This window comes from Triplophysa dalaica, chromosome 7, assembly GCF_015846415.1.
Source record: "Triplophysa dalaica isolate WHDGS20190420 chromosome 7, ASM1584641v1, whole genome shotgun sequence".
NCBI lineage: Eukaryota > Metazoa > Chordata > Actinopteri > Cypriniformes > Nemacheilidae > Triplophysa > Triplophysa dalaica.
In genome coordinates, this window is record NC_079548.1 from 24,885,497 (window position 1) to 24,957,585 (window position 72,089).

General features: G+C 35.9%; 4 protein-coding genes across 11 annotated transcripts in view; 1 reads left to right on the forward strand and 3 right to left on the reverse strand.

The window, feature by feature from the left end:
• Positions 1–8,198: 8,198 nt before the first annotated feature.
• On the reverse strand, positions 8,199–19,817 carry LOC130426612 (zinc phosphodiesterase ELAC protein 2-like). Its single transcript, XM_056753484.1, has 24 exons — positions 19,103–19,817; positions 18,395–18,445; positions 18,218–18,288; positions 18,059–18,123; positions 17,699–17,756; positions 17,523–17,591; positions 17,248–17,406; positions 17,068–17,123; positions 16,916–16,974; positions 16,769–16,841; positions 16,302–16,414; positions 15,941–16,039; positions 15,721–15,859; positions 15,003–15,088; positions 14,758–14,879; positions 14,353–14,443; positions 14,096–14,234; positions 13,839–13,877; positions 13,634–13,743; positions 13,399–13,498; positions 10,450–10,570; positions 9,921–9,999; positions 9,033–9,177; positions 8,199–8,883 (listed from the first exon to the last, which is right to left on the reverse strand). Exons 1-24 carry the CDS (start codon positions 19,354–19,356, stop codon positions 8,665–8,667), a joined length of 2,517 nt encoding a protein of 838 aa, XP_056609462.1. The 5' UTR covers positions 19,357–19,817; the 3' UTR covers positions 8,199–8,664.
• Positions 19,818–20,011: 194 nt separating this feature from the next.
• LOC130426613 (PC4 and SFRS1-interacting protein-like) lies at positions 20,012–22,048 on the forward strand. Its single transcript, XM_056753486.1, has one exon. The coding sequence runs from the start codon at positions 20,166–20,168 to the stop codon at positions 21,477–21,479; it is 1,314 nt and encodes a 437-aa protein (XP_056609464.1). The 5' UTR covers positions 20,012–20,165; the 3' UTR covers positions 21,480–22,048.
• A 448-nt stretch (positions 22,049–22,496) lies between these two features.
• Positions 22,497–31,774, reverse strand: LOC130426180 (dual specificity mitogen-activated protein kinase kinase 4). Of its 5 annotated transcripts, XM_056752795.1 has the most exons (12): positions 31,614–31,774; positions 28,230–28,262; positions 26,512–26,614; positions 26,261–26,435; positions 25,881–26,000; positions 25,682–25,801; positions 25,542–25,593; positions 25,327–25,454; positions 24,319–24,396; positions 24,056–24,204; positions 23,404–23,449; positions 22,497–23,170 (listed from the first exon to the last, which is right to left on the reverse strand). In XM_056752795.1, exons 1-12 carry the CDS (start codon positions 31,735–31,737, stop codon positions 23,057–23,059), a joined length of 1,242 nt encoding a protein of 413 aa, XP_056608773.1. In that variant the 5' UTR covers positions 31,738–31,774; the 3' UTR covers positions 22,497–23,056. The 5 variants fall into 5 exon arrangements, with proteins under 5 accessions (XP_056608773.1, XP_056608776.1, XP_056608774.1 ...); XM_056752798.1 differs by lacking the exon at positions 28,230–28,262 and having other exon boundaries at positions 26,512–26,602; XM_056752796.1 differs by lacking the exon at positions 28,230–28,262.
• A 30,701-nt stretch (positions 31,775–62,475) lies between these two features.
• LOC130426922 (uncharacterized) overlaps positions 62,476–72,089 on the reverse strand; it is a 14,458-nt gene continuing 4,844 nt past the window's right edge. For 2 of the 4 annotated variants that reach the window (XM_056753924.1, XM_056753923.1), the window contains exons 8-16: positions 72,057–72,089; positions 71,846–71,962; positions 71,268–71,354; positions 70,490–70,588; positions 70,292–70,375; positions 69,841–69,936; positions 69,565–69,660; positions 69,248–69,288; positions 67,806–69,157 (exon numbers count right to left, since the gene is read on the reverse strand). The exon at positions 72,057–72,089 ends at the window's right edge or, in 1 of these variants, runs on beyond it. In XM_056753924.1, coding sequence (XP_056609902.1) covers positions 69,059–69,157; positions 69,248–69,288; positions 69,565–69,660; positions 69,841–69,936; positions 70,292–70,375; positions 70,490–70,588; positions 71,268–71,354; positions 71,846–71,962; positions 72,057–72,089 — 752 coding nt within the window. In that variant the 3' untranslated portion in view covers positions 67,806–69,058. Of the gene's footprint in view, positions 62,794–67,805; positions 69,158–69,247; positions 69,289–69,564; positions 69,661–69,840; positions 69,937–70,291; positions 70,376–70,489; positions 70,589–71,267; positions 71,355–71,845; positions 71,963–72,056 lie in introns of those variants that run through there. The other 2 variants (XM_056753922.1, XM_056753925.1) reach the window with 2 other exon arrangements.

A 72,089-nucleotide genomic window follows, 5' to 3' on the forward strand; every position in this document is an offset into this window, starting at 1 on the left:
GGATGTCCAGTAGTTGGTTTTTCAAGTCTTACCTCCCTCAAACTCGTCATCTCTCCTTTCAGCTTCCTTTTACACAAATACAGTTCCGCAATCCATCTACAGGGGCTATTAATGATCGAGTCAAAATAAGATGATAGATATTATTAAGAAACTATATAAGTTTCGTAATTTTGTTCATAGTCTACCTTAGTTGCGCTCGTCACCTTGCGGGACTGCGTGCGCAGTGCGCAGTTGTCGCAAGGACACACGCGGATATGGATTTCTGCGCGAATTTGGGTTTTCTGACTGCGCGACTGCGTCACTTTTACAACCGTGAATTAGGTTACTAGAAGTGTTTTTTTTTACGCTATTGTCAATGTAAATGTTTACACTGACAAATTAACAAAATTGTTCAAACTTAGAATTGAAATGTTTGAGACACACCAGATTTATACTGGGGCACGTGTAAGGCCCGATTCACATTTCGCGTCTAAAACCGCGCGGAAAACGCAGGTAGCGCCGCTTTCTCCCTTCAAATGACCCGCAGTGCGCGCGTCACTCCAAAAGGTTGAACTAGCGACGCCCTGGCCTTTAGTAGATGTCAATTATAATCAGTGTTGGGTGTAACTAGTTACTAAGTAATTAGTTACTGTAATTACATTACTTTTCTCTTGAAAATGTAAAGTAAGGGATTACTCTTAGTTTTTCTGTAATTTAATTACAGTTACTTCTGATGAAATTTAACTAAATAATTTATCTAATATATGTGTGTGCAATAGTTTAATTGACATCAAAATTCAAAGTCTTACTGTAAAATATGCGCTTTAATATATCATTCTCACATTTGTAATACTTCAGTTAATAATACTACTTTACGTAGTTTTATATTATTTATTTGAATAAATTAAGAGCTGTTTCATATCTATGCTTGAATCACTTAACTAATCAAGGTTGATGTAGGACATTGAAAGTAAAAAGTAATAAGTAATTAAATACTTTTTGGAGATAGCAATTTGTACAGTAATCTAATAACACTATTGAATATGTAATTAGTAACTAGTTATTAATTACTTTTTGTTAGTAACTTGCACAACACTGATTATAATGAATACATCACGCTTTTTACTCCACTAAAGTAAGTAAATAAGAATTTAAGAAAGATAGTTACTGCCCATCTCTTCACTTTTAAAATACAGTCAGACATGTTTTAGAGGTAATACAGTATGCATGTGCCATTTCTTAAATGAAATGAGATATATTAAGGTGCTTATTGCCGTCAAATTAGAAAGTTCCACAACAAAATGCCTCGAAATGCATTTATTTTCTCCCATCCGATAAAAACATACACTTATAAATGCTCGCTCATCACTGGTTGTGTAAAATATGGACAAACCTAGAAATCTACAATCTCTCAAGAGTTGAAAAAACTGGGCATTTTGGGAGTATTTTCTTACTTTACTGTATGTGAGGAAACAATGTTTATAGTACAAAGAGTAACAGTATTTGAAATGAATAATTTGTCAAATCTAGAGACCTGGAAGTTAAGTCAAACAGCAGCTGTATGTGTTATTTGAAGAGCCGCTGTGAAGGGCAGCGATCGGCCGTATCGAGCCAAGGACAGCTGGACATCATCAATACTCACAGATCAATGTCATTGTAATGACAACTGAAGGGTGTTTTACTGTTAAAACACGGTTTCAGAAAAATCAACCTTTTCCACGCAGTGTTATTGGTGTAGAGGCGCTGAAACACATCATCATTTTCATAATAAGTTTGAACAGTGAGCTTTCTCACCCACACACATTCATCTGAGCGACATTATGACATGCTTTTTATTAACCTTTCCATCTCTATTTATTGTCTCTCACAGTCCTTGAAACAGATTTTCATATTTTCAAAACTCATAAATTACCAACTTTTACTCACCTTTACTCCAGACGTGTGGAATGTTATTCTGTGCGACACTTGTTTAGGGAGACGTCTGACCTACTCTCTTCTTCTGGGTATGTGTAAGAGCTTCATGTGAGAAAAAAACACATTCAGTAATCCACACGTGAAAACATACAGTACCAGTATTTACTATAGTAAACTGCAGTGAAATTCCTAGAGTCTATAGTGTTTTTGAACCGTACCATGGTAAATATTCAATTATACTTCAGTGTTTATTACAGTTATCGATTTTCTGTAGACGATATTAGGATGTAAACAACACTAGTCCAGAAGCATCTTGAAAATGGTCTATATGATGCAGTATACTGTGGTATACATTAACAAACTTATTCTGTTTATTTAAAATCTGTTAAGAATGTTCCCATAATTTTTTTTAAAAAAAGGATAAAAACAGGTTGTTTTCCAGAACATTTCCTTCGACATTGTGCCAATGTTACTTAAAAAGCTCTTTTGAAAACCCTTAGTAAAACAGATCTTCTCAAGGCCGATCCGGTCCAGGTTATATTCTGAGAAGAAGGAAAACCCTGAGAAACACAGAGATGGAGAACAAAGAGCTCTCATCATCACTGTTTTTCAATGTGATTTTGCTTGGGACAACAATCTAATCAACCAACCATTCATCTGTAATTCTGAGGCATATAATAAATTAGGCTTATTTAGAGAAATTGAAAACAAAAATGGCGATACACCAAAACATCATATCTCGTCCTGTTACAAAAACACGCATTGTGACTTCAAGTTAACTATTCCTTTAAACATAAATCCTGTCATATAGAAAATATCAGACAATTAAATAATGAGATAATAAAGATGTAGTCGTTTAGTAAAACGTGAGGAACTGTGTGTTTAGCATCACGAGGTGTGAGTAGGTAAAATGTGAATCCCTTGAACACACCGTTTAACAAAACACTGGCTTGAAGGCAATTATTTCTGAGAGACCAAGAGGAACAAGTCTCTGTGGAGCTGTGAAGAGCTGATGAAGCAAACCATCGCGAGAGAGAACCAATATAAAAAACGGCTTTCTCTGTAATGAGCGCAGGATTAGTTAAAGGTTCTGAGCCTTTGGAAGATTGTTTAAATCAGCTGAAAACGCTCATGACACTTTAATATCAGCGTGGGGAACACCTCAACACACCTGCATACAAACTGCATGCAATTCAAAACGTATAGACCCACATGAACACTTTATTACTCATTAAGATCCTTCCCTCTTGTCGTTTCAAACCTGTATGACTTTCTTCTGCCGAACACAAATGATGGAGATATTTTGAAGAATGTTGATAACCAAAAACACTGATCCCCACACCGTAAACAGACATGGGTATGGTTTTTCTACAGATTTTCCATGTTAGGTATTTTTGAATACGGTAAAAAAACGATACAGTAACAGAAAAAGACTGAAATTTACAAGAAAAATGGAGGGGATTCATTTTACAGGGAACCTTCATTTTACAGTTTATTTCTGGCACTAAAGAAATCAATTACTTTTTTAAAGTATATTTTTGAAATGCAGTAAAAAACTTACAGAAAAAGCCAACAAATTTATAAGTAAACAGGGAAAACAATTAAATATATATATATCCTTATATCCTGTAATTTTACAAGAAAAAATATTTTACGGTATATTTCTGTTTCTCCAGTTTAAAGCAATTGTGAGATTTTTCATTTTGACATTTCTCAAAATATCTTCTTTTGTGTTCCACTGAAGAAGATTCACATACAAGTTTTGAACCACATGATGATGAATTTTTATTTTTGTATGAACTAACCCTATAAACTCTGGTTGCTTCATACAAACAGTTTGTCCTTGCGTTCAGTAACGTATAGTCATTTGGCATCCTCGACGTCATCAATATGTGTCCATTAGTGTTAATGTACTCAACAAGACTATCTCTCGGCTGTAGACCGGCTGCTCTTTAGGAAAACATGTTCTCTCGGTATGTATTGACTTTTCTCTCCGGGCGGTCTGCGATATTAAAAATAGATTCAGTGCTAACATTTAGTCTCGATCGTTTTTAACATTTTACCCTATCTGACGTCTGAGGTTGAAATCCATCCAGAAACATACTTTACATACACATACATAAACATTTGTGCATTATTGTAGTAGAAACAAATCTCACTATTCAAAATGTAATTGAGTTGCATTATGATTTGCATTAAGACACATTTTAGAAACAAACAACCAATATAACATTCGGAGATTCAGATTGTACCCTAACCTCCCTCTCTCTCTCTCTGTGTTGTCTGTCTGCCTGACACCCAGATTCACAGCAGAATGGAGGTGATTTCACATGCAGCACCAGCAGGGCGTCTGTTCTCTACTCGCTCCCCGGAGACTCGACTCGCTCCTCAACAGTGTGCTAATACAAACCTGCCGCTGCGTGAACAAGAGACGGACCCTCAACGACCACCCTGAATACTTATGACCAACCGCCTCAACACACACACACTTGTGTCCTGTAACTCTGGAGAAAGTCTATAAACAAGTCTAGGGATCAACATTAGACTTTTGTGTCTTTATTTTCGTCAACAAAATTTCTGTCATCATTTAATCCTACTCATGTGCCTATAAACCTGTCTTTCAGTGAAACACAATAGAAGATATTTTGAGAAATGTCTCATTGGTTCCCACAATTCACGTCCATGGGGTTCAGTGTCGTTTGATTATCAACATTCTTAAAAAAAATATCTTCTTTTGTGTCCCACAGAAGAAAGAAAGTCATGCAGGTTTGAAACAACATGTGGGTGAATAAATGATTTCCATGTTTAGGTGAACTATCACTTTAAAGCTCTCTTTGGGAGACACATAGACCGTAACATCGTTGTTCGGTTATCAGAGATCGAACTGCTTAATCTTTTCTTTCTGTTCATTGATGAGTCTTTATATTCTTTGGGAACAGGACAGCACATGAAATCCTGCGTGTTTGACGTGTCTCTGTATTTGACCGACATGTAGGCCGGTTTTGGAGTCTACCAGCAATTACCGGTCTGTCCGGATGAGCTGAAGCGCTGCGGATTCAGAGCATGATCTCCAGTGCAATAACACACGAGTCTGTCCGTATTACAACCCACTCAGCTGCACACTGAAAGAGAGAAAGAGAGAGAGATAGAGAGAGAGAGAGATTTCTGCAAATGGGATAAACACACCATAGCATCCCTGAATGCTGAATTGTAAAAACTTTTTAAGAGTTCAGAGAACAACACCAAATAATGAATGCAGGGCCGAATTAGTCAGATACCCTGATAAAACCAGAGCTTCAGGCGTTCAGAAACAGAGCGAATGCAGATGTTAGTGGAGGAGAAGAGACACACATCAGCTGATGCTTCATTCATCACAAACATTCAGAAACAAACTACCTTCATCTGTTACATCAATGCACATATACACTCTTTAGGCTCATTTTTCTGCCTGAAATCTCATTTTGATATTTTATTTCCATATTTCATTTGTTTATTTGAAGATGTGACCCCCAATTTTTGAGATTTTCACATAACCTCGAGGCTTAAATAGGCTTTATATTGATGTATGAGTTGTTAGAACGGGACAATATCTGGCTGAGATACAACTGTTTAAAGCTCAGGAATCTGAGAGTGCAAAAAATCTAAATATTGAGAAAATAGCCTTTGAAGATGTTAATCGGGGGCACTGTGGCAGGCCATCCACTCACAAAAATAATTATTAAATACTTAATATCCTAATGATTTTGGAGCATAAAGAAAAATTGATAACTTTGACTCATGCAATGCATTTTTGTCTTTTACTAAAAAATGTTACCAAGCTATTTAAGGCTGGTTTTGTGATCCAGGGTCACAAATACTTTATTTAATATTTCATTCTGTATTTATGCCTTTTTAAGCACCTTATTTTAATTTTACACAAATGTTTGTTCTTATTGTATGTCTTTTGTTATATGTTCAATTCTTTGGCAATATTTTAAGAACACGCAATCATGCCAATAAAGTACCCTGAAATTGAAAATTTAAAGAGACAGAGAGAGGGAGAGAGAGAGAAGGTGGGCAGAGGATATTTTACAGCTTTTCAAGAACTCTATCAGCCACTCTGACCTCTCTGTGAGTGTATGTGTATATATAAAAAGAAAAATCGCAAATAGATCTCTTAAATAATTCATATTTTTTTCATAGACCTCAACGACAAATGAGCAAACTGAAAATTTAAATTTTCAATATTATTGAAGATCTCATTATGAACTTTTGAGACATCAATGGGATAAAATGAAGATTAATAAAACAGGTAGATATTTGTTTAACATTCCTCTCACCTGGAGAAACACCCGAGAACCACAAACAAAAGAAAAATATAGAAGAAAAATTCACAGCTAATACTTACATGACATGAACCTGACATTAAAACTCTTGAGCTATGAAAGAGCATCATTTGAGCAGAGATCACAGAGATGCCTCAAGATGTCAACCCACATCACAAAAATCTGCAGGATGAAGAGATGCTGAGAAAACACACCTGCTTAAGACAAGAGAGAGACAAACACACATTTGCTTTTATATGACAGAGCAGAGTCGACTCCAGAGACGGTGAACAGAGATGTCAGGTCATTCAGGGTCAAAACTCACAGCACATCACAGCGCTCTCAGACAGTCCACAGAGACAAAGACACAGCATACACAAATCAAACATGATGTCAGAGGCAAGAAGAGGTGAAGCTGGACCCGACAGGTGTAGAGACACAAACACGATGTGGCTGCTTTAATCCAGATGCACCTGCTACCCCCAATTCTGTGTTTGAATGCATAAATAAGTTTATAGGGATGTTGTTTAAACCAATCAAAGTTTGGATTCCTAATCACATGTATTCATCATCATTAGTTCACATCAGTTGGTGTGAATCTGATTTGAAAGGACCGTATTAAACAACCACATGCGCACGAGTTGATGTCTGTTGAGAATAATGGCGCTTTAGTGTAACTATAAGGCTACAGCGCCCTCAGGTGATGGATAAGAGAACTGCAGGTGAGACGTAAATACAGGACTAAAGATTTGTTGCTTTGCGACGTGAACCTGAAACAAAGATACAAACCATATTTAATTACAATATGTATTCAAATACATAATAAAGGATTAAATAGCATATAAATGTTTTTATGTGCATGAATATGTCAACATGTAAGCTCAGAGACAACTTTCTGTAGTAAATGACAACACATAATTTGTTGTAAAGGTCGAGTGCGTATTTTTTGGGAGGATTTATTGACCGAAATGCAAAATAATATACACAACTTTGCTTTCAGAGGTGTATTATGACATTACAAAATGAAACATTATTTTTTTAATGATCTTAGAATGAGCTATTTCTGTCAACACCGCGCGTTCCCACGGAACTGTTGTTTCTACAGTAGCCCTAAACGGACAAACGCGTTTCTTAAATACGTTCCCTGCGTTCCAATCATACTAAATCCGCTCTAATAGTATTTGAAAGAAGAATTAGTATGTGTGTTAAAAATAGTATTCCAAAACTAAATTAACAAATTTAACTATACAGTAAACATTACATACGAAATAATTAATAAACAAATATATTAACGGAAAGAAGAACTGTATTTTGATGTGTGAGACAGTTATTGGTCACAATGTTGTCTAGGCAACAACTGCCACTTCCGTTAGTATGTGTGTGCAATCTCTCGCAATGCACTCAAAAGTACATACTAGTAGGCTAGTATGAATTGGTACACAGGGCCTTCCTCCTTCTGCAACGAAGTGAAAACGTGACGTCACGTAGGGGTGGAGTTAGCCGTTGGTTGCTATTTACAATCTCACCACTAGGTGCCGCTAAAATTTATACATTGGATCCTTGAACAAAGCCATCCATGGGGAATTGACACATGTATCAGGAAAAAATGACTGAAAACTAATCTGAGTATTTGTTATCGAGCTCTATATTAATATACAGACAAAAGTTCTTCCATAAACCAACAAGCAAGCATACATTTTTTTTGGTTTTAATAAAGAAAATCATCTCTCTATGTGTCAATCCTTTCAGACTCTTGTTGTCAGATGTGGTTGCCTATCAATACAACTGAATTTACTGCTATCCTAATTTATTTAGGATTAGTTTGATGATGAATATTAGATTCAGAGCATCTCATCGGCCACAAAGACTGTCAGATTCGTATATAACATTTAAATTAGATGCTTTGACATTGACTTCTATGATGATTGGTGTTACCAATATAAATGTAAGTGCACTTATAAGAAAGTCACGCATGAAAAAATAAGAAAATAGAAATAGTGACTTGATTCATCCTTTAATAAGATTCAAATAAATAAAAAAACTTAAATTATAAGGACAAGCATTTCTACAGGTCAAAGTTTATTTCCCTAAAACAATCCTAAGTTAACTGGTTTCATGATTTCATGTACATAATATAATGAAATATTACATACACAAATGTACAAGCGCCTTATCTCATCACTGCACTCCAAACAAAACGAAACGCATCAGTTTCAAAGCAAAGTTACTTTCTGAAAAGATCAAATTCATTGTCATTCATGAGCGCTGTAAAATCTTTTTTCATGATGAAGGGAAATTGAAATAAAATGTCAAACGTCCAGTAAATTAAAGGTACTGTACTTCCCAGCTCAAACTGTTGAATCTTTAGTTTTGGGATGAGTTTCAGTTCTGACTACAGACACATTATATTTCTGAGCATTTTCTGCTTGTTCTCTTGATTTCTGATCTAACACTGACCGGTTACCCATCAGTTTGCTTTGAGTCGTTTGTTAGCCGTCTCCTGGTTTACGTCGTCCTGCTCTCTCTTGTCTCCTCTGTTCGTCTCGTCTGCGTTGGACGGAAGTTCAGAGCTCTTCTTCATCTCTCTCCTTTCTCTCCTCTCCTCCATCTCTTCGATCTCCTCTGCAAACAGAACCTTCAGAGGCCGAATGAGCCGCGGGAGAATTGCAAAATCTCCAAATCTGACCTGCGATGGATAAACAAATCAATGTAATTCAAATCATAATTTACCATTTGATTTAAAGTGGAATAAGCTAAACACAGATGATTGGAAGTATTTATTTAAATCTATAAAGCAACAGAAAAGGTATTATTTGATACTAGAAAGATCCTCACCCTCATGTGATCAAAGGATATTCCTACTTTGCTGTTGAAGTCGTCGCTGAAGAGCGGGATCTTAGCGTATCGCTGACTGAAGTGATTCAGCACAATGAACTCGGCGTTCATCTTCATACCGATATCAATCGCCTGAGACGTAGTGCTGGAGTTACAATAATAACACCGTTACTGACACAAGCATTATTTCTGATGATTAATACACAACACAAATACTAAATCTGAATAGACAGAACATACTTTTGGATCAACATACTTTGTCGCATGATATTGCTAAAGCTTGCTTTTTTTATCTCGATAAAGTTTAATAAAAACTTTATAAAAACAACCAATCAAAGCCCTAGCCATAAAATCAAAGAGCACTGATTTGTTGCAATATACTTAAAAACATTGCATAAAACTTTAACAACGTAAAAAAAAGCAAACATTAGCAAACAAGGATATTTCTTAATTAATTAATTTCTTCATTATTATGAATAATAGTGTGGTTATGTGGTAACTTAGTACATTGCATCTTTATTGTGCAATAGTTATATACTTTTTAATAAAAATATATATATATATATATATATACACACATATTTTTATATAGATAGTATATACATTTATTTTTATATTATAATTTTATGTTTAGGCAAGGCAAGTTTATTTATAAAGCACATTTCATACACAGGGTAATTCAAAGTGCTTGACATAAATGATTGACAAAGAAAGAAAAATTACGCATAAGACGTTTTATTTTTACATACATAAATGTAGTTTTGTAAAAAAAAAATTGATGGGCTGCAATGAAGACAGCAATGAATACATTTTCTCAAATAAAATGCTAAAATGCTCAGTTTTCTCACAGTGCCCTGTGTGTGTGTGTGTTTGTGTGTGTTGATGTACCTGTGTCTCTTCTCTAACGCCTCTTCCTCCATCCCATCCTCCAGTGTGGCTTCATGAATCAGAAGTGTTGCGTTCTTTCCTGAGAACGAATCCATCACACCACAGATGAATCAAACACATAAAACACAGATCATTTACAGCAACAGTAACACACACTTCACTTTTATCCTTTAGAAATCTATCCTGAGAACTTCTGAGATAACAAACACCTCGTCCTAATGGAGAAATGAAAGCATGTTCAGCTTTCTGAAGACCGATACAGAATGAACACAATCCCTCAGGAACCATTAAACAGAAGTCTGTGACTCCATCTGATCGATTTCATCCCTGATATACACCATTTAAACACAGAAGTCATTCTATTGATCTGTGACTAATCGGCACGGTAATTTTTTGTTGGGATGAAGTTTTGATGATGATAATCTGCTGCAAACATTGTACCAATCTCTGGGATTTGGTCTGACTTGGACTATACATTTGATTTTTTCCTTCTATATGTAAAATATGATCACGTGTGTGTGTTACATACCTATATTAGTGAGGGCTTCACAGGGCATCGTGTCTCCAGAAAACACAAGTTGCCAACCCGACTGATGTGTCAAACTGCAGGCAAACGCGTTCTTACAGTGACGAACTAAACACGTCTGAAACTACACAAACAAGAACGAGGAACTAATCAGTCAGCTAGACAGTTTTTGTCTGATTGTAAAACTGTCTAATGAGAATATATTGACCATTCAAATTTCTATAAGTTACTAATTCATGATCAATGAACTAAAGTGAATTTAGGGACAGTACACCAAATATTAAAACGTTCTCATGCAAAACACAAAGAAAGGATCACATGTTTTGAACCGCACGCACATTATAACATATTTGGGGTGAATACACTACCGGTATAATTTTTTCGGCACTCACTCAATTTGGGGTTCATATTTTTGTTCAATTTATTATAATAATGATCTCATCAAAATTATGAAATAAACAAATGGAACTATGGGAATTATGTTGTAACTAAAACATTGTAAATACATTTATACGTGTTGTATTTTATTATCTTTTGACTAGAATTGGCAGAATTGTTTTCTTGTCATTTTTTCAAGCGGCTTCTTGAGGACGTACACCCAGAGATGCTTTTAAAAGAAGTTTAAAGGAGTTCCCATCTATTCTGTGCTATTATTGGGTGCTCTTTTTTCATGCTTGTTTGTCTACTAGTTTCAGACATTTAAAGGTGTCATATGGCGCCTGTCTTTGTGTGTGTAATAAGTTGCCCATGCATGTTTTAAACACAAAAAATTGCAAAAATGAAAGTGTGGGAACAAAAGATAAATTCTATCTGAAAGCGAATGCTCACCCAGGCCTGACTGAAACGCCTCGTGTGACCACAACCTCACAAATCTACGTAAATTGGTGGTATTATTTTATTAAGACCACCCAAAGGTAAATGCAAGTAAGGTGGGTAGGGCTGCAACTAACGATTATTTTAATAATCGATTAATCTATATATTGTTTTTTCGATTAATCGATGAATCGGATAAAAAACCAAAATCAAGAAAAGCATTCCTTTTTAACCCTTTATTCAAAAACAGAACTAGAATCTTTAGAAACTGCACAAACATGTGGCTCCTTGATCATCCCTGAGCTGTTATAATAATAATAAAATAAAATAATAGTGTTGACTAACACAAAAAACAAACACGTGTTTGCCAAAAAAAATTTTTTTAAATAAACTGCCACCTGACCTGCCAGAGCAATTAATAATTTATAAAAAATAAACAATACAAATCAGAAAATTTAACAGGATTTGTTTGAATGTCAGAACTTGTTCTCTAAACTACACTGCAGTCGCACACACTAGCAGATGCACAAACTCTCACACTTACACACACACACATTCGCTCTCTCTCAAGTTCACTTGAAGCTTAGGTTCATTTATACACCACATTTAAACACAGCTTAAGATGACCAAGTGCTATAAAAGAACTTTAAAATTAAATTAAAAAGTATAACACACACACACATATATTGTCAATAATAGCCTATATGGGACAAAGCACAGAATATACACTGCATAAATTGCTCTTCTAATTTAGTAGTTTTGTCCTGTTGTCAGTCCAAATGTCAAAAAAATCTTAAATCAAGATACATTTACTAGACACATGAAATAGCATAAGAAATTATGTCTTGTTTTCTGAAAAAAACACCTCAACATTAAGTGATTGTTTGCTTAAAACAAGCAAAATTATCTCCCAATGGGGTATTAAAATAATCTTAATGAGATATAATCTCAAACAGAAGTTTTAAGCATCACTTAATTTTTCTTGTCAATTAATCTTGATTTAAGAAATTTGGACTGAAAACGAGACAAAATTACTAATTAAGAAAAGCTTTTTTTTAATAAAAACGTGTCTTTAGTCTTGCAATGCAAAGTGCAAAGTAACTATACCAGCCCTGCTTTACTTCTGTTATTAACGAGCTAATGCTAACTTGTCATGCTTGTCAAGCTAGATAACGAGTAAACACCAGCACCAGGGACATTACGTTCCTCACTTCAAAACGGAACAAAAGTGGGATTCTGTAGTGACTTAACCTGCTGTTGAACTCCCTTCCTCCTCATCAAAGACTCCAACATGTTTCCGTTTCAGGTGCTGGATCATTACAGTGGTGCTCCCGTGTCATGCCATGTCGTTTTTGCATATATTGCAATTAACACACTTTTTCATTTTATTAAGTTTGAAATGCTCCCACACATTGGATGACTTGGTTCTCGTTGATTTCTCGGCCTCCGCCATGTATCTTTTCTCTAACTCCGTTTTTTTTTAATTTTTGCTCCGCCCTGTATATGAGGCGCCGAACTCTGCTAGCATCAGTGCGCGAGAGAGACCGAGTGTGTTCACTCCGCTCCGCGCTCAAATAAAGTTTTTCTTTTATAATCAAACGTCTCTGCGTCGCGCGACACAACGAATCGATAATGAAATTCGTTGCCAACTCTTTAAGTAATCGATTTTTATCGATTTAATCGATTCGTTGTTGCAGCCCTAAGCATACCTGTCAGTACAATTGCTTTGGAACCTGATGTTCCAAATATGGTAAGAGGCGTTACATTTTCTCACACGCTTGCAGTATTCGACCAATCACAATGCATTGGTTAACTGGCCAATCATAGCACACCTCGCTTTTCAGAGCGATGATGTTTGTAAAAAACTGCGCGTTTCAGAGAGGCGGGACAAAGAGGAGATAGAAACATGCATGTAATGTGGAAAATACTGCACTTTTGAACCTTAAATCATGTATAAACATTGCATAATTACATCTAAAACAATCGATATTATTCGTTTAGCCGTGTTATAGAACCACTTTAAGCATACACTTTCAGATTTTTCAGAACATTTTCACTCAAGTGTATCCCATTAATAAATACAAATAAACAGATATATACAGAAGACAGCTGATAATTCTTTGAGTTCTTCATACAGACCTTCAGTAGATCGTTCTTCTTCAGCACGGCCTGAATGAAGGATTTGGTTTTGACTTTGGGCGTCTCCACACCGTCACACAAAAACTTTGCTGGAACAATACTGAAAACCATCAGAAAAACATCACAGCTATAAGACTAAAAGACTGAAGAGAGGGAGAGAGGGAGAGAGAGAGAGAGAGAGAGAGAGAGGGAGAGAGAGAGAGAGAGAGAGAGAGAGAGGAAAATAAACCAGTACTTGATCTGGCTGAGTATCTCCTGGCAGTGGTCATGATACTGGTTTAACCACGTCATCACCTGTACAGGTGCGATCAGGTACACCGGACTGAATGGTTTGCCTAGATTATTCTACAGACAACACATACAATGTAGGATTACTCCATGTATACGGTCAACCTCATCAAAGAAAGAAAACAGGTCTAAAAAATGTTTGGTGTACAAACCAAAGCTCTTTCTCGCTCCAGTAATAAATGAATCAAACCCTGTGTGGACCATAAGAAACACAAATATTAGCAAAAGAAAAAATAAAATAATCGAAGAGACTAAATGAAATGAAATACAGATTTGATTTTGATTTGTTATTCACAAAAACACAAGCTCTGTTAAAAAAGATCATTCAAATGTTTAGGGTGGTCTACGACTGACCAATCACAACCCAGTATTCAACAGAGCTGTGTAATATTGTTTATGATGACCTCACCGTGTGATGATCCGCATGCAGGTGAGACACAAAGATGGTGGAGAGTTTAGAGAGGATTTCATCGACATCATCACCGTAATGACGACACAACTGACCGAACGTCCCCTCACCACAATCCAACAACACAGACTGACACGAACTGAGAAACACAAAGAGAGACACAATATACGCATTAAACAATTCCTACGAGTTTAAGAGTTTTGAAGGCAATGTAACACATCAAAATGTATTTTAAAAAACGATTTATTTTATAATACCTGATATTCACTAAAGTTCCACTGACATTTCTGATCTTCATCGGCAGAGACGAGCCGGTGCCTAAAAACACGATCTCTGGAAACCGCTCGGCTTCACCGGCAAAAACAAACAAATATAACAAGAAACATCTTTAAATCAGCGGTAGATCTGTATTTTTATTGATCGCTTCAAACCTCAAATCTTTGTATGGCTTTACATTGCAAATAAACCATTAAAACTGTAGAAAAGCAGAGAAGAAGTTTAGTACTTCCACATCTGAAAAGAATGAGTAATGTACACTCCTCTGAAACGTTTTCCTCTCTGATATGATGAATTCTCATAAATGTAACCACAGACTGTTTATGAAAAGGGGATGTCTAGCTGTAAGTGTTTCTGTCTGTTTTATTGCCGAACTTTTCTCTCACCAGACACAGAGACAGACTCGTCCTTCTGAAACCTCCTGCACTCCTCAACCTCCTGTAAGAAATGAGGCACTTCAGCGGCCTCCTTCAGAAACTCCTCAGGGTCACAAGACGGGATGGCATCTCTACACATACACACACATACATACATACAATCAGAATTAAAGATTATTATTTGCTATTTTGCACACTTTACCTTCATTTAAATTCATATTGCAGATGTTTATAGAGATTAAACCTGAACTGACCTCTGCCACTCGAGTTTGGGTCGCAGCTGAAACTTTAACAGACACTCGGCTCTTACGTTTGGAACTTGAAGAGATGCCTGAGGCTCCTACAACACACAGGGTGAAATTGACAAAATAACAAATCTCTTGTTAAAAAAAAGAAATATTAAAGAAATATTATACAAGTAAAAACAACATTTAGAAAATTTAACTTGTTTTTATGAAATATTGCAGCGTTAATTATTTATAGTTTATCAATGTGGGTCATTCTCTTTTAAAAATGTATGTGCTCTCATAATCTTTAGTTAAAATCTTAGATGACGTATGTTAGACGGCTTGGGCGGAGCATCCATTAACTCCTCCCTTTCAACTGTCGTCTTGCTGACAGGTCAAAATGCAACAGCTGTTTTATACATCCAATTAAATCCAATGAAAGACAAAAGCCACGCCTACTTTTTTTTTCTCTTTTGAAATTCTATTTCCCTCGGAAATTCGTCAAAATACGGAAGTGAAAACGATCGCAACTTCCGGTTCATGGGGACTTTAAATAAAAAATAAATATACACTAGATATTTCATTGCATAAGACTAAACAAATATTAAATAAGAATATTTATTTTCTATCATTTTGTATTTATAACATTGAAACTATCAGATCTTTTTCACGACAAAAAGAACGTAAAACTTATTAAACAAATATAATGAAACAAATCAGAAATCTATCAGAGGCGTTTCATTACTTTAGATTTGTAGAGTTTGAGTTGAGGGAAGATGTCGGGGTGGATCAGGTTCAGTTGCGTCTGGAGTTTGTGACTGCGAACGTTGTGTGATGTGAAGTTATGTTCATTCAACACCAGATGCTCAGTGCTGCTGGGAAACCTGAACAAAGACACAATCCCACAATCCTTCATATTCACACCCACTTGTGGATTATCTGCATCTCACGATGTGAAGTTTTACCTCTCTAACCAGCTCTTGTACTGATCTGAGTTCAGCACTGATTCTGGCGTCATATGAACCACGAGAGCGGCTGTGTCCTCCGATCCACCAGTCTGATACCTGCACACACACATCAACAGAAAAACTTAAAAAGTTTTCTTTTACACTTAAAATGACACGATCACAATGCCTAAACACGACATTTTTTAAATGCTTTCTTTTTTCGATGTTTTCTAGAAACAGAACCTAGATGCTCAGAGTCTATTTCTGCTCCATGAACTGACGCTGGTGACTTGCGTCTGAAATCTAAACATTTATTTCTCATTGAATCTAACGTGTTGGTCTTGTATGGTGTGTATTCAGAAAAGCAGCATCTCTTCACCTCTGGAGTACGGGATTGGTGCAGAGCGGCTGTATGAAGTCATCTGATGGACAGTCGATCACTATAAACACAGGTCCAGGATCAGACGGAGTGCACAGCTCCTCCGGTCGAATCTGAAACGCACAGTACACGTCTAGATGAAGCAGAGCGAGGACGTGAAATAATTTTACCCCAAAAAACGAATCACCTGCATTTTGATTTTTAGATATAAACGCAATAACATGTTTGTTTGTAAACAGCCACAAGCGTAGTGAATGATTATAATGAAAATACACAATTTAAACAAAATTCACTGTTTTCTGGTATGGATCAATTTAGTCTTTTCTGAAAATGAACACCCAGGGTCGGCCTCCTCTTGTATAGAGAAAAATATATAAATAAACGTGTGTTCAAATATTTCTTTAAGAGATGAGTTTGAATTATAACATTAAAAAGAAAAAAGAAAAATGTCTTTGTGTCAGCATCACCTCTTTCCCATCATGTGTGACAGTGTTTCCAGCTTTCAGAGCATCTATTATTGGTCCGATGGCCGCTGTCCCTCTACAGAGAAACACAGAACTGAATAAACACTCATGTGTTTGATCACAGAAGACACACAAATATCACACACTTACACAGGCAGACCCATCTCTTTAGCCTTCAGTGCCAGAAAATTCCCTTTCTTTGGATGTAACTAAAGAAACATTGAAGAAAACACAGAATCGATCAGTACGGTACGGTATTAAAGAATCATAAATCAATCCGGTTCATATAATATTCTGCTGACCTTACACACATATGCCACCACAAGCGATGCATCTCTAGTGACGTTTCCTCTTCTTTCTGCATTAACAAAAAGTTTATTAAAAATAAATGACAATTCCACCTAGACACATTATTCTAATCGTCTTTACGACATTACCAAAAATGAAAGAAACACAATGCTAATATTCTCATGAACTCTTGCCTGGGCTCACAGATCTTCCGTTGGACGTGCCGGTGTGTTGTTCCTCTGAATCCTCCAGTCTCCTGAGCGCCCCCCGCGGGTTTACACCGGTACTGCTGTTAGAACTCGACCCACGACTGAAGCCGGGGGAACGTCTGCCACTTTCGGCCTTACGATCAGCTTATATGACAAACAAACATAAAAATAGATCAGTTAGAGAGATCGGGTCCTCCTCAGCAGGACTGTGAGTATGAAGAGTTTCAAATGTTTAGCTTGAAAATGAGTTTGAGACTTACAGAAAATAGGAACTTGCGTGACCGTCATTGTGTCGTCTTTATACTGAGGTTCTGAATGAGGCCTGACAGCTGTGGATGTAAAAGGAAACACAAAGAGAATAGGATTGTCATTTCCTGCTTGTGCAAAAAACAAATGTCAGCAGAAACATGTGGAGAGAATGAACGATGACTCTTACAGAGTTTGATGTGATCCAGCGGTCCTGAAAACACTTTTATTGCTTGTAAAAATTTCTCCTGTAAAAACACCAAAACCATCAGCGTTCAGATAAATAATCAACACGTCACATTCAGTGATCTTAATCCTAAAAGTTCTTTGCACATTTAAAATGTGATGTACCTCATAAATAACGTTTAATTCAGACATCAATAATGTTTCATCTTTTTCCATGTTGTTCACAAACACATTTACTCTTGCAGAACAATATCTTGTTTGATCTAACAATGCATCAGACTTTTTAAGACCAAGAAATCGAATGTATAACACAACACCTGACCTTTGAATGTTGAGTTAAAATCTCTCTTTAACATGTACGTACCAGCTGTGGGGGTCCGGAGAGAACAACCTCAGGCACTCCTGTGTCTTTAAGGGTCAATATCATTCCTGTACACAAACGAGTCGCTTTCATACCACACAAACCATGGAGCAAACAAAATAAAAGGTAAAATAAGACATGAGGTATGACAGATTTGAGTACCTGATAAACCTCCTACTGTTTCCCATCTCATTCTGGTGAGGAAAATATTGTCCAAGCGTGCAATTTTGACTCTGAATACAAAAAAACATCAAATCAATTTGTCACAGTACATTTAAAATCTACTTCTCGTTCGGATGTGTGTATTATATGTTGGTTGTTTGTGGGTTTAGATCTCACTTGTGCTCCTGCATGAGTCTCTGTGTTCCTTCACCACAGTTAAACAGATACCTGAAAAAACAATTATAACATTAGATCATCTCTCCTATTATACACATTTATAATTACGTGCCATTACAAAACACTATCACCCTTCAAATAAAAAATTATATTTACTATTTTACTTTTTCGTACATGTTCCTTTTTACTATATGTATAAAATAATGTGCGTTAGGGTCTATTTATGATACTCTCTTTTTGCCTATACTAGATCTATTGTGAAAAAAAAACAAGTACAAATAGTCTATTATAGGATGTCACAACACAGGACACTGTTTTAACTGGCAAAATTATATTTTTTATAAAAGATAAAATGTCCACTGTTCATAAATGAAAACTTCATGGCAATGCTAATGGTCTGTGAAAATTAAATTATCAATATTATGATGTCAATTATTTCAATCTTTTACAACAAGGTAATGATTTTATGGAGAACGATATGTTTTTAACTAAAAAAATTGTTTACCAATCTATAATGCAATTACACTTTAACATATATTTATAATGTTAACACGACAGTGGTTTATTTTGCTGATTCAGGTTTACAATCCCGACTCAATTGTCATACTAAAAAACGTATTTAATCTCAAATGTTCTTATTGTAATGTATAATGCTGACAATATAATGTTTTTCTGAATCGGCTAACGTTGTATAATCTATATCCTAACCTGTTATACTCAGAGAAGACATATAGAGAAGGTCCATTATCTCGACTTCCAGCCCCGAGCACCTGCACATAGACGGTGGCGGGTCCGTGCAGGTCACCCTGTCTGCGGTTCTCCTTCATCCTCACATGCCGCAGGGTGTCCTTAGGAGGTTTGGGCTTTTTGGATGTTTGTGTGGCCATGAATCTCACACACTGATACTCTTTACTGCATCTAAACGCTCTACATGTAAATAATGCGCAGCGGAATAAACGCATAATAAACTAGAAAGACGGCTATGATGTTCGGTCCATTAGCGTAATTAAACCCCTCGTATAAAAAAATGACACGAGGTTGTGCACTTTGTGTCTGTAAAGAAGGAAAAGTTGAAGGACTGACACATGTGTGGATACGCTTCCGGCTCGGGGGGATGACGTCAGGCGTCGGGTTATAAAAGTTGTTTTTAAAGATTTTTGAAGCGACTCACAGCAGACCCGATTATAATACAATGAATATAAAGATAAGAGGTTATATATTGCATTTTAAATATGATATATTTTTTATGTTAATAATTTGTCATTAATTGTATAAATTAAAAGACTTGAATGGCTGTATAAAAATTTACCGAGAAAATTAAATGAATTTTAAAAGTGCCGAATCTGATAGTTTGTGTGGTAATAAAAAATATTAAAAGTGTAAATATAATATGGCATTATTCTTACTGTAACTCCTTCATAAACACTTAAAACAGCGTCGGATGTGCTTGAACCGCAACACAAAAAGTGTTTGTATATTAATCTGATTTTAACAATAGCGAATCTCTTAATTTTTTTTTGTGTCATATAGCACTATGTTTCCTTTATTTGTTTCTTAATTTATCACATATATTTCATGGTTCATTTCAAGGTCTGTCTTAAAAAGTCAATACTAATTTTGTATGAACATTTTGGGTTTCAAGTTAAAAACATAAATAAATACAATTAAAACGACGCTACATCCGGCACGGGATGATGACGTCATGCACTGCGCACACGCAGGCTTGGGAATAGCGCGCGCGGACTGCGAAGCGTGATCAGACTGTGTTGACATGGCTCGCGATTTCAAACCCGGAGATCTTATATTCGCAAAGATGAAGGGTTACCCACACTGGCCCGCGAGGATCGACGACCTTTCGGATGGAGCTGTCAAGCCAGCAAACGCCAAGTTTCCCATCTTCTTCTTCGGCACTCACGAGACAGCGTTTCTGGGCCCTAAAGACATCTACCCGTATTTACCCAACAAGGACAAATACGGCAAGCCCAACAAAAGAAAAGGCTTCAATGAAGGATTGTGGGAGATCGAGAACAACCCGAAGGCGGAACTGGACGGAAATAAGGTGATGCACCCCGACGCGGGGTCAGATAAAGACCAGAGCAGCTGCGATGTGGAGAAGAAGAGAAAGTCAACCAAAGACCCTTCAGAGGAAGACAGCGTGGATGACACGAGACCAAAAAATAAGGTGACGGATGATCAAGACTCGGATACTGAAAACACGAGCCCTGTCTCGAGCCCTTCGGGTGGACCGGTCCCTACACAGAAGCGCAGAGGAAGAAAACCAAAGAATCTCCTTCTGCTGCAACAACAACAAACTTCGAAAGAGCCACAAGGGGGCGTGGTCTCAGAGGACCCCGAGACCAAGAAGACAGACAAGAGAAAGAAGAGGGATGACAGTAAAGACGACAGAAAAGAACAAGAAGGAAAGAAAAGGAGGCGAGAAGACGGCTCATCGGAATCTGATGATGAACGCAAACTAAATCCACAGGAGCATCCAGAAGACGCGGACCGAGATGAGCATAACCGCAAACCAGATCAACAGAAAGATTCAAATAAAGATGGAAGGAAAGGGGACAAGAAGAAAGACGTGTCTGCAGAATCCAGACTTCTGAGGTTACACGGAGAGATCAAGACGTCTCTTAAACTGAACAACCCGGATGTGAAGAGATGTCTGACGGTGCTGGACGAGTTGAGCTCGCTGCAGGTCACCACTCAACATCTTCAGAGACACTGTGAGCTCATAGCCACGCTGAAGAAGATCCGGAGGTTCAAAGCCAGCCAGGACGTGATGGACAAAGCCGGCATGCTGTATAATAAGTTTAAGAGCATGTTTCTGATGGGAGAGGGAGAGACGGCCATCAGTCACGTGCTGAATAAAGGTCTGACTGAACAGAGACAATACGAGGAGGCCAAGAGAGGAGCGCAGAAAAAGACAGAAGAGACTAAAGATCAGACGGACAACATGGGTTCGAGCGCAGACTCCGGCGCGGAGGAGAAGGACGCTGTGACGGAGAGAGAGACGTCGGGAGATGATGACCTGTCTGTGGAGAAAAACAGGGATGAGGGGAAAGAGAACAATTTCTCATGATGAGCGTTTTGTTTTTTTAGTGGTCTAACATTTTCTGTTTGAGGTTCGAACACTATTTGTCCACTAAAAAGTCAACAGTGGGAGATCACGTCCACGTTTAAAAGACCACTGACAAGATCATGCGTGTCTTTTATTATTTGCACATCACCCGACAAAAGTGTAATGTTTTCTTTTACAAAGACTAAGTGTTTTAAACTGAAGTCATTTTATTTTTGTGCATTTGCAACCAAGTCAGTTTTATACAGAGACTTCACGGTCACAAGTGTTATTTTAGAAAATCTTTAAATACTTTTAGATCCAGTTTGCAACTAACTACATTGTACTTCACATCAGCGATTTAGTTTCAAAATGTTCTTGAGTCCTTGACATTAGTCACGTCAGATGTAGATGTTTTCGCTTTTGCTGCTGCTACTTTCATAGTTATGTGTCCATTTTATTTTCATTTAAAGTTCAGAACCTTACATCTGCATCATTTATGCCAATGCGACTGCTGTCATGAAACTTGATCATTATTAAAGAAAAAAATAGCAAACCGGTGGTGTTTTTCTATTGATGTTAATTATGATCTTTTACCCATGTTTATACTTTCGCAATGCTGTACTAGTATAAGTTGAAAGCTCAAATAACACAAAAAAACTACATGAACCAAAAATTAAAGTGGATTTGTGTTAGTGAGATCTTGTCACTCTGAATTAAAAATAAAAAAGTAGTTTCATGCTCTTTGACTACAAAAACACACTTATTTTATTTTTTAAATATTCTGGAAATCCTCAGATTTACTTATGTGACTTTTTTTTTGAAAAAAATAACTTTGTCACTCCCGAGGTTTAATTTTGTGGAAATTCAACAGACATTGGACTAAAATAATCACAATAGATCTACGATAATTAAAATATGCTCAAAGTTTTCCCGAAGCTTAACCTTTGCACACAGATAGTTTTTTATACACAAAAAGGTTTGATAGTGTAAAATTTACAAAGTCTTTTAACTAAAAAAAATAAAGCAACATGCACAGAGTGGTTTCCATCGCCCTCAGTTTTATTGATATAACAGGACATACTCATTGAGGAAATGACCTCAATACAGAAACCCCGCCCACCTCTGCATCATTCACCTTACACAAACCTCTTTAACATACAAAACACGTTTAACATCACATACATTATGAGGAAGGGAGCAGACACAAATAAGAGTTCCAGTATGTCAAAGCTTTTTTCAAATCATATATTCCACAAGTGATTTCAGAAGTATAAATACAATTCCAGGCTTAATATTATTTCATTTCTTTTATATTTGTTTAAAATCATTAATCTGCATCCATATTTAAGATCAAAGCCATTCCGACCACGAGACCGCCACATTCAGACACTAGTATATTTACTCTTAACGGATGTGTGCGTGTGTGTGTGTGAGATGGGTTGGAGGTATCTTACAGTCGAACTTGAGTTGAACACCGATCTTTTGCAGGCGGTGTTTGTGTTTTTTTCATGGTTTAATACTGCAGTTCTGTGATGGAGTGGATCTTTACACTATAGCTTTAATCGTTTCTCGTCCATGTGGATGTTCAGGTGTGCGTGTCAGTCGACGTACATCGGTGAGCTGGGAGAAGCGGGCATCTGATCGAGAATCAAGCAGACGTAGCTGGCCACGTCTACCGAACGCTCCTCGTACATCTGAATGAAGGGATGTTTCTACAGAAGACGGAAAATTACAGATATGTTTTCTTCACATAACATCAAGAATTTTTAAGAATGAATATGACCGTTCTAAAAAACACAATATTTTTCTTTTCAGGTTTTTGATCTTGTATGTCACACTGCAGGACACTTGCATTCCTGATTCATGTTAAGAACCCATCGTTTATTTAAAAAAGACAAAAAAAATGCATTCAAATGATAAAAGTGTTGATTCAACAGGAACTCACCAAAAGCTCTTTGTACTTTGGCCTTTTTGATTCGTCTTTCGTAAGGCTGTTGAGAAACAATAAAACATTAGATTTCTATTCATCATATCATGTTTACTGTTAAGTAAATTCTTGGCCGTGTAATGTCAACAGGGAGTTCCTAATATGAACAGCAGGTGGCGTCTCCGTCATGTGACCAGACAAAAATCTGGGCCATCACATCTTGCACCAAGAAATATAAATATAAGAGTGCTTACAATAAAAGAGAAGAGAGAGACTAGAACCGTTAGTATGTGTTTGCAAAAAGTGACATTTAGGGGCAGCAGAAAAAAAGCATTTGCAGGAAATAACTGTATAGACAGAATTGTTTGATTTATAAAAAACACTTATTGCATTGCAAAACTTGGTTTAAATTTAATCTAAATATAACATTAACAGCTAAGTATGTATATTTAAATGTAATGCTTTCATCATAGGCAGAAATAACTAGTTGAGGTGCTGTGGTAATAGATTTGGGGGGGAAAAACCTTATAAGATTTATGTTAGATGAAAGAACAAAATAGTGTCTTTCTCTACAAATATTTAATCAAATTCCATGCAGCGTTAGAACCTGTCAAAACTAACCTGAAAGTGAAAAGTTAAAATACAAAATAAATGATGTGAGGTGCCTTACCACAGGTTGACAAAGTTGATGAATTTAGGGGAGAACTGTCTCTCCTCTGAGCAGCTGAGTTGAGGCGGGTCGCCCTTCACCACCTGTGTGAGCTGATCAAACACACTGTTCCACTTTGGGTAGGGAAACCGTCCCGTGGCCAGCTCATACTACAGAATAACACACAAAGAGGAATGATTATCGATATCACATATACACCACGTTCTCACACACGTCATGCACCGACATATGACACGATAGAAGATCAAACGTCTGATTCTCACCAGTGTAATTCCCAAACTCCACACATCTGAGCGTACATCATAACCCTGTCTGGAAGCACTGGGGTCTATCCTCTCCGGCTAACAGACACAGAAATAAACATCACAAAGTGAATGCTACAGAAGGATTAAATATGAATAAACATCCCTGCTGTAATTGTAGATGACACATGAGTGCAATTCAAATGCAAATTAAAAAACAACAATGAAATGTAAATATGATACTAAATACCGCATCAATATTCAAATTATTGTTGTTTTAAACACACTCCATTTAATTAATACAATAATAAGCACCCACAAGTCAAAGACACACGTAAGAATTGAACAGTAGCTTGACTAGACTATTTCAGCAAGCTCTGGATTTAAACAAACACAATAAATAAACACATTAGTATTAATGTGTCACAATCATGGCTCATACGCCAATGATTCATCCGTGTGCCCCTGCATGATGACATTACAACATCCTGTCCGTGTCAAAGACATTGTACAGTGAGTGTGGGACGCCAGATGCTTTATGGGTTACAACAGCATTAAAACAGATGTGCTACAGTCAGACACATGTGCGTGACATAATAACTGTACATGTTGTGTGTCTGATCTCATTCATAGGAAATACACACACATAACTGATGTCTTCTCATTGATGACATCATCATGCAGTGTGTTCTCATGGGGGGATTCTCTGAATGAGATCATACTGCTTAGATTAGAGGATGACATCATCAGTTGAGCTACTGCAGACGACTGTACCGCAGAGACCAGGACACACACACACACTTCAGGTTCCCTGAGACACAATCTTCAAAAGAACCCGAAGCCAAGTTTGTCAACAAATGCCGCTTCCTTTAGTAACTCTGTGAGAACATTTTAACATTGTTCCACAACAGTTTCAGATTGAGCATCACGAAGCATTTCTTCATTACATCATACATGAAAGAATATCTATGAATGAACAATTCATAGAGTGAGCGAGTGGTTTGATAAATGACAGTGAATGAGTCTTACTGCCATATATGGTCTGCAGCCTGCATCTCTAGTTTTGGCGATGGAGTCAACCAGCTGCCCGCTGATGCCAAAATCACACAGCTTAATGTTGCCTTTCCTGTCCAGGAGGATATTTGATGGCTTTATGTCTGCAGAGAGATCGTGCGAGAAAGCTGAAGGCATCTAAACGCAAGAATGAACCTGGGAGGATTTCACCGAACCGTCACTCATCTTACCTCTGTGAATAATCTTCAAGCTTTCTTTTAAGTGGTTAAGTGCTTTCACAGTCTACAGTGAGACAGAGGAACAAAGAACGTCAGTCAACAATAAACGCATCACTTATTACAATGTCAGACGGGAACAAATAATGACTCACAGCTAATGTTATTTTTCCTAAAATCTCCTCTGGAATCACTTCATCTAAAGAGGAATAAACGTATTTGTAGAATTTGTCGAAGGAGATAGCCATGAGCTCCATGCATATCCAGCAGTCCCCCTGACAAAGAGAGGAAGACAGAAGCTGATTGGCTGAACAAACGTGTGAGGTCTTCAAGCAGCAAAGCGGGTGAACAGACCTCACGAAACAGAGCGCCGTAAAACTGGACGATGTAGGGACAGTCACTGCTCCTCATGACCACGTCTAGATCCATCAAGAGCTGCTTCTGTTCTCGCTCGTCCACCGTCGACCTGATCCTCTGTCACACAATAAACACGGTATGAATTATTTTAGGGATAATAATGAAGAGACATTGTGCTCAAGGGGGTCTTAAATTTGTCACCAAGTACTCAAAACTAAATCTCGCGAAGTTGTCTGTGGTCTACTAGGGAGCAGAACCTCGGGAAACCAACACAAACAGGCAGACCATTTCATTACACATACAGAAAACATGTCTGGTCTGGAGCGTCTGGTAAAGGAATCAAGGTGAATAGGATGTTCTGATGACATCACACTTACTTTGACGGCCATGATTTGTCCGCTAGGTTTGTGCACCATGTTGTTGACCGAGCCATACGCTCCTCGTCCGATCTCTCCGAGATCTTTCAGATCTTCTGCGGTGAAGTCCCAGTGTTGCTCCGGAGAGATCTTCAGCTTCCCGGACGACTCGATGCTGTGCGTTCGCAGCCTTTCTCTAAAACACAGAGAAGGAGAGAAGCTGAAGACAAAAACTCAAAGACCTTCATGACTCACGTCAGATCTGTACTCACATGTGTGGGTTCTGGAAAGGAAGTCCGGCCGTGGTCAGCGTAATTCTGGAAGTAGGTTTGATCGGTGGATTGGCAAAATTCAACTTGAGGGCTTTACGTTTACCTGATAGAGGAGGAAGAGACCGTTAAGAGGAAATTCACACGCAGACAGAATAAAGACGAACTGTATTCAGATGGAGTGAGATCTCTAACTAAGCCACAGAAGATGAAGGAGGGTTGTGGGTTCAGATATTCACTACAGTCATGCACATCTGAGCACCAGGAGAAGAAAACCAGAGGCCGGATTTCCTAAAGCCATCACATGTTTTTATGATCTGGAAATGTGGAAAAATAAAGTTTTGGCTTTAGGAAATCTGGCAGCAGGAGGGCAGCGATTGTGGTCCAACATGCTCGAACCTCGCGGTCAATCAACACAACCAATCAACACACCTCCACCCTTCAACGTCCAATCAGAGCAGACAGAAAAACTGTGAAAGATCTGATCACATCCCGACACGAAATAAAAAATCCAAAACAAACAAACTTACCTTCACCTCAAAACTAACTACAATGATTCTGTAATCCAGTTACAGTAAGCGACAGAAGTGTGTGAGACAGCCGTAGTGCAGATCTAGTGTGTGAGGGGTGCAGCGTGTATTTTAAACGCAATAATGGACACGAAGCAAACCCGACGAATCCACAAACCAAACCAATAGCATCTTATTTTGTTGACCCTGACTTACATGAATACTTCACGTGTAAATATCATTTATAATTGCATCAGAAAAGCAACAATAAATTCCACAAATAAATCTAAAAGTATAACGTTCAAAAGTATTCTTAGGGTACGTCTTCCCACCACAACAAAAACGTGAGGATCAGAATACTAGAAGAACAACGTTCATTTCTGAAGTCACAGCAAGTGCATCCATGTCTCAACAAGCTTGTGTTTGTCTGACATGCCAAAAATGTCTCACAGTTCTCCAAAACAAAATGCAAATAGAGCTTCCATTACTGTCTGAAGAAAACTCTGAAATACAGGTGTGATTATTTCAGTAATCCAAGGATAAAGTGAGCCGAATGTTGATTTTAGTAAACACAACAGAGAGGAATCAATGAAAGTGAGGAACGATCGATTGTCCACAAGTCAAATCGTTTAACTCAATGGAAGCTCTGAACTTTAGACTTGTGCCAATCTAAACTTCACAATCTCTATAGTTTTGTCCAGATGTGTGAAATCTAAAGCAGCCTGGGTTTATAGGGATAGTTCATGTAGTCACCCTCATGTGGATCTTAACCTGTATATGACTCGTTCTATTTGGTGTAACACAAAAGATATTTTGAGGAATGGGTCTTGTGTTCGTACAATGGAAGTCAATGGGTTTAAGTGTTATTCGGTTATCAACATTCTTCAAAATATCTTCTTTTGTGTTTTGGAGGAGAAAGAAACTCATACAGGTTTGGAATGACATGAGGGTGAGCAAATGAAAGAACTTCCCTTTTAAGTGCCGTTTATTCATATCCAGTAGGCCTTAGACAAAACCAGCCACCTTGATTCAGAAACATAGTTAATATCTGTTGATTTCTATGGAGAAAGGAGCAAACACCCGCCACCTCTAGCATGCAGTGCGGTCATGGCACAAATCTAGCAGAGATTCACGTGTGGAGAGATTAGTGTGAACAGAGGACAGACGTCCGACAGCAGAGGGGTCAGATACTGCTCAAAAAGTTTGGCTTACTTGAAGGAACTCCAGACAGGTTTATCTGAAACCCTGGTGATGAGAAGAACAATTAACACTTCATATCTGTTCACTTTGTTACGCGTGTAATTTATTCTTATTACCTGCATCCCTCGTGTTATTGAACAAGTGGGTTTAGATAATAAATGAAATGGCCTTTGAAGAAGCCCTTTTTTTGCACTGTACATTCACAACTAATTCCAACAAGGAAAAGTTATTGGAACAAATTCCCAAAAACATACAAATTAATAATGTATACCTTGAACGCACTGTTTTCTAAATGTAACTGTAATGTCCTGTAAACAACCATTTTGCTCTTCTATAAAATTAACCAATGGTTTGCAAAACATAATAAACATTAGAAATAAAAGATCTAAGGTGGAGGATGTTATTATTATAAGGAAAAAATAACAACAAATAATAATTTATTTCTTACTTAGGAATATAATGTAGTGGTAAATCGTGAATGATGTTAAGAAAATAAAAAGGGGCCATTTTATGTTAACAATTTAGAGTTCAACAACAAACACTAAATGCAAAAGCGATGATGGTTCAGCTGGAAAATACAGTTATACACAAAAACAACAAAAAAGCAAAATAACATTTTTTTTAAACCATAAAATGTGGAAATATGTAGATTCCAGCATAACATGATATTTTGTCTTCTAATGTGAGTGTTGCAGTCTTTTCTGGACATTTGAACAATAAAATCAACCTGTACATAAACCAACAAAGCCAAAAAATATTTTAGAACTGTGTTCAGTGCCGCTCATTCTTTAAAACAAGACGACTCCAAATCAAACCCCAAAATCCAAGTCAAAATGATCTCAAAAAGCTCACTTCAATCAAAACCTTTGTGCCAGGATGTGCATCAGTGAACTGGTAAACAAGGGAAATATGTCGACATGCAGAGTAACATCACACACAACAGCAAAACAACAAACTAAAACCAGAAGTTGATAGAAGATGAAGACATTTATATAGCAAATAAAGATGAAACTATGAAGGACACTTGCAGTTGTAGTGGAAAGAAACTGCAGTTCTTATGGGAATAATTTGCAGGGTCTCACCGTGGTCCAGCGTCACAGGGGATTGTGGGTAAGAGGAAAGAGATAAAACGGAGAGAAACATTATGAGGGGGAATATACTGTAGCATAAGCTCAAAAGCAAGTAGGGTTCTCATTAAAACTTATCTGTCTGGGGATACTTTAAAGCAAAAATAAATTCTGGGCTGGGAAAAAAGTTTCATGTTAGGTTATTTTACGATACAAATCAGAGCCAGACATTACAAGCTACACAATAATAAAGTATCATTAGATTAGAAATCATTACACAGCATCAAGTCAATGAAAAATCTGGCCGACCAAACCAGAATCACTAGAGACAGGATCTTCATACAATACAAGAAACAACTAAGTGATGCTGGAAGCTTTGGAGACAAAAACAGAATAAATGTGATAATTTGATCAAGCCTGACAAGTTTTACACTATAGCTTTACTACAGTATTATTTTGAATGAATATTTTTAAGATAAAACCATGACATTGAGTCTTATTTTAGCTCAAAAATATATTTTGTATTTCAAAAATAATGCTTATATTAACACCACCATGACTCCCCCACCACAACACACAAGAGCATTCGAATGCTGACAAATAAGGATATTTTACTTTCAAGTTAATTCTAAGTAATGACAACATATTACTGTAGTTCCTCCTTAAATATAATAAGCATCAGTTATATGCAAATTAGCAAACTTTGATTGTCAACCAATGAAAATGGCTACAATTTACAAGTCACATTGAAATCCTGGGAATGTACATATAAATGAAGATACCAAAAGACAAGTTTATTGATAATCAGAATCCAAAAGGATATAGGTTGTTGACAAAAAACTATACCATGTATCCTATGGTGTGACAGCAAAAAAATAGAAAACAAACTGTTCATAATATACTATTTTATAGTATCAATATTTATTTATATAATCTAAAATATCACGAGAGAGATTTATCTTCACTGTTATTATTTTCAAAATTTCTGCTGTCACACCATAGGACATGTGTGGTTTGTCACCCATATTTAGATATCTTTTACAAATCATGCACACTTTAGGATATAAACACACCAAGTAATTTGTCTCTTTTTTAAATACTCACTGTTAAAAAAAAACGCAATAAGGGTTGTTAATAAAGACAATAAATTCCTACCAAAAGACCTATCAATCTCTTTGTACAAATAAACAAATGACAGTGACAGTTCTGTCTTACCCTCCAAATTTTTGTCGAAAATGTTTTATTTTCACCCCATCTAAATATTGAATTGTTTAGTAAATATTCACCCATGGCATGAAACAAACTAAATACAGATACAAATCTATTCAAACTGGACCTTTAGTTACTAACATCAAAGTGTGTTTTGTACCCAGATCCAGACCTTGATGTTAAAAATGACATAAACCCATTATTGATTGTTCAATGTTCCTAAAATAAGCCACAATAAACCAAAATAACAAAACATACTTTTGTAAATGGATTGTCCCAAACATCAACATTATTCAGCCTTGTGCATCTTTCCATCACAGACTCGATAATACACACGGGTTACTGTGGCATTAAATGTCCTTGAAGGCATTTTATAAAGGTCTGATAGTATCTCAGCAGTCATCTAACATTCTTCTCTTTAAAAGTGCCATTTTGCCTTTGGAGTAAGTTGAAGATGTCAAAATATGCTAAACCAATAACATTATTTGAATAACAAACGTTAAGTCTAAAGCTTTATTATTTCCCTAAAAGAACACGCACATTTATTTACAGTTCATGTTAGCATTGACGTGCCGTTAGCCGGTTAGCCTGTCAGCTACATAATATCAACAAACTCCAATGACAGAAAATAACGTCGATATTAAATACATCAATATAACACTAATGTCGACACGAACACACGGAATGTCCTTATTCATGTGGTATGTATAAAATAGAAGTATTTTCTGTGAGAAAGTGACATTTTTATAGGCCTGTCAGTGTTTGTTTCGAGCTGTTAGCAGTTCGGCTAACATGACACTGAAATGATAACTGAAGATATGAGACAGGTTCATTTCAGATCAGGTAGACGCATGTTTATTTTATTTTTATAGCATATCATAAACACTAAATGTCAAATTTAGTTTTAAATCCATAAAACAGTGGCTATTTTACACACACAGAAAGCCTATAACGTTACAAATCTATAAACATTTGCTGTTATTTCAACACAAATGCGCAAATGCAATGACAGCGCATCCTGAGAGATAAACTAATGACTGATCTGAAGCTTACAGACGGATACAACACAGTCTGTCCATCGCATCCGGGGGTAAATGGGGCAGGTCGCGGTGTATCTCACCTTGCATGCTGCTCATGGTGCTGAAGTGCTGACTCTGGCTCTGGTTCTGGTGGTGCTGTGGCGTGTTGGTGCCGCTCAGGCTCGAGGTTGATACTGATTTGCTGCCGGAGCTGGAAGTCGCCATTTGCGTTTGAGTTCCAGCAGCCAACGCAGGCTGCAATGCAGACACAAACTAGAGCTCTCTCTCTCTCTCTCTCTCTCTCTCTCTCTCTCTCTCACTCTCTCAAGGTGCTTTATGAGCAAGCCATTTTTTCATAGCATTTATGGCCAATTGTTTCTGATTTAGGCCAATAAATACATAAAAATCCTCTCTCTCTCTCTCTCTCTCTCAATTTTAGTTTAATTTCAATGTGTGTCAGTTCATATGTCGCTTTTCACAATGCATCAAAGCAGGTTCAAAGAAAAAGTTTCAATACAATTATTGGCATGACTTGAATACATTTGCATTTGTATAGTTTAACAAGGATGAAATGGCAACATCAAAACAGAAATGTACAAAATCTATTTAAGGAAGTAATTTAATTAAAACATCAGTTTATTAAAGATGGCAAATTGGTCTTGTAGTAAAGTACAACGAAAGCCGGAAATAATAAAAAAGTGAAATACAAATTTATAAAAGACAACATTTAAATGTAATGTGAAAAGGTGAACAGATCATTAGCAGGTGCATTTATTGCATCATTTTACATTAGCTTGAAGTTTAGATGAGCAGATAGTGACCTCAAGTGGCGAAAATGACATATTGTAGCTTGGCCCAGTTAAATATTCTGTCAATGTTCTGTCGAGGATCTTAGAAAAGCACGAATTAAATATATATAGCCAACATCAAATCTTGTGGTTTCAACAATCAGAATGTAGCAAATTATAGTTTTCAGTGTAATTCAGTTGCATAATTGTTTTTCTTCAGGTTGAGCCGATCTCCTCATCATAAGAAGCACATAAAAATCAAATAGGGTGAATTAGGGTAATCTGGGACATCGAGTAATCTGGGACAAGGAAAGGGCTCTTATTCCTGACTTTCTTACTATATTAACCAAGAATTAAATGCTGAAATATAAATAAAAAATCCCTGTGACACAGATAAACATAACAAGACCAACAATGTATTATCCGCAACTGGTGCAAGCAGTACTCGAACCAGTCAAAGACAGCAGGAGGTTGCAAGCCAACCGAGCTAGACTAGTAATGATTTGTATTAAACGTCGAATAAGAATAGTCAAAATTGTATAATCATTTACCCACTCTCTTTACTTTTCAAACCTCTGTATAATGTGTATACAGTATATAAACACAAAAGAAGATATTTGAAAGAAAGTTAGTAACAGAAAACCATTCGTCCACATTGACTTTTCTTTATACAATAGAAGTCAATCGGGACCATTGGAAAATGATGACAGAAATTTCGTTTTGGGGGGAACTACGGTACCTTTAATCATGACTTGATTTAATTTGACATATTACACATTTTACACATGGCTTCCTGGAACATACTGAATTAGTTACATGATTTTCTTTTTAACGGGTTTTTCTTTCATTTCTTTCCATTTTTTGTTTTTCCACAAAGTTAAACTGGATATGGATTTGAGATGACAGGGGCCTCCGACTTGCCGTAGAGCGCGTAAACCCAGAAGAGGAGGGGCTATGTATATTAGCTAATACGTTTGCATTTTGAGTGACGTGTAACGTCAACTTAACGTCGATCGGCGCCCGGCGTTACTTAAACGAGTGGCGGCGTATGACGTTAATTTATCACCAGACGGCGCTTATTTAACGCTTGGCGGCGTTAAGAAATCAGCGTTTTATTATTAATGCGTCGATCCAAAGCACGCGAATTGTGATCCTGTTGGCTTTCGATATTTTGTCGGGGCTGAACGGGGCACTTGTCAATCAAGCTCCCCTGGAATTGCATGACAAAGGTCAGTGACATAGGATTCTGACTGAATTAATGAACATAAATCTGTAAAAAATAAGACAATGTTCCTAATTGCTGTCAAATTATGTTTGTCATCTATTCTAGTAACAGAATATCTATTGAAGTTTTGAAAATGTGTTTATTTATTTTTTCTTTTAAACTTTTTGTGTTGTCCCACATTGTCAAATGTGATTGAGAATGTGTGTCAGCATGCTTTGGGTAATCTGGGACAGTCTTCAAGTGGTGGAAATCTGAATTTAGGGACTTTATAAATCCAATAACAAGAGCTAATATGCCCGGATGAGAAATGGGTGTTAATGTGGATTACTAGAGGTTCTAACATTGGGGGGGATGATGATGTTTCTCTCTCACCTGCAATGAGTGTTTGTTCCCTGATTAGCCCCGATTTTAATGGAGAATTTGAATAACCGAACGAATAATCTATCAATCAAATTGTTGCTTAGATTTTAGTAGGTTTTTTTATTGTTAATGCAATATTAAACAAATGATAAAATGTTTGTAATAAATTCACTGGGGTAACAAAGGAAACAAGAAACACCTGGGGAAACTAATTAACAAGAAAAACTACAAAGGACTACAAACATGGCACGCAACAGGAAAGAAATTAAAATCAAATAGTCAGATAAGAAAAAGTCAGATATTGAATCATTGTTCAGCTTTAACATCTAACACAGAGTCTGTATGGTGTTAAATGTTTAGGGGAGGAGCCCTATTATATGAAAATAATATGTGTTGTGAAAATTGCTTATCAGATGTGATTGATTCCTGAACAAGACTGCTTTTAATCAGCAACACTTACATTTACTTTGACAGAGTCTCATTTTCCTGCATTGGGTTCTGCTGTGTGTTGTGATTTTGATGACAGATGTGTCTGTTGTAGTAGTGTTGTGTGAATGAAGACTGTGATACAGACGATACATACATTTACAAAATGACATTACATCAATACTTAAGATCAAATGCAAATGTCACAAAAAACCGGCTAACCTGACGATGAAGCTTCTTTGATCGGTTGGACACTTCAGATGCTGGAAGAAATAATAAAAGTGAATCACAATGAAATTCAGTAAATTATATATTATTTATGTCACTAGCTGACCACATACAAACAAACAAACAACAGATAAGATAAGATAAATTGTCACCAAAACAGCAATTCTATTTTAAAATTTCATTAAACTACAAACAGTTGTAGAAATAACAGACATATAACAGTGAGACTCTCAGAGAAGAAGACCGTGATTCTCAAATCCCACAATGAACTGAGAACATATCAGAGCCAAACATGACATGAAACTTCTCTCACTAGGTTCTTTACACACACGCACGCACACTCCTGCTATATGTAAATAAGTACATGTAAATGAATAAATCTATTAATTTTAATTTATTTGACCCCCAAAAAATAAAATGAACATTTAATTAATAAAATAAAAAGCTACTTTCTTTTTATTTGGAATTAATTTATTTATTTGTTTCCAGCTTTATTACTACTTATATTTTTCTACAGAAGGATTTTGGCATTGTTTGACATCCTGCTCTATTTAAAAATGTCAATGTCAACACTTAAAGTGAGAGTTTCAAATTTATACTGTACACACTATTTTAATTATTGATTTTACATCAAGTTTAACACAGATCTGGCAAAAATATTAAGTCTTTAAGTGAAAAGATTAACCAGTCCACAAATATCTTTAAAACTACTGTGTATCACAAGATCAACAACACAGAGATCTTCGAATTAAAACATAACTTAAATAGTGTGTTTATTTGGCATTGTTGTGATTTTAGTATAGTGAGCATGACCTTGAGGGAAGTATGTAGCAAATGGAAGTTACACATTTTTGGCTACTTTTTGTCCACCCATGATGTTTATATACAGATACAAGATATGACTTCAATTCAATTTGTTGAATACAAACAAATTATTTTATATTAAAATGCCATTGTTTTATCTTCTTATACAGCTTAACATAGCACAAAAAACACACATTAATCATTGTACTGTAGTATTCCAAATCCAGTGACTAAAAAATGTCTTCTGAAGTAAAAATATGTGTTTTATGTGAGATTGCATGAAGGTGATAACAATTTTGAGACAATTTTCATTGTGCTACTCTAAAGAAAACTTCACTAGTTAAATCATCAAATGTTGTTATCTGTTTTCTAAAAGCATCTGAAGTCTGCCTGAGCGCAATATTGTTCACCCAGAAATGAAAGAAAGGTGACAGTATAAACACTTGATTTAGGTGTAATTTACGAGTAAGTGATGAACCTATAACAGGAATCAGCATTTAAGTCCTTCTTTCCCACAAATATAACAAATATAAAAAACATAATATTATAATTTTTAAACCTTCTGAAATGCTCCTGTGTAAACAGGCAGTTATTAATCATAAATGATTGGAAGCTACAATCTATAAAGACATATACTCAAAAATCTCAATAATTTCCTCAATTGTTTCTATATATCAACCAATACAGTTAATTAAGACAATACACAATACTTACTGTAAATGATGATGAGGCCACACATAATATGCACTACTGCAAACAACGTTGTTATCATTCCTCTTTCAAACGCTGAATAATGCAGGAGTCTATTTACAACATTCTTATAGAGAACTAAGACCAAAACAAATGAACAGTTTTATTTCGTAAAATGAATTAACTCGAGAACACATGAAGAATCAGTGTGTTTTATCATCATGTTAATGAATGTGGTGAAAGTCTGTACAGTACCTGAGAAAACAACAATGGTGAAAATAATATATTGTTTCAAAGTTCTTAATGGCTTTTCTCCACTGTATGCTTACTGCACCTTTTTCATGCTCCACATTTACTTTTTATTATTATTATATTTATAATGATATTTTATTTTAATTAAACAAATTTCAACTCATAAGGCAAACACACAAGTCTAGACAAGAGTAAAAATACTGCCTCTTTAGTGCATTAAACAACCTGTGCTGTAATGTGCTACATGGTTATTTCTTTTTTGTTATCTGTGCAGTCAACTTCTTTTTGCTCTTAAAAAATGATTTTTTTAGAAAAAAAAATGATGAGGTGCCTATTTCCTACATTTGTATAGAGTGAATTGTAAACAATGTATGATTATTAGAAAAAAGCCAAAAATAAAGTACCACCCCTAACCCTGCCTCTATGTTTTTTATTGTTTTATGTTTTATTATATTAAGTATTATTTTAATGATTAGTATTACTTAATTCAAACAACCCAAGTGTAGTTTGATTGATATTATTTTTTTTCATTTCTTAAACGACCCTGCAGAACACAATGTATTAAATCCATATTACTGAGATAATACTCAAACATACCTCCAACTTTCTCAGGTTCAGACATGGCCTTAGTTGACTTCAAAATGCTGTTAAAAACAAGCATGCTCTAGTCTGCTGTACTTAAGGGGATGGTTGTTTTATGTTTTTAATTTGTTTAACAAAAAGCTTAAAAAACTGCTTGAAAAAAAGATGCTACTTTGACAAACTGTAGAAATTGTTGATACGATCAAGGAGCCAGGTGCAGTGCCCTCTAGAGGCTATCATTGGCATTCCAGCTGACAGGTTAGAAATCGGTCATTATTTGATAGAAATGTGGAAGTGTCACTATGTTAAATTGGAGAAATACCCATGATGTTTTTACAGCAAGAGATGAAACACTTTAGACAAAGTGAATTTTTAATAGATTCAGTTTCATGGATTTCATTCGTTGTAAAGATTATATATTTCAATTTACAGTCTTGAATATCATGGCAACTTTTTAGATTTTCATCACATATTTTTAAGCAGTTTCTTCCTAAAACTAAGCAACATGTGGCTATGATTGTCAGTCTGATGTCGGAGAACAAGAAGGCTTCATCATCCTTGGAGTTTGACAAAACAGTTTGTTTGATATATGAAAATACTAAATCTCCAGTCACATGATAATGTTGCTCAGATCATTTTGAATTGTTCATCACACTTGCCACAATAATAATAATGATGAGAATAATCCCGATCACCGCTCCAGCAATGTTCAGGTTCCTGGCTGTCCTGGAGGAATCACGAGCTTTGGTGGTATCTCCAGATTTATTAGCCGTGTCTGCCTACACAATTGCAATAATATGAATTAAAAAACATTAAATTAGCCTTATTATTTCAGATTGCTTCTCTTTCTTTTAGACATCAATTTACATTGTTAAGAAATGGAACAGAAGGTGACTTACTCTGCATGAGAATACAATCGCTGCAATTCCAAGTGGAAAACAGCAACATAAAGTGTTGAAGATGGACCAAGCCAGAAAAGTTGTTTGATCCGAGGTTCCAGCCATCTTCTCAATAAATGTCTTCAAAGCTTCTAAACTGTAGATTCAGCTTATAATGTGGGCTTATTACAGTGACACGGCCTTAAATAGAGTGGTGTACTGCTGTCAGTCAGAGAAAAAAAAAACAGAAAATGGGAGGTCTACAGCTCCAGACGTAATTGAGGGAAGCTCAAGGCCACAACTCATTTTTTTGCTTTTTGTGGGCTTTGGGATCAGCCGATGACTAATATTGTATCACCCACACATTTACATTCCACTCCACATAATATAACTGAACTGTTGTGTAAAATATGATTACAAAGATTTTTAATGCTTTTCAGTTCCAGGTGCATGAAATGTGTTAAACAGGACTCACAAAATCATTGTTGACAAAGAGTTTCACATGAGGAATGACCTTTTCTTTTGAGATCCTGTGAATTGTATTTGTATATTACCGTCTCAAAACTCTTGACTGATTAAGTGCTTCTGTTTTTAATAGTAATTTCTTTGTCTCTAAGAGCTATTTTTCACCCTTCAACAGAAAATGATTGGTTTCACACATTTCTAAACTTTTGTTGACCGACAATTATTCTTGTGTGATGCTTTAAGGTTACATTGTGTATTTGTTTTCGTATGTCTGTTGTCAGGTTTTTGTTTTGCAGAGAGCCTCTTTTGAGGTGTATGCTTAAATGTATTCAATTGGTTTCATAGACAAAAACATAATAACAGCTGTTCATCAAATATGAATCTGAGGTTACTGGCTGTTTTGGAATGGGAGATTGTGATATTGCCAATATGGATGTTTTGGATAGATGAGACTTTTAACAAACATTTGTCCCATGTTTCAGAGGCCCTCCCTGAGAATAACTCAAATATGTGTGTAGGTGTATTCCCAGGTATTTCTCACAGATTAATCAGCTGATGACATCAGAGTACCGTGAGAGCAATTAGAAACTAACGGCTTCCTCTTTCCGGCATGACCACCTCAAGTCTGTCCCCCAAAAATTTTAATCTTTTACACTTCCACGTAAAACAAAGTGTAGTATGCAATGCATTAGCTAAAATAAATTGTAGTGAAATGATTAGGTATTATAGTGTTTTTGAACATTACCATAGTAAATGATATTTTAGTATTTACCACAGCTTGTCAGTTTACAATATTTAATACAACAGAATACTGCAATGAACATAAAAAATATAATTTCCATTATACATCCTACTACTGCTTACTACTACTATGCACATTAATATAGGCTATTCTATAGTAAACATTTTAGCGCATTACAGGATTTTTTATGTGTGCTAGTGAACGTTTTTAAGAATGTGTCAGCAGTTTTAAAGCCATAATTTATCTTCCTCTTGTATTTTGAAATCCCGGTACCCTTGTCTATGTCACTCTCAGAAAGAGAGAGAGGGTTAGTTTTTTTCTTCATTTGCCTGTCAAGTATTCGCAGAAGAGATAGGTTGTAAGTAGTTTTTTAATGTTATATGGGACAGGACATTCTGGTTTTCATAGTTCTGTATTTCATATGGTGATCTTTCCACCTGAGCATTACGCAGTAGATGTTTGTAATGCAACTGCTTATGTAGGCTATATTCATTTATTTACCTAATGTGCTTGTTGTACAAACAAAGATTGTCATCCTGACGGAGATTTATAGTGCTGAAGCTGTGGTTTCTTACTTAACGAATGAGTTAAAAGTGTTTTCACACATGGGCCCTTAGTGTTGGTAAATGAGTATAGACTGTATCAGTATTTCCAGATAAAACCACAGAGCTATGAATTTTGGCTAATGTAGATAACTTCACAATTTTGAGAGGCACTTTCAAGTTTGCAAAACAGATAATGTGTTTGCAGATGAGTTAAATAATTGATGCTCCATGTCAATTTACTGATGTGTAAGCGACTATAAAATAAAAAAATATTATCTTAAGTAAATTTCTGTGGTGTAAAGTAAATGCTTGCCAAAAATAAAGCCTATTGCCTTTTTGACATCCCCTTATAGCTGGAAATCATGTTTTTGTTATCCGGAGGATATAGATCTTCCCACCTGATAGTTCTTGTTTGCAAAATCATGTTTATGCGTGCTCTTAAATAAAGGGCAATGAAAAACATGGATGTTTAGTTTAGTTTAAGGTTGGTGATCTCTTAAACGGTCTCCATTTATTGTTCTGGTTACTTCCGGAGTGATCATGCTTCCGGGGTGGGTGCCATCGGCTTTATGTATATGCGGTTCCTCGGCTTATGTTCTTTTGTTCTTAGTTATTTAACCTATCTATTCATTTACTTGTTATTCTTATGTTAATAAATGTATAATTTTTTACTATTATTCAGCGTGTAGTTTCTTTCTTTTTCACGGCTTAAAGCCGGCTGTGACATTATACCAAAATGCTTTAATTTAAGGGAAATTACAAAAAATTCTACAAGCAGTAATAAAGAATCCTATAGAATGTGTGATGTCACAACAAAAAACTAAATGCAAAATCTTAAATCTAATGGATCTTACTGATAATCGTTGTTCATAGTTAAGCAATTATATTTGGCATCACATTTTGCTTTTTTTACTTGTGATATTGACACTATCGGCAATTGACCAAGGAATGAGAAATATTTTAAATGGTTTGTATTATTAATAAAGAAATTGGAGGACAAGAGGGGTTTTCTTTAAAAAAAATCATGTAAGATAAGTATTTCGAAGTGCCAGCTTTGTACACAGTGAAGATGGTGAAGGCGGTTGGATTTGCAAAATATTTCATGTGAAATTAATGGAAATGCCAAACAAATAATGTGTTAAAAGTTAAGAAAAAGCACTCCATCCAGGGTGTATCCTGCCTTGATGCCCAATGACTCCTGAGATAGGCACAGGATCCCCGTGACCCGAGGTAGTTCGGATAAAGCGGTAGAAAATGGATGGATGGAAGTTAAGAAAAAGTTAACATCAAATAACATAATAATGTAAACATACTTGATTTTACAGCTCCTTCTGATTCTGATATCAGTACGATAAAAACCTGAAGGTTCCATCGAACAAAGGAATGCATAGTTGACTTAAAAACTGGATGAGTAACAATTTTTTACTACTGAACTCAGACAAAACAGAAGTGTTACTTACTGGACCAAAAACCGCTATACGTAACAACCAAGAATACTGCTTAACTATTGACGGATGCTCCATAAAATCTTCGTCATCAGCTAAGAATCTTGGCGTTGAATTCAATAGTACTCTGTCATTTGAGAGCAATGTCGCCAACACCTGTAAAATTGCATTTTTCCATCTTAAGAATATATCTAAACTACGTCATATGCTGTCACTGTCAGATGCAGAGAAATTAATTCATGCATTCATGACATCAAGACTAGATTACTGTAATGCACTTTTAGGTGGTTGCCCTGCAGGCCTATTACAAAAACTGCAACTTGTTCAAAACGCGGCAGGTCGAGTTCTTACACGTACAAAAAAGTATGAGCATATAACTCCAGTTCTGTCAACCTTGCACTCATTACCTATAAAGCATCGCATTAACTTTAAGATCTTGCTTATTACTTATAAAGCCTTACATGGTCTAGCGCCGCATTATTTAAATGAACTTCTATCGTATTACAGTCCTCCACGTGCATTACGCTCTCAGGCGTCCTGTCAGTTGGTAATACCTAGAATTTCTAAATCAAGTGCAGGTGGTAGATCCTTTTCTTATCTATCGCCAAAGCTTTGGAATATTCTTCACTGCACTGTCCGGGAGGCAGACACACTCTGTCAGTTTAAATCTAGACTAAAGACGCATCTTTCCAATCCTGCATACACTACACTTCCATAAAATGAATCCTCAGAGGATTTAAGCTGCAATATTTAGATCAACCAGAACCAGGAACACATCCAACAACAAATGATGTACTTGTTGCATCAAAGAGTGCAGAACAGTACTCTACTCTCAGCCAGTCTTGTCTCTTTGTTCCAAGGTTACCGCAGGATGCAGTTCATACCCAGACCTGATGGCAGAGCTGAGAATGGGAAGCGGTGACCTGACAAGAGCTGAGATGATAGAGCTGTATAAAGGACGCGGCAACTTTGATTTCCCTACAACATTTCAAATGCTATTAGATTGTTAATGATAATCTTAAATCTATCATTTACCTTAAGTTTTTTTTATTTCAATTTTTTTATTTAGCCTTGTGCAAGCACTGTTGAGCTTGTACAGAGGCAGCAGCTTTTGCCAGAGGGGAACTGGAATCCCGGAAATGTATAGTCCATTTAATATTTGACCTGTGGTTCTCTCTCCTTTATCGCCAATGTGTGCTTTTACTGTGCGAGTGTGTTTGTGTGTGCGAGTGTGTGTGTGTGTGTGTGCGTGTGTGTGCGTGCGAGTGTGTTTGTGTGCGTCTATGTCAATTTGTGTAAGTCTGTTTGCATATTGTGTGTGTGGAGCATTTGTGTGTCTGTTTTTTGTTGTTTTCACCGTTTTCTTGATTTTACAGGTATATGCCTTTAGTTGTTTTTACTTGTATTCAATGTGTCTCATGTACAGCTTCTTTGTAACAAAGAAAATTGTAAAAAGCGCTATTTAAATAAAGTTGAGTTGAGTTGAGTTGAGTTGAGTTGAGTTGAGTTGAGTTGAGTTGAGTTGAGTTGAGTTGAAGGCATTGAAAAGAAGATCTGACATGTTTCAGTCGGACATTTCAAGTTTTTGAGCATATACTACCAATCAAAAACTGACAGGATAAAAAAACTGTGAGAAATGTTTCTCATTGTCTTAAAAACCGTTTGAGGTGTATGCTTAAATGTATTCAATTGGTTTCATAGACAAAAACATAATAACAGCTGTTCATCAAATATGACTCAGAGGTAACTGGCTGCTTTGGAATGGGAGATTGTGGTATTGCCAACATGGATGTTGAGATCCTTGAGACTTTTAACAAACATTTTTCCCATGTTTCAGAGGCCCTCCCTGAGAATAACTCAAATATGTGTGTAGGTGTATTCCCAGGTATTTCTCACGAATTTCTGACAGAAAGTCAGTTTCGAAATACTAAAGAATGCAGAATATTGCACACACTGTTGTGCCTTAGGGAACAGTCCCTTGGGGATAGTAACCGGATAGAAAACGGCGAGAAACAATACATTCGGCAGAAAGTTATTTTACACCAGCAGTTAAACACGTGTAGCCATACTCTCTACCACAGTAGCACCCACGTGCAATATCAGACTCTTTCCTATTTACGGTTGTACAGAGGGGCGGAACATCCCATAATAGCTCCAATAAGACACCTTGACATAACGTTGAACCAATTATGTTTAAGTCTGATACTGACATTCAGTTGCATGGTTGCAATCTTATTTTACTCTTGGTGTACAACACCACAGCTCCTCCCCTGTAAGCTTATTTCTTCACCTCAACATAAAACATATCCTTAACACTTTAACCACATTGTATTACAAACACAGATTACCTTTATGTATGTTATATACAGTTTCTGAACAGGTTTTTTTTTTTTTATAAATTCAACCTCTGTGGAGCACGCATGCTACTGAGTTTGTTCAGAAAGTCTTTCAGTGACTTCTACTGAAGTAGACGATGATCCTTTTGCTTTATCTCTCAACGATGCAGTCTCCGTACTTGTTGAATTAACACTTTCATTGTCTTTTGCAATGTCCATGTCAATTTCCTCAGGGTTCCAGTGTCCTCTGTCCTGAACCAGGTGTGGTCAACAACCTCACTGTTACACATAAATGTGCTACTCAACATCTGATTAACATGTCGTTTTACACAGTTTCCATTTACATCCACCATATAAGTTACTGGACCCAATACTTTTGAAATTGTGCCCTTTAACCATTTTTCCCCTCCCCTGTAATTTTTCACCAAAACCGCTTGACCAACCGTCAAGGTTCGGACTTTACCGGGCTTGTAAGTGTTTTTATATGGATCACACTGTATAACCTGAGAGAACTGTGGCTTGACCAGAGACAATCTGCTTCGAACTGACCTTTTTAGAAATAATTCTGCAGGTGTCTTGTGAGTAGCAGTATGAGGCGTATTGCGGTAGCTGTACAGAAAATTAGCTACGCAGTGCTGCAATGATTTACCACCTCCTGCATTGATCTTTGCAAGTGCTTGTTTAAGGTTCTGCACCAACCTCTCAGCTAAGCCATCAGAGCTAGGATGGTAAGCAGGCGATTTAGTGTGTTCTACCCCATTAAGCAACAAGAATTCCTCAAATTCTACGGAAGTAAATTGGGGCCCATTGTCCGTTACGACTTCTCTAGAAAGACCGTACGCAGCAAACAGATTTCTTAACACATCAATTGTTTTTGTAGAAGTACAGGTTTGCATAGGAAAAATTTCAGGCAATCTAGCGTACGCATCCATTACCACTAAAAACATTTGCTGTTGATACTCTGTTGAATTCTCTCTCATGGTGCTGAAGACCATTTCCATGTGTGTACAGGGACAGGGGCAGGCATACTTCTATGTTGCTGACACACATCACATTGACTCACTAACACCTCAATGTTTACATCAAGTGAGGGCCACCAAAGAAAACTTCGGGCCAGTGATTTCATCTTAACCATACCCCAGTGATTATCATGAATTGCCAAAAGTCTACCCTGTAATGTTTTAGGTATAACTACCCGATAGCCCCAAAGAAGACATCCCTGTTCAACAGAAAGCTCAAATCTCTTCGAAAAATATCGTTTGAACATGTCATCAGGACAATGTTTTGGCCAACCACGCATCACATGTTCCTTGACCTGTGTAAGCACAGAGGCAATTTCTGTTTCTTGTGCAATTTCTGTTGCTGTGACTGGTAATCTATCAAGGTATGACACTCTAAACACTCCACTGGATCTGACCGAATCAACATCTTGTATGTGAAGTCTCGATAGCGCATCAGCATTCCCATGCTGTTCTGATCTTTTGTAATGAATTTCGTATCTGTACGCAGACAAAATTAATGACCATCTCTGGATCCTAGCAGCTGCAAGTGGCACATCTGACGCTAATACCATATGTAAGAAAATTCACTCCATTAAAAGTTTTTATTTTTGAACAGTGGACTTACTTAGAAGTAAATATAACACGACTTGACACCAACCTTTTCTGTTTCAAGCTACTTCAATAAATATTTGTTTTTTTCTTTTCTTAAGCATTTGAGTCTGTCCTAACAGAACCTGACTAGGGTTTTGAAACAGAAGTAAAACATACAAACAAATAAATACAAAAACAATATATATATTTGTAAGAAGGGCACATAATTATGTCATACAAAATACAAAAAATATAATATTGTTACTCAATTAAAAATGAGCTAAATGATAATAAAACTGGCCTCAACATCCTTCGATTCCATTTATAGACTTTGTTCTCTGGTGTTTGAGGACCTCTTGTGGACATCAGATACAACTGCAGATGTATATTTTGTCCCAAAATATAAAAAACGTCATGAAAGTTGGTGTCAATTGTAATCTTTTACACTTCCACGTAAAACAAAGTGTAGTATGCTAAGCATTAGCTAAAATAAAGTGTAGTGAAACGATTAGATATTATAGTGTTTTTAAAAAATATAATTTCCATTATTCATCCTACTACTGCTTACTACATATTCAATAGTGTAAATAGATTACTGTCCAAATAACTCTGTCCAAAAAGTATTTAGTTACTTATACAAATTACTTTCTATATCCTACATCAATTACTTAGTAACTAGTTACACTCAACACTGGTAATGATTTATATTAAACGTCGAATAAGAATAGTCAAAATTGTATAATTATTTACCCACTCTCTTTACTTTTCAAACCTCTATGTATAATGTGTATACCGTATATAACTATTTTATGTTAGCACAACACAACTCCTTTATGTTGTCACAACATGAATGGATTCAGTTATATGACTAAACATAAAACAATCCTGTTGTAACCATATTTTCCAAAAGTTGTGTGGATTTAACTAAGTAAATTGAACAGGCAGCAAAACATTTTTTTTTTAGTGCATTGGTAAATGATGAGAGAAATTTCGTGGAAAAATGGTGGAAATCTGAATTTAGGGACTTTATAAATCCAATAACAAGAGCTAATATGCCCGGATGAGAAATGGGTGTTAATGTGGATTACTGGAGGTTCTAACATTGGGGGGATGATGATGATTCTCTCTCACCTGTTATGAGTGTTTGTTCCCTGAGCCCCGATTTTAATGGAGTATTTTAAAAAACAAACGAATAATCTATCAATCAAATTGTTGCTTAGATTTTAGTAGGTTTATTATTGTTAATGCAATATTAAACAAATGATAAAATTTTGTAATAAATTCACTGGGGTAACAAAGGAAACAAGAAACACCTGGGGAAACTAATTAACAAGAAAAACTACAAAGGACTACAAACATGGCACGCAACAGGAAAGAAATTAAAATCAAATAGTCAGATAAGAAAAAGTCAGATATTGGATCATTGTTCAGCTATAACATCTAACACAGAGTCTGTATGGTGTTAAATGTTTAGGGGAGGAGCCCTATTATATGAAATAATATGTGTTGTGAAAATTGCTTATCAGATGTGATTGATTCCTGAACAAGACTGCTTTTAATCAGCAACACTTACATTTACACTGATAGAGTCTCATGTTCCTCTGTGGGGTTCTGCTGTGTGTTGTGATTTTGATGACAGATGTGTCTGTTGTAGTAGTGTTGTGTGAATGAAGACTGTGATACAGACGATACATACATTTACAAAACTACATTACATCATCACTTAAGATCAAATGTAAATGATACAAAAAAACCTACTAACCTGACTGTGTAGCTTCTTTGATCAGTTGGACACTTTAGATGCTGGAAGAAATAATAAAAGTGAATCAAAATGAAATTCAGTAAATTATATATTATTTATGTCACTAGCTGACCACATAAATATGATACTTGAAACATGACCATTTCATTAGATAAAAATATATAAACAAACCAACAAATACGGTTTATGTCATAGCTCCCTAATGATTCAGCTTCTTTCTAGAAATAATGATGTAAAATCAAATAATTCAAGAACACATGAGATAAATTGTCGTCAAAACGGAAAATCTATTTTAAAATGTCATTAAACTAAAGTTTATACTTGCTGTCAAATAGTTGTATAAATAACAGACATATAACAGTGAGACTCTCAGAGGAGAAGACAGTGATTCTCAAATCCCACAATGAACTGAGAACATATCAGAGCCAAACATGACATGAAACTCCTCTCACTAGGTTCTTTACACACACACACGCACGCACGCACACACACACACACCAAGCACTCTATAATGTATAAAGTGTGTGGATAATTGTATAAATAAAACACTTATTAATAAAACTATAATGTCTAAGTGTTGTATTGACTCACCTGTTTTCAGTATCAGTTCAGTCATCAGTGCAACAGCGTTGATTAAAACAACACCAACTGTTCGAAACACAATACTATTGCTCCTGGTATCTGTAAATAAGTACATGTAAATGAATAAATCTATTAATTTAATTTATTTTACCCCAAAGAAGAAAATGAACATTTAATTAATAAAATAAAATAATTTTATTAAAATTTTGAATTAATTTATTTAAGACTGTTTCCAGATTTATTACTACTTATATTTTTCTACAGAAGGATTTTGGCATTGTTTGACATCCTGCTCTATTTAAAAATGTCAATGTCAACACTTAAAGTGCGAGTTTGAAATTTATACTATACACAGTATTTTAATTAGTGATTTTACATCAAGTTAAACACAGATCTGGCAAAAATATTAAGTCTTTAAGTGAAAAGATTAACCAGTCCACAAATATTTTACTGTTTATCACAAGATCAACAACACAGAGAAAGTAAAAGATACTGTACCCCAATGATTAAATAAATGTGTGAAGTTATTAAAAGACCATCATAATTGAAGAAACACAATTAAACAGATCCATCCTGCACAATCTACATTAAAAATAGCAATTATGGCGATTTATATGGTGAATTTAGTGAGATTTGTAATCAATCATTTTGTTTAAAGACACTTCATGAAAGTTTGGTGGTGTTATAAAACTATATACATTCAAAATACCATTTTCCAGTGCCATGGTGATGGGGTGTCTCGAAAATGATGATCTTCGAATTAAAAGATTAACTTAAATTGTGTGTTTATTTGGCATTGTTGTGATTTTCTGATTTAGTAGTATGATTTAATAAAGTGAGCATGACCTTGAGGGAAGTATGCAGCAAATGGAAGATACACATTTTTGGCTACTTTTTGTCCACCCATGATATTTATAGATACAAGATATGACTTCTATTCATTGGTTGAATACAAACAAATTATTTTACATTAACATGCCATTGTTTTATCTTCTTATACAGCTTAACATGTAGCACAAAAAACACACATTAATCATTGTACTGTAGTAATCCAATTCCAGTTACTAAAAAATGTCTTCTGAAGTAAAAATATGTGTTTTATGTGAGATTGCATGAAGGTGATAACAATTTTGAGACAATTTTCATTGTGCTACTCTAAAGAAAACTTCACTATTTAAATGATCAAATGTTGATATTTGTTTTATAAAAGCATCTGAAGTCTGCCTGAGCGCAAATATTGTTCACCCAGAAATGTAAGTAAGGTGACAGTATAAACACTTAACAACTGAAAAATGATTTAGCTGTAATTTACAAGTAAGTGATGAACCTATAACAGGAATCAGCATTTAAGTCCTTCTTTCCCACAAATATAACAAATATAAAAACATATTATAATTTATAAACCTTCTGAAATGCTCCTGTGTAAACAGGCAGTTATTAATCATAAATGATTGGAAGCTACAATCTATAAAGACATATACTCAAAAATCTCAATAATTTCCTCAATTGTTTCTATATATCAACCAATACAGTTAATTAAGACAATACACAATACTTACTGTAAATGATGATGAGGCCACACATAATATGCACTACTGCAAACAACGTTGTTATCATTCCTCTTTCAAACGCTGAATAATGCAGGAGTCTATTTACAACATTCTTATAGAGAACTAAGACCAAAACAAATGAACAGTTTTTATTTGTAAAATGAATCAACTCAAGAACACATGAAGAATCAGTGTGTTTTATCATCATGTTAATGAATGTGGTGAAAGTCTGTATTATACAGTACCTGAGAAAACAACAATGGTGAAAATAATATTATGTTGCAAAGTTCTTAATGGCTTTTCTCCACTGTATGCTTACTGCACCTTTTTCATGCTCCACATTTACTTTTTATTATTATTATATTTATAATGATATTTTATTTTAATTAAACAAATTTCATCTTATAAGGCAAACACACAAGTCTAGACAAGAGTAAAAATACTGCCTCTTTAGTGCATTAAACAATCTGTGCTGTAATGTGCTACATGGTTATTTCTTTTTTGTTATCTGTGCAGTCAACTTCTTTTTGCTCTTGAAAAAAGATTTTTTTAGAAAAAAAAATTATGAGGTGCCTATTTCCTACATTTGTATGGAGTGAATTGTAAACAATGTATGATTATTAGAAAAAAGCCAAAAATAAAGTACCACCCCTAACTCTGCCTCTATGTTTTTTATTGTTTTATGTTTTATTATATTAAGTATTATTTTAATGATTAGTATTACTTAATTCAAACAACCCAAGTGTAGTTTGATTGATATAATTTCTTTTCATTTCTTAAAAGACCTTGCACAACACAATGTATTAAATCCATATTACTGAGATAATACTCAAACATACCTCCAACTTTCTCAGGTTCAGACATGGCCTTAGTTGACTTCAAAATGCTGTTAAAAACATGCATGCTCTAGTCTGCTGTACTTAAGGCGATGGTTGATTTATGTTTTAAATTTGTTTAATAAAAAGCTTAAAAAACTGCTTGATAAAAAGATGCTACTTTGACAAACTGTAGAAATTGTTGATACGATCAAGGAGCCAGGTGCAGTGCCCTCTAGAGGCTATCATTGGCATTCCAGCTGACAGGTTAGAAATAGGTCATTATTTGATAGAAATGTGGAAGTGTCACTATGTTAAATTGGAGAAATACCCATGATGTTTTTACAGCAAGAGATGAAACACTTTAGACAAAGGGAATTTTTAATAGATTCAGTTGAATGGATTTCATTCGTTAAAAAGATTATATATTTCAATTTACAGTCTTGAATATCATGGCAACTTTTTAGATTTTCATCACATTTACTGAACATATTTTAAACTGTTTTTTCCTAAAACTAAGCAACATGTGGCTATGATTGTCAGTCTGATGTCGGAGAACAAGAAGGCTTCATCATCCTTGGAGTTTGACAAAACAGTTTGTTTGATATATGAAAATACTAAATCTCCAGTCACATGATAATGTTGCTCAGATCATTTTGAATTGTTCATCACACTTGCCACAATAATAATAATGATGAGAATAATCCCGATCACCGCTCCAGCAATGTTCAGGTTCCTGGCTGTCCTGGAGGAATCACGAGCTTTGTTGGTATCTCCAGATTTATTAGCCGTGTCTGCCTACACAATTGCAATAATATGAATTAAAAAACATTAAATTAGCCTTATTATTTCTTTTAGACATTAATTTACATTTTTAAGAAATGGAACAGAAGGTGACTTACTCTGCATGAGAATACAATCGCTGCAATCCCAAGTGGAAAACAGCAACATAAAGTGTTGAAGATGGACCAAGCCAGAAAAGTTGTTTGATCCGAGTGTCCAGCCATCGTTTCAGACTCAATAAATGTCTTCAAAGCTTCTAAACTGTAGATTCAGCTTATAATGTGGGCTTATTACAGTGGCACGGCCTTAAATAGAGTGGTGTACTGCTGTCAGTTAGAGAAAAAAACCCAGAAAATGGGAGGTCTACAGCTCCGGATGTAATTGAGGGCAGCTCAAGGCCATAACTCATTTTTTTGCTTTTTGCAGTCTTGTGAATCAGCCGATGTAGATGGTAACATGCCACACATTTACATTCCACTCCACATAATATAACAGAACTGTTGTGTAAAATATGTTTACAAAGATTTTTAATGCTTTTCAGTTCCAGGTGCATGAAATGTGTTAAACAGGACTCACAAAATCATTGTTGACAAAGAGTTTCACATGAGGAATGACTAAACAGATTTTGTTGATTTACAGTAATGATGGAGCTTAATGACTTCTCATTGCCACCAGGAAGTGTTCAGGCCACCTTTTCTTTTGAGATCCTGTGAATTGTATTTGTACATTACCGTCTCAAAACTCTTGACTGATTAAGTGCTTCTGTTTTTAATAGTAATTTCTTTGTCTCTAAGAGCTATTTTTCACCCTTCAACAGAAAATGATTGGTTTCACACATTTCTAAACTTTTGTTGACCGACAATTATTCTTGTGTGATTTTTTAAGGTTACATTGTGTATTTGTTTTCGTATGTCTGTGGTCAGGTTTTTGTTTTGCAGAGAGCCTCTTTTGATGAACTAATTTTCAGAAGTGGTTACACCTTGATGTGGCTGAGGTTGGTGTTCTCTTAAACGGTCTCCATTTATTGTTCTGGGTACATCCGGAGTGATCATGCTTCCGGCGTGGGTGCCATCGGCTTTATGTTCTTTTGTTCATAGTTATTTACCCTATCGATTCATTTTCTTGTTATTCTTATGTTAATAAATTCATTTTTTTTAACTATTATCCAACTCTTATACAGCATGTAGTCCGGCCGTGACATTATAACGGAATGCTATAATTTAAGGGAAATTACAAAAAAAAAAATTCAACCAGTAATAAAGAATCCTAAACAATGTGGGTTGTCACAACGAAATGCAAAACCTTAAATCTAATGGATCTCACTGATAATCATAGTTCTTTGTAAGCAAAATTATATTTGGCATCACATTTTGCTTTTTTTACTTGTGATATTGACACTATCGGCATTTGACCAAGGAATGAGAAATATTTCAAATGGTTTGTATTATTAATAAAGAAATTGGAGGACAAGAGGGGTTGTCTTTATAAACTCATGTAAGATGAAATATTTCGAAGTGCCAGCTTTGTACACAGTGAAGATGGTGAAGGCGGTTTGATTTGCAAAATATTTCATGTTAAATGAATGGAAATGCCAAACAAATAATGTGTTAAAAGTTAACATCAAATGACTTGTTAATGTAAACATACTTGGTAGGCAAAATGTGACTTTACTATTGTTTTTGAATTGCAACATAATTCCGAGTTACAGTATATACCTCCTTTAATCAATTTGAGGAGTTTAGTTTTATTCTGAATTCTGGAAAACTATGAGTAAGTACATAAATGTTCAAAAACGTTTGACCTGTAGCGTAGCTTTAAAAAATACCTTAAAAATATCATTATCGTAACCCTTTTGAAAATTTCAATACATTAGACGTTAGACAACATTAGAGACGCAGGTTGACCGATGGAAAGCCCACCGGAGTGTGTAACTTTAAACAAACATGTTTAACATGTTTCAGCGGCCCCCCCTGAGAATAACTCAAATATGTGTGTAGGCGTATTCCCTGATATTTCTCACGAATTTCTGACAGAAAGTCAGTTTTGAAAAACTAAAAAATGCAGAATATTGCACACAGGTTCATCTCACCTGCGCATTGCGCAACACTTTCCAGTTAATGGTTGTGAGTGCTACAGGGCAGTAGTCGTTCAGGCATGTCGGGCTGGAATGTTTCAGAATGGGCACAATGGAGGTGGATTTAAAACATGCTGGAACCACTGCCTGGGTGAGGGACAGGTTGAATATATCTGTGAAGACCCCAGCGAGCTGCTCTGCACATGCCATGAGTACGCGACCAGGGATGCCATTTGGGCCAGCCGCCTTGCGTGTGTTTATCCTGCTTAGTGCAGTATAAACATCTGTGGAGTTTAGTGTGATGATTTGGTGGTCAGTAGAAGGTGTGAGCCTGATGGCGGGTTCCTTATTGTCTCTCTCAAAGCGTGCATAAACGTCATTAAGCTCACTCAGGAAGGCGGCATCTGTGGCTATAGGGGTGGAGTGGTTGGGTGTGTAGTCACTAACGGCCTGGATGCCCTGCCACATGCCTCGAGGGTCAGATTTGGAAAAATGCTCCTCTAGTTTCAGCGGCCCTCCCTGAGAATAACTGAAATATGTGTGTAAGTGTATTCCCAGGTATTTCTCACGAATTTCTGACAGAAAGTCAGTTTCGAAAAACTAAAGAATGCAGAATATTGCACACACGTTTTCAAATACAGCATTGTCCACACAACCTTAACATTTATCTTTATCCGAATGCGTCTGTAAGATCAGTATTAGTATTCCGTCATATAATCTTATAATCAGGACTCATCTGTGGTCTGTGACCAACAGTGTTGTGCAAGTCAGGGGCGCAGTCAACTGTGCGTACCATAAGAGGACGCTAGTTATCAGTTTATTTATATGTTTAAATAGTATTTTAAATGTATTATTAATCTGTGTACAGTATGACATATTAAGGAAGCAAGTTAGAATAAGAGTAAATAAATGATATAAATAGTGTATGTTGTAAAATCAAATGTGTGCCCATGGGCGTAAATCCCGGCGGGGACGGAGGGGACACGGCCCCCTCCATCCGAGGGTTGCCCTCCCCTAAATCATTTACATTACATTTACATTTAGACATTTAGCAGACGCTTTTATCCAAAGCGACTTACAAAGAGTTTAGGAGCAATAAGCGATATGTCATAAAGGAGCCATAATACATTAGGTGCCACTACAAAGTTACTGGTTTCAACTAAAGCTTGACCACAACCTGTTGAGAGAAAGTGTAATTTTTTTTATTTGTCAGTCAAGTATTCACAGAAGAGATGGGTTTTAAGTAGTTTTTTAAATGTTTTGAGAGATCTGGTAGAATGGACAGAATGTTCCACCAGGAAGGAGTAGTGATGGAGAGTGAGCGGGAGAGCGATTTACTGCCCTAATGGGAAGGCAATATAAGACGCCGCTGGTTTGCTGAACGCAGGGATCTTGATGGGGTGTAGTAGTGCAGGAGGGTGTGAAAGTAAGCGGTGCAGATCCAGTGATAGTCCTGTAGACAATGATTAGTGACTTGAATCTGATACGGGCTTCAACCGGTAGCCAGTGGAGAGAGATGAAAAGGGGAGTCACGTGAGCCCTTTTGGGCTGTTGAAAGACGAGGCGTGCTGCTGCGTTCTGAACCAGCTGGAGCGGTTTGATAGCATTTGCTGGAAGACCAGCAAGGAGAGCATTGCAGCAGTCCAACCTTGAGATTACCAGGGCCTGGAGAAGGAATTGTACCGCATGCTCAGTGAGATAGGGTCTGACCTTTCTAATGTTGAATAAGGCATATCAGCATAACTGTGTTGTCTTTGCAATGTGATCATTGATCACTGTTTATCAAATATAACTCTGAGGTTCCTGGCTGTTTTGGAATGGGTGATTGTGGTATTGTCTTGGCAGGCTTCAGCTGGAGGTGATGCCCTTTCATCCAAGCTGAGATGTCCTCGAGGCAGGCTGTAATGCGAGCTGCTACATTGGTATCGTCTGGGTGAAACGAGATGTAGATCTGGGTGTCGTCGGCATAACACTGATATGAGAAGCCATGTGCCTGTATGATGGTTCCCAGTGATGTCGTGTAGATGGAAAAAAGCAGCGGTCCAAGCACCGACCCCTGAGGGACCCCAGTGATCATGTGGTGAGCAGTGGACAGCGAGCCCCTCCATGACACCCTGAAGGATCTGTCGGAGAGGTAGGATTTGAACCAGCGGAGGGGAGTGCCTGAGATTCCTAGCGATGACAGGGTTGCTAGCTGTATCTGGTGATTGACAGTGTCAAATGCTGCAGATAGATTTAGATTCCGCCTTGGCTAGCTTCTGTGACCGATAGCAGCACCGTCTCAGTGGAGTGGTTTGATTTGAAGCCAGACTGCTTGTCATCCAGTAGTTTGTTCTGGAATAGGCAGGAAGACACCTGGTTGAATGCTCCCCTTTCAAGTATTTTTGCAATAAGTAGAAGGGTCCAATGTTGGTTTCTTCGTAGGGGCGTGACCTGGGCCTGTTTTAAATCAATTAAACTCACATTCTCTACTGTCATACATATGTTTATGTTTACCTTAACTAATTGTGTTATTAGAAGGAATTACAAATGCAAAAAATTCGTTTTAAATTTAGAAACTGTTGAGTTCCCCCTCCCCTGTCTTTCACAGTGGATTGGCCCACTGCCTGCTATCCCCGTTCATTTACCTGCGCGTTGCGCAACACATTCAAATCAGTTATGCTGCTCAGAACATCATTGGTTGTTGAACTCCAGTAAGAAGTCTATTTTATTCACTTTAAATAAAGAGATTGTCTTTCATGTAGTTGATGCTGACTCATTAATAAATTAATTGTAGCAAAAAATGCTGATTACAGATGTATTATGTTAGCAATTAGCAATTCAAACATTACTTAGCTAGTTAACGTTAGCTTGTTACATAGGTTGAAGAAAGTCGTTAATGTCGATGTACGGTGACTGTCAGACGATGTTGCAGTATAAATCAAGATAACATTTGAAAAGTGTTTAAAAAGAGACTCATTGTTAACATGTAGCATAATGGGTAGTGTGTTTTTATATTTGTTTCCTGTCTTGACAACAGAGACAATAAATAAGCTGTAGGCCTATTGTTCACTTGTATTAGAGTATGTGATAGTTAAGTTCAGCTATAATATGACTGCAAGTCTGCATGATAAACCTGTGAACCTAATGCATATTGTCGCTTTGTGTCGTAGTAACTCCTCATAGTTAGTACAATTTTGACTGCATTATTTGTGTCCCCTTCAAAAAGTCCTCTTGAGAAATGTTATGTGTATTGTCCCCCCTACTGTTAAACGATGTGTGTGCCGTTCTAAAGATCGAGATACCTCTTGCTGTATGGAAGGCTGTTTTTGCAAATATCTCTTTAGATGTAACGTATACAGACGATATAACACGTGGACACTTTATTTTGCCTAAATACGTTATTTCATGTACAGACGTCTTTGTTTTAGCCAATTAAAAGTCCGAAAACGCGAAAATTGGCGTAAAATTGATTAAACAAAGTCGTGACGTCATCATTTACGTAACAACGTGTCATTCATGCGTGGTGTTGCACGTGGTCCTATGTCGTCTGTTTTTCTATGGAAGGCTCTTTTGGCAAATATTTCTTTAGACTTAACGTGTACAGACGATATAAGGCGTGGACGCTTAATTGCGTGTAGACGCGTAAACCAAACACTTCCGTTGTCAAAATAAAAGTCAAACCAAGCAACGTAGCCCTTACTATTTTTATTTTAGCAAGGCTTTCCTTGTTTACTCTTCATGTTTATTTGTTCTTTTGTTCTTGATGCCCGTTTTAAATATACTACGTTGCTTTATAACATGATGATCATTTTTAATACATTTTGATAATCAGACAAATCCTTTAAAACTATTTATATATGACAAACTCTTATTAATATAATGAGTTTGAAAATCAGGAAGACAAATAGGTTCATACAGTAAAATAAATAAAAGAAAACACTGTAAACTGGTTAAAAAATATTTTATTCTCTTTGTGAATTAGGGCTTTGTGAATGCTGGTGGTATGTTATATTTTTATTAGGGCTTTCAAACGATTAAAACGTTTAATCACATTAATCCGAAGGTTTCTTCCTGACCTGACCTAGGGCCCAGGTCAGGAAGGAGACAGAATGGCTTAACCAACTGTCTGCTTGCCGTCTCGCGTTACAGAATACACAAAATATACAACATGTAATAATCCCTTCTTACAAACAACATAAAATAGAGACTGTGTCTGTCCCCCGGATTAGCAAACATAAGATATTGCGTAAACCTCTTGAAAGTAATTTAATAAACGTTAAACAAATCAAACATGAACAAAATACAGATAATCAGCTGTTACGACTCGGATTGCTTAATATTAGATCTCTCTCAAATAAAGCACTTTTTGTTCACGATTTGATAACCGATCATAAAATAGACATGCTTTGTTTGACAGAAACATGGCTAAAGCCAGATGATTTTATTACTCTAAATGAATCCGTTCCCCATGATTATTACTATAAACACGAGCCTCGTCTAAAAGGTAGAGGGGGAGGTGTCGCTGCACTTTACAAGAATTCTTTTATTACCTCTCAGAAGTCTAATTTTAAATACAATTCTTTTGAAGTCATGGTACTTCACGTATCGACACCTAATACTAAGGACAAAACATTTTTTAAATTTATTCTAGCTATTGTATATAGGCCTCCAGGGCACCACACAGATTTTATTAAAGATTTTGGTGGGTTCTTATCAGAACTAGTACTGGCCGCAGATAGAGTCCTTGTCGTCGGTGACTTTAATATCCATGTAGACAATGATACAGATGCCTTGGGACTGGCTTTCAAAGACACTCTTAACTCCATGGGCGTTAGTCAACATGTGTCAGGACCCACTCACCTTCGTAATCATACTTTAGATTTAATACTTTCTTATGGTATAAATGTGGACGATGTTAAAATCGTTCAGCAGAGTGAAGATATTTCGGATCATCATCTGATATTATGTTTGCTTCAATGGCCTACGGCTGCAAATCAAACTCCTTGTTACAAATATGGTAGAACGATCACTTCAACTACCAAAGATGCGTTTCTCGATAATCTGCCTGAATTGTCTAAAATATCTAGCATGAGTAATAACGTTGACGATTTTGACACTACTATTGAAAATTTTAACTCTACTTTCTCGGAAATATTAGACATAGTTGCTCCTCTGCGTTTAAAGAAAATTAAAAATAGCAGCCCAACACCGTGGTATAATGAACACACTCAGACTCTAAAAAAGGCATCCCGTAAAATGGAGCGCAACTTTAAGAAAACGAATTTAGAGGTATTTCGTATAGCATGGAAGGATAGTACTCGAAATTACAGGAATGCATTAAAAACGTCTAGATCCGCCTACTTTTCAACACTAATAGAGGAAAACCATCACAACCCTAGGTTCTTATTTAACACCGTGGCTAAATTAACAAAAAATAAGTTGTCATCGACGTCAGATTCTGATTATCAGCATAACAGTGATGAATTTATGAACTACTTCACGAGTAAAATCCAAGATATAAGAGAAAAAATTATAACAATGCAACCTGTAGTGAAATCCGCTGAACAAACTAACTACAGCACCCCTAAGGAGAAATTGCAATTATTTTCTACAGTAGATCACGATGAACTCTCTAAAATCATTAGATCATCCAAATCAACAACATGCGTGCTAGACCCTATACCTACAAAACTACTGAAAGAAATGCTCCCAGAAATTATAGATCCTCTTCTTAGTATTATTAACTCATCTCTGACATTAGGACATGTGCCTAAAGCATTTAAGGTGGCTGTTATAAGGCCTCTTTTAAAAAAACCCAAACTCGACCCTAAAGAACTAGGGAATTACAGGCCTATATCGAATTTACCTTTTATATCTAAAGTTCTGGAAAAAGTAGTTTCAACTCAATTATGCTCCTTCCTCCAAAGGAATGACATTAATGATGAATTCCAGTCTGGATTTCGAGCATGTCACAGTACAGAGACTGCTTTGATCAGAGTTACAAATGATCTGCTTTTAGCGTCTGACCGTGGCTGTATTTCGTTATTGGTGCTGCTAGACCTCAGTGCTGCATTTGACACCATTGACCACAGCATACTTCTACATAGACTCGAAAATTACGTTGGCATTAACGGAATAGCATTGAAATGGTTTAAGTCTTATTTATCCGACCGTTTTCAATTTGTAGCAATAAACAATGAGGTGTCCCGCAAATCACAAGTCCAGTACGGTGTACCACAGGGCTCAGTCTTGGGACCCCTGCTCTTCGCATTATACATGCTACCTCTAGGAGATATAATAAAGCGACACGGAATTAGCTTTCACTGTTATGCTGATGATACTCAACTTTATATTTCCTCGATGCCTCATGAAACCCAGCAGTTTCATCGAATAAAGGATTGCATAGTTGACTTAAAAATGTGGATGAGTAACAATTTTTTACTACTAAACTCGGACAAAACAGAAGTGTTACTTACTGGACCGAAAACTGCTATGCGTAACAACCAAGAATACTGCTTAACGATTGACGGATGCTCCATAAAATCCTCGTCATCAGCTAAGAATCTTGGCGTTGTATTCGACAGTACTCTCTCATTTGAAAGCCATGTCGCAAACACCTGTAAAATTGCATTTTTCCATCTTAAGAATATATCTAAATTACGTCATATACTGTCACTTTCAGATGCAGAGAAATTAATTCATGCATTCATGACATCAAGACTAGATTACTGTAATGCACTTCTAGGTGGTTGCCCTGCGGGCCTATTACAAAAACTGCAACTGGTTCAAAACGCGGCAGCTCGAGTTCTTACACGTACAAAAAAGTATGAGCATATAACCCCGGTTCTGTCAACCTTGCACTGGTTACCTATAAAGCATCGCATTAACTTTAAGATCTTGCTTATTACCTATAAAGCCCTACATGGTCTAGCGCCGCAGTATTTGAATGAACTTCTATTGTATTACAGACCTCCACGTACATTACGCTCTAAGGGGTCCTGTCAGTTGGTAATACCTAGAATTTCAAAATCAAGTGCAGGTGGTAGATCGTTTTCTTATCTAGCGCCTAAACTTTGGAATATTCTTCCCTGCACGGTCCGGGAGGCAGACACACTCTGTCAGTTTAAATCTAGACTAAAGACTCATCTTTTTAATCTTGCATACACTACACCTCCATAATATTAATCCTCAGAGGATTTAGGCTGCATTATCTAGATCAACCGGAACCAGGAACACATCCAACAACAAATGATGCACTTGTTGCATCAAAGAGTGCAGAACAGTACTCTACTCTCAGCCAGTCTTGTCTCTTTGTTCCAAGGTTACCGCAGGATGCAGTTCATGCCCAGACCTGATGGCAGAGCTGAGAATGGAAAGCGGTGACCTGACAAGTGCTAAGAGGATAGAGCTGGATAAAGGACGCGACAACTTTGTTTTTCCTACAACATTTCAAATGGTATTAGATTGTTAATGATAATCTTTAATCCTTAATTTTTATATTTTTACTAAGCCTTGTTGTGCAAGCACTGAGCTTGTGCAGAGGCAGCAGCTTTTGCCAGAGGGGAACTGGAATCCCCTGGTTGGGCCTGGGTTCCCCTGAGGTTTTTTTTCTCGATGGGAGTTTTGGGTTCCTCACCACCGTTTGCATATTGTTTTGCACTATCTGCCTGGCCGGGGGGGCTGCTTTAGAATTCATACTTGTATTAAATGTGTCTCATGTACAGCTGCTTTGTAACAATGAAAATTGTAAAAAGCGCTATATAAATAAAGTTGAGTTGAGTTGAGTTTCTTGAATTAATTTCGATTAATCATAATCCTAAATATGACTGAAATATTCACATTTTCTGAGTACTGTTCTCAGAACAGAAAGATAAATGACAAGAAGCGGTTATTATATTTGTCTCTTCTTTTATATTAATGACAAATCCAAAAGATAATTTAAATTTTAAATAAGGGTGGCAACTCAGCCATTGCTCTTAGCAAATACAGGAAAGGTGAATGGAACATTTTTATTTTTGAACAAACAATTTGACTTTCACAGAATTGCATGAGGTCCTTTTATCTTTTATTTATTCATCTTTGAACAGGTTGTAGTGATGTGATGCGCCGTCACACCCAGATAATTGTTGTTAGTCAAGGAGGCCCAGTGCCTATACAACCTATCTCTTCTGTGAATACTTGACAGTCAAATGAAGAAAAAAACTAACCCTCTCTCTCTTTCTCTCAACAGGTGTTGTTCTGGCTTTTGTGGAAACTAGAAACTTGGTAATAGCACCTATTGTATTATTGACTCTGTAAGACATTTAGCTTTATAACTCCCTGAATTCCCTTCGTAGTAAAGCGTCTGCTAAATGACTAAATCTACATATAAGGGGACAACAGTGTGGTCAACTTCATGCGTCGCTGCACAGATTAATCAGCGGATGACATCAGAGTAATGCGAGAGCAATTACCCAGCTAACAATTTTACGTTATAAAAACGTTCCTGTAACGTTTCAATTAAGTTTTAAAAACGTTTATGTTCTAACGTTCTTAGAACGTTCAAAACGCCCAGTTTTTTAGACGTTGTATTAACGTTATTGTTTGGTTATAAGAACGTTATTCAAAACGTTTTTAGAACGGTTCCATTCGTTGTTATATTAATGTTCTAAGAACGTTTTTAAAAACGTTATAAAAACATTCCATTTGCCATTATAACAATGTTCTAAGAACGTTTTTAAAACGTTCCATTTGCCATTATATGAATGTTCTAAGAACGTTTTCCTAACGTTCACATTAAGTTTTAAAAACGTTTATGTTCTAACGTTCTTAGAACGTTCAAAACGTCCAGTTTTTTAGACGTTGTATTAACGTTATTGTTTGGTTATAAGAACGTTATTCAAAACGTTTTTAGAACGGTTCCATTTGTTGTTATATTAATGTTCTAAGAACGTTATAAAAACATTCCATTTGCCATTATAACAATGTTCTAAGAACGTTTTTAAAACGTTCACATTAAGTTTTAAAAACGTTTATGTTTTAACGTTCTAAGAACGTTCAAAACGTCCAGTTTTTTAGACGTTGTATTAACGTTATTGTTTGGTTATAAGAACGTGACTCAAAACGTTTTTAGAACGGTTCCACTTGTTGTTATGTTAATGTTCTAAAAACGTTTTTAAAAACGTTATAAAAACATTCCATTTGCCAATATAACAATGTTCTAAGAACGCTTTCCTAACGTTCACATTAAGTTTTAAAAACGTTAAGTTCTAAGAACGTTCAAAACGTCCAGTTTTTTAGACGTTGTATTAACGTTATTGTTTGGTTATAAGAACGTTATTCTAAACGTTATTAGAACGGTTCCATTTGTTGTTATATTAATGTTCTAAGAACGTTTTTAAACACGTTATAAAAACATTCCATTTGCCATTATAAAAACGTTCTAAGAACGTTCCATTTTCCATTATAGTAATGTTCCAAGAACGTTTTTTAAAATGTTATTAAAACGTTCCATTTGCCATTACATTAATATTTTAAGAACGTTTTCCTAACGTTCACATAAAGTTTTAAAAACGTTTATGTTTGAACATTCAAAACGTCCAGTTTTATAATCATTGTATTAACGTTATTGTTTGGTTGTAAGAACGTTATTCAAACGTTCCATTTGCAATCATATTAATGTTCTAAGAACGTTTTCCTACAGTTCACAGTTAATTATAAAAACAATATGTTTAAACATTCTTGGAACGTTCAAAACTACCAGTTTTAAAACATTGTATTAACGTTATTGTTTGGTTATAAGAAAGTTATTAAAATCTTTTAAGAACGTTCCAGTCTCTTGTTATAAAAATGTTCTAAGAACGTTATATAAAACATTAGGAAACTAAAAATACTATTCCGGTTCTTTGTAGCAACAGCAAACAATACATTGTATGGGTCAAATGTATAGATACTATGGATACAAAATCAATGACATGTACAAAGAATCAATTAAATGTATAATTTATATTTTAGTTAAATTCAGTTTATAATATAATTAACTTGCAGATCAAACAGTATTTCCAGTTCACATCAATATAAAACATGAAAAACAATCAAAACAAAACAAAATCAAGAACTTTAAGATTTTTAAATGGATTGAAATTATTCAAAATATTTAGAACATTCATAAAAAAAGGTAGACATGGCAATATTTTTTCATGAAAACAGCTTAAACACTTAAATCTAAAACATAGACAAAAAAAAAAAAAATATTTAAAGATGCAGAGAAATATTTTAAGATGCAGAGATGTATTATACATGACAAAAGTTTTTAAGGATGTCACTGTGACTCCATGTCAGCTTCAATCAACGGGACATCTTAGTGGACCTAAGCTTCAGATAATGTCGGGAGATACTGGAACGACAAAAAGACAACAGTATTGTAAGTGGAAGTTCACCCACAAATCAATTATGTGTGATTTTTTACTCACCCAGATGACGTTAAACAGGTTTAGAGAACTTCCGGCTTCTTTGGAGCACAAATGAAGATATTTAGGTGACATCAGAGAGACTTCCAGGCCTCCTCATAGACATCATGGTGTCAGTTTTGGCCAAAGTCCAGCAAAGTACTAAATACATGGTGAAATTGGTCCACCCGTGCATAGTGGCTCAGTTGAATTTTTTGAAGCGACAAGAATGCTTTATGTTTGAAAAACAAACCAAACTACCGTTTTGTGTCAGTGTCTGACGAATGTCAGTGTATGCCACGCGTTCACAAGAGCACTTCTTCTGCATGAAGAAACACAGAGTTGCGCTTCCGTGTTATGAGTAAGAATGCCCAATAGGGGCAATCCCCATGCGTTGTTCGGCACACAAACCTAATACGCATGCGTCAATGTGCTCTCATCCAAGAAGAAAAAGATGAAGAAGTGCTCTTGTGAATACACTGAAAAGACAGAGGAGAATATATTGATTAAATCTGTATTTTGGTGTGTTGTTCGCACATAAAGCATTCTCATCGCTTCAAAAAATTTCAACTGAGCCACAATGCACGGGTGGACCAATTTGATGATGTCTGTAGTACTTTTCTGGACCTTAGCAAAACTGACACCATGATGTCTATGAGGAGGCCTGGAAATTTCTCGGATGTCACCTAAATATCTTTATTTGTAGTCCAAAGATGCCGGAAGTTGTATAAACATGTTTAACGTCATGTGGGTGAGTAAAAAAAAAAAATCACACAAAGTATAATTTTTGGTGAACTTCTCCTTTAAGTGAGGCGAGATTTTGTATAAAACAAATGGAATGCTGTAGTTGCTCATGTTAAAGATCTTATGAAAAAAGGAGCTAATATTTTGCGTTAGTTTTATTTTAATAAGTTAGTATTTGCAGAGTATGTTCCAAAATGAGATAACAATAATTCCAAAATAAAGTTGTTTAAAAAAATGTATTGTTCATTCCAGTTGAGTGATATCAATCAAACTGCAGTTTGTTTGTTTCTATTTAAGACATACTAACTCAAAAAATACAGCAAACTAACACAATGAAACATAATAAAAAAACATGATTTTTGAAAATTGAAAACTGAGTTCTCTCATCTGGGAACCAAACTCTCTCATTTGTATTTACTACTAATATTCAAACACTGAGCATTACTGCATCTTGCTATTGTATCGTTAAAAATATTATTTATTTACAAGAGTTTCAAAAAGGATTTTCTACCTGGCGCAAAATAATATTTTAAAGATATTTTTAACATGGCAGATATTGAAAATAATTTAATTTAAATATAAAAAATAATTTAAATAAAAACCAGCATTCTCTAAAAGGGGGAACAAAATGGCCAGTCCCGGTCAGACTCAATGAGGGATATATTTTGTGAAATTACCACTGTCAAAGAAATGAGAAAAGACAGACAAATTAATTAATCTGAAAATAAAACAAGCCTGATGCGTTATAGTGAAAAATATTCTGATAATTTGACAGTTGGTTTGATAACTTTATCTGAAACGATGGCAGAGTTAAATGAATTTAAGTACAGTATATTAAAAATAAAAATATGGATTCAGTACCGTAGATGAAAACATAACACGTGCAAATGCCTAAATGTCTAATGAATATCAAACGTCAAACTAACTTTAACTCTTTGGGTAAAATTGCGCGTCTTGTTCATCCGGTCATCTAATCTTAGCCCAGTGAAGGCAACGTCGCTACTGGAGATCCGCGCTAGCAGAGTTTAACTCGATCCAACCCTTATCAAACACAAGTCTTGCTATCTGGGTTAATAACGTTAATCCCGAATACACAGATTAGCTTTTTAGGGTGTGTTTTATTAAGGTTGGAGCTATAAACTCTAACGCGGCCCTCCAGGACCGACGTTGCTCTTAGCCGATTTGGTTTATGAAGAAAGTGTTCAAACGAAAAACATTTCTATAAATCAAAAGAGTGAACTAAATGTTCGGGAAAACATCGCCTTAGCAAAAACATTTATCAACGACATTCGACTGTATTCCTTACGTTAAATAACGTTAGCCTATAGCTAACAGCTCTGTGAATAACGGCCGCAGTTTTCAAGATAATTCAATCCTACGGTTAACTCAATCATAACCTCATTAAAACAATAGTAACTGCTGCAAAACTAAGATTATCAACATTGTTATTAATGTATTTTTCATAGAATCAGCAAATGTCTCTATTCTTACCTGAAATTCGAAGTAGCTCTGAAGTCGTCCGTCCGTTAGTCACGCTGTTTGAAAACGCACGTGGTGTGCTCTCTTAAACCACGCCCATACTATCACGGTCATCAGCATCGTAAATACTTGAAAGTTTTTCATATGTATTTATATATTTTTTTAAATATGGAAATTTATAAGACTATATTTGATATTATACTGCCTTTATATCAAATTACAAGAAACAAACTAGTTAATGCTAATGTGGGGGTGTTTCTTATGCAGCTTCTGTAAATTTGATTTCATTCTCTCTGCTGACTGTATTCAGTTCTATATTTTCTCCTATTTTGGGCTATTTTGGCTATTTGAGCAAATGGGAATGGAAAATGAATATTTGTGGGATGCTCCCATTCACTTCAACTTCCGCTGCTGAGAAATGTTGTGGAATTTGAATAAGTAGTTTTGAGAATTGTACTTCGGATCTGAAATATGAGCAAGCGACTGAGCGAAAAAAATCTCCTGACAGATTCGCTTAATAGGACTAGTTGGTATAATCGCATTACAGCACAGTTGAATTGCCCAATAAGACATTTCCCATGCCTTATACAGAGGGAAGCAGTCAAGAATATGAATAGAAGAAACAATGTCTGAGGTTGCACTGGTTCGTCGGGTAGCCATCCTCTGTGTCTGGGCATAAATGATTATAATACATAGCATACTTACCTGTCCTTGCCATTATCAGAGAGACACCTCATGAGTTCTGTGTCCCAATTTCTTCACAATACCATGCCTTTTGGTCAGGTGCTGCTGATAGTGCCCTTTGTATGGTTCCCATCAATGCGACACATCGTCAGTTGTGTACCTCAGCCTCATTGGGTGTTTCGGCCCTTTATCACAAGACACCCTCAGCCAAGGTAGGCCCACCCCAGATTATTCAGACCTGGGTGTGTGTCGCATTGTCACAAAGTTATCTCGCAGAAGCAGTGTGCAGCTATCACAGTAGCTCAAATTTAAGGCACCACAGTCGTTACCTGGTGGCCCTGAGAAATCAAACCGGCAACCTTCTGCTCACGATTCCGTCTCTCTACACCATTAGGCCAAGACCCAAACCGATAATGTACGCTCAGTCCCCCCACAGTCCTGTATGGCATACCATTACAACACATCAACGCAACCATATGCACCAACCCATTGGCAAAGGCTGTTATAGCCCCACTGGCTCCGTTAATGTTAGCTCAGAGCCCCTGGTCCCATATGGCATCACAAAACAACACTATTTTATTACGTGGTCACTTGGCAGCCCATATTCCGTCATTCTGTTTCAACCAGAGCCAGTGGCCTAACTCGCAACGACAGTGGCAAGTTCTTTGACTAGTGTTCGTTTGGTCTGTCCTCTGATCCCCGCTTTCTTAAGCAGCCTTATAGTGGAATTGGAAACACAGCCCCTGCAGCCCACTTCCACCGGGGAACACTTTCAATGTCTATCTCCGATCTTTAGCCTGGTTGATCTAGTTGATCTATAACGTTTTTAATGCTTACGTTTTAAGAACATTACATTAAACGCAAAGGTAACATTTTCAATGCTAATGTTTTTAGAACGTTTGGCTAACAATGCAACTATAACGTTTTTAATGCTTACGTTTTAAGAACATTACATTAACAACGCAAAGGTAACGTTTTCAGTGCTCATGTTTTTAGAAAGTTTTGCTAACAATGCAACTATAACGTTTTTAATGCTAACGTTTTAAGAACATTACATTAACAACGCAAAGGTAACGTTTTCAGTGCTAATGTTTTTAGAACGTTTGGCTAACAATGCAACTATAACGTTTTTAATGCTAACGTTTTAAGAACATTACATTAAACGCAAAGGTAACGTTTTCAATGCTAATGTTTTTAGAACGTTTGGCTAACAATGCAACTATAACGTTTTTAATGCTTACGTTTTAAGAACATTACATTAACAACGCAAAGGTAACGTTTTCAGTGCTAATGTTTTTAGAACGTTTTGCTAACAATGCAACAATAACGTTTTTAATGCTAACGTTTTAAGAACGTTTTTCTAACAATGCAACTATAACGTTTTTAATGCTACAGTTTTAAGAACGTTTATAAATTGCAGATAACGTTAAGAAAACGTTCTACAAACGTTATTGCAAGAAAGTTTTTGATAACTTTGAGAGAACCTTCAGAGAACGTTAGCCAAAGTTACGGGAACGTTCCCTGTTAGCTGGTAGGAGGCCATAGTTCAATATTATTTACTTTTGCTTTGTGTTTTTGTGAGATTGCTGAATAAAATGATCTTGTCAGCCACGCCGACCACATCTTCTTCTTTCCACTACAAAGAACCCTGTTACAGTCTGTAAGATTAGTATTAGAATCTAATGCTTCTATCATATAATCTTATAATCAGGACTCATCTATGGTCTGTGACCAACAGTGTTGCGCAATGGCGCAGTCAACTGTGCGTACCATAAGAGGACGCTAGTTATAATTTTATTTATATGTTTACATTTTTAAATAGTATTTAAAATGTATTATTAATCTGTGTACAGTATGACATATTAAGGAAGCAGGATAGAATGACAGTAAATAAATGATATAAATAGTGTTGTAAAATCAAATGTGTTTGAATTGTGGGTAAAACATGGTGGGAATGCGTTGATGCGTTAAAAAAATGATCGCCGTTAATTACAAAAATTAATCATATCACGTTAACGCAGTAATTTTGACAGCCCTAATTTTTATCCACTGAAATTAACTTTATGTATCAGATTCCATTAAAGAGAAGACTCAAGAGATAGAGAAAAGCAAAGAGCCAAAACAAAATGTGAGACAGAATATAACAGAGTGAGAGACAGGTAGAGAATCAAACACAGCAGAACAATCAACCTAGGAAGCTATGGTTAGAGAAAGGCTGAAACATCCAGAAATACACAGAGTAACTGCACAAACCATTTAAAGAAACTACTACATTCACAAGTTCAAATCAGGAGAAGATCACAATACCAATAATGACAGAATGACTGGGAACAGGTGTGATCTCCATGCGCAGCACATGGATCATCAATTATTTAACTCATCTGCAAACGCATTATCAGTTTTGCAAATTTGAAAGTGCTTCACAAAATTGTGAAGTTATCTACATTAGACAAAATTCATTGCACTTGGGTGTCATCTGGAAATACTGCTACACTCTACAGTCTACACTCATTTACCAACACTATAGTTAGTTATTTTTGATAATTTGGGCATTAACTACTTTGCATCATTTGGGCTAATGGTTTGCACTAAAAGCCATTGGAGGATTCTTTTCAGAAATTGTGAATAAACAACAATGTACAAAGGTCTACCTGATCAACAGGTGCATGCTGATGCATGATCAAACGATTATATTTCTAGTATGTCAATCAACCACCAAAACCTCATGCCTTCTACAAAATATGTTTTATTGAAACATTTGCTTATCTCAGCAAACAAAAAAGATCCTATGTGCATAAAATAAAAATAAAATTCAACAACAACGTCAACAACATATTTACATAAATAAATAAAATTATACTGAGTATTAGAAATTCTCTCTAGTGCAGCCGAACACCTGACTGACTAGGGTCTCACTGTCATCAGGAATTGCCTGCAGGCCAGGAGGACAATGATAACATTTTAACTCTTATCATTTCAGTTCACCCTCTACACCCCATAGGATTTCAATTTAAAACATTTTTTTTAAAATACAACATATTCCAGACTCAGAGAATTCAGACTAAAACTACTAAAGTAATGGTTGGTCATTATTTCACAAGTCTGAGAATAACTCAAAAATTATTAAAGTGTTAATAACAAGTTTGTTGAAATTTGTAGATTAGAAATGGAGGAGCGTTGGAATCCTGAACTTTAGTCTGATAAAATTACTTATATTTTACTCGAAAATAATATGTATGATGGCAATTTCTGATCAGATGTGATTGATTCCTGAACCAGACTTCTTTCATCCAGCAACACTTACATTTACACTGACAGAGTCTCATGTTCCTCTGTTGGGTTCTGCTGTGTGTTGTGATTTTGATGACAGGTGTGTCTATTGTAGTAGTTTTGTGTGAATGAAGACTGTGATAAAGACAAAAGATACATTTAAAAAACTATGTACATACATCATCACTTGAGATCAAATGTAAATGTCACAAAAAACCTGCTAACCTGCCGACGAAGCTTCTTTGATCGGTCGGACTCTTCAGACGCTGGAAGAAATAATAAAAGTGAATCAAAAAATGTCAGTAAATTATATAATATCTGACCACATAAATATGTTCCTAGAAACATTAAAAAATATAAACAATCAAACACTGTTTATCACACACAGCCCCCTAATGATTCAGCTTCATTCTGGAAATAAGGATGTTAAATCAAATAATTCAAGAACACATGAGATAAATTGTCATACTTAATTTAATGTCATTGCATCGTCAAAACAGCAAATCTAGTGTAAATGTCATTAAACTAAAGTTTATACTTACTGTCAAATAGTTGTAGAAATAACAGACATATAACAGTGAGACTCTCAGAGGAGAAGACAGTGATTCTCAAATCCCACAATGAACGCTCACCATTAACTGAGAACATAATATTCACATATCAGATCCAAACAAGACAGTGAAATATAAAAAATTATCTTTACTATGTTCTTCACACGCACACACACATGCACACACACATACGCTATAATGTATAAACTGAATAAAAAACAGTATAAATAAAACACTGTATGATGTTAAAGTGTTGTATTGACTCACCTGTTTTCAATATCAGTTCAGTCATCAAAGCAACAGCGTTGATTAAAACAACACCAACTGATCCAAACACAAACACAATACTATTGCTCCTGGTATCTGTAAATAAGTACATGTAAATTAATACATTTAATAATTTTATTTGACCTCAAAAAATAAAACGAACATTCCATTAATAAAATAAAATCATTTTATTTAAATTTTGCATAATTTCTTTTCTTTTAATTTATTCTATTTAATAATTTCAATACCAACACTTAAAATGCAAGTTTAAGATTTATACTATATTTAATACTATTTTAATTAGTGATTTCACATCACGTGAAACACAGATCTGGCAAAAATATTAAGTCTTGAGCGTCTATAAGTGAAAACATTAACCAGTCTGTAAATATCTTAAAAACTATGGTTTATAACCAGAACAACAACACAGAGAAAGAAAAAGATACTGTACCCCAATGATTAAAAGAACGTCTGAAGTTATTAAACGTCCATAATACTTGAAGAAACACAATTAAACAGATCCATCCTGCACGATCTACATTAAAAATAGAAATTATGCTGTTTTTTGGTGAATTTATTGAGATTTGTAATCAATCATTTTGTTTAAAGACACTTCATGAAAGTTTGGTGGTGTTGTAAAACTTTATACCAATCTCATTTTCCAGTGCCATGATGTAAAGTAAAGCCAATATCACGTTCATCAGCAATGTAAATATAATCCAGCCTGTTCCCATGACAACACGTGAACCTTGAAAGAGATAAATGTGTTAAAATATGGGGTTTAGAAACAAACTAAATAGTCAAGTTGCATTTAATCTTTTGTTAACATGTGTTATACGTCTGGTGATGGAGTCTCTCGAAATTGACGATCTTCGAATTAAAACATAACCTAAATTGTGTTTTTATTTGGCATTGTTGTGATTTTAGTATAGTGAGCATGACCTTGAAGAAACTATGCATCAAATGGAGGATGCACATTTTCTAGCTACTTTTTGTTCACCCATGATATTTATATATATACAGATATAACTTCCTTTTTATTGGTTGAATACAAACACATAATTTTACATTATGATGCCGTTGATGTAAATTCTTATACAGTTTAAAAAAAACACACAACAATCATTGTACTGTAGTAATCCAGGTCCAGTGTCTAAAAAATGTCTTCTGAAGTAAAAAATTTGTTTTATGTGAGACGGCATGAAAGTCATTTTGAGATAACTTTCATTGTGCTCCTTCACTATTTAAATGAGCAAATGTCTGTTTCGCAAATCTGTTTTCGTAAAGTATCTGAAGTCCTGAGCGCAATATTGTTCGCCCATAAATGTGAGTGTGAGGTGACAGTAAACACTTAACAATTGAAAATTGATCAAGGTGTAATTTATGAGTAAGTGATGAACCTATAAGAGGAATGTGTGTATACTTACATCTGAGTCCTTCTTTCCCACATATATAACTCCAATCGAATCTTGCCACAATAACAATCACTGGTAAAACTCCAGCAATGAGAAATGCTAAAAAAAATGTAAACAACAATAATTTTGAATAATTTATAAACCTTCTGAAATGCTCCAGTGTAAACATTATTCATAAATTATTGGAAGCTACAATCTATAAAGACATATACTTATAAATCTTAACAATTTCCTCTATTGTTTCTAAATATCAACCAATAAAGTTAATTAAGACCATGACAATGTCAAGGACAAAAGCATCATGACAACTCCAAACCCCCCGCATCTACACCTTCTCCAGGCCGTTCCCGTTCACTTTCACTCGACTTTTGAACTCACGGACTACACTTCCCATAATCCCTTGCACCCGATTATTGCCATGATTGCATCACACTTTAACCTCATCCCCAGAAGACTATTTATTCCATGTCTTTTGTTGTGTTCTTGGTCAATAGTTGTATAGGCCTATGCACTAGTTTAAACAGTTTTGATTCATAAGTTCCACATAAATTCAAATAATATCTTTAATAATTTATAAAAAGTGAACTTACTTCCTTTGGCAATTCCAAATGCATAGAACAGGAGGATGAGTTGTAATGGAGGCAGAATATCAAAGCTTATGAAAGCCATAATGTTGAGTGTCAATCGAGGTATCATTGCTGTAAATACTAAATAGGAAATGAAAATCTTTATATCTATATCTTCATATACACGATGAACACAAAATCGAATTTAATAAACATATGAAACAAAAATACTTACTGTAAATGATGATGAGGCCACACATGATAGGCA

Bases quoted from the DNA above. Each gene is read 5' to 3' on its own strand.
- LOC130426612 (XM_056753484.1), bottom strand. From the start codon at position 19,356: ATGCGTTTATTCCGCTGCGCATTATTTACATGTAGAGCGTTTAGATGC. The intron at 18,124-18,217 runs GTACTCAAATCT...GTTTGTGTACAG, and splicing joins AACAGTAGGAGGTTTATCAG to GAATGATATTGACCCTTAAA. The intron at 16,415-16,768 runs GTGATGCTGACA...TGTGCGTTTCAG, and splicing joins TCACACATGATGGGAAAGAG to ATTCGACCGGAGGAGCTGTG.
- LOC130426613 (XM_056753486.1), top strand. From the start codon at position 20,166: ATGGCTCGCGATTTCAAACCCGGAGATCTTATATTCGCAAAGATGAAG.
- LOC130426180 (XM_056752795.1), bottom strand. From the start codon at position 31,737: ATGGCGACTTCCAGCTCCGGCAGCAAATCAGTATCAACCTCGAGCCTG. The intron at 28,263-31,613 runs GTGAGATACACC...TCTCATCACCAG, and splicing joins CACCATGAGCAGCATGCAAG to GGTTTCAGATAAACCTGTCT. The intron at 24,397-25,326 runs GTAAGACTCATT...TGTGTCTGTTAG, and splicing joins GCTGCAGACCATATATGGCA to CCGGAGAGGATAGACCCCAG.